This window comes from Ailuropoda melanoleuca, chromosome 10 (genome assembly GCF_002007445.2).
Source record: "Ailuropoda melanoleuca isolate Jingjing chromosome 10, ASM200744v2, whole genome shotgun sequence".
Taxonomy (NCBI): domain Eukaryota; kingdom Metazoa; phylum Chordata; class Mammalia; order Carnivora; family Ursidae; genus Ailuropoda; species Ailuropoda melanoleuca.
In genome coordinates, this window is record NC_048227.1 from 105,140,651 (window position 1) to 105,212,739 (window position 72,089).

Consider the following 72,089-nt stretch of genomic DNA (forward strand, 5'->3'; position numbering starts at 1 on the left):
TTTGGCTCATTTGTATTGTTTTAAGATAAAAAAGCCAAATGATTTTTCCATTTTCATGCATGATAGTCACTGAGATTACTTAGCGGTAGACGTTAATAACAGTCTGTCATCCAGAAAACTAGTTTGCGTTTCATTTGGGGAAGAGATTTCAATAATTAAATATAATCAATAGTGGAATTTTCATTCTAGCCAATATCCGAATCTGAGAAAGATGCTGTCGATTTGCACTTTAGTACCAGTGCTATTTATTCCATTAATGGCTCTTATTTTAACAAGCTGAATCATCTTTATAGGTTTCTCCGATTCCATCTCCTCTCCCTCTTTTATTGCTTCGCTCATATAAATGCTTCTGTAATTTAGTTAATATAGGGTGGGAGAGAGATGTCTTTTTCTTACTTGATATTAACATTAGGCCAGCCCCTCTGGTGACCTCTTGTTCATTTAGATAGTGTGTGGGCTATCCGTATCTTTTTTTAAGTGCATTTGATTGAAGGGAAAAAGGGTAAATTCCATGGTCTTAATTTCTGGACCCAGAGGAAGTGTTTCATTTGTACCTAGTGAGGCCCTCACTTCCTTCTCTTCCTCTTCTTCTCTGATGAAGGTGGAATGGGGGGGTATTGACTGGGAAGGTGTCAGCAAACTTCTTTGGGCTGAATCTGGCCTGCAGTGTAGCCCGGTGCAAATGGCTCCCAGAGCTATCCTTCTCGTGTTTATCCAGATGAGAACGCTGCCTTGCCCCCCCGCCCAGGACTGTGTGTACAACCACACTGTCCACTTCCTGCCACCTCCACTGGTTCCATGGCTCTTGTGCAAGAAGACCACAGGTACAGGCGGACCACAGGTGCAGGCAGACCCCAGGTGCAGGAGGACCACAGGTGCAGGCAGACCCCAGCTACAGGCAGAACACAGGTGCAGGCAGACCACAGGTGCAGGCAGACCACAGGTGCAGGCGGACCACAGGTGCAGGCGGACCACAGGTGCAGGAAGACCACAGGTGCAGGCAGACTGCAGGTGCGGGTGGACTGCAGGTGCAGGCAGACTGCAGGGGCAGGCAGACCACAGGTGCAGGGGGACTCACCTTGGAGTCCTGTAGCTCCCAACCCTTCCCTCTGGGGTGCTCCCCTGGGGGGAGGCAGACAAGCAGGGTGGTGGCTTTTCTTGCTGCATTTCACGCACTTTCCTTAGACAATCTTTAATAAACAGAACGTCGTGAAAAAATGAAAACACAGAAACAAGCTGCTCTGCAAAGCTTGCTGCTGCTCCTGGCTTGCTCTGCCCCACCGCTGGTGAATCGCGGGACCCGGGCCAGGCAGCCCCTGGCCGTGGGCTTTGTGAAGCCCCGTGCTCGTCTGCCTAGCACCGCACGGCCCTGCCGGCCTTTCCAGGGAGGCTGTAGGGTTGGAAGTGACTGGAGGGCAGAAGGAAGAGGCTCTTCTAATTAAGAGGAAGAACACAAAATGAAAGTGGTTTCTCTTCTGTTTATAGATTAGTGGGGTGGGGGACGGTGCCGACTCCGGGACCCCATGCACGCGGCCCGGCGCCCCCCGGGAGCGCGCTCAGGACCCTGCTCAGCGCCTCGCCTCTGTGGCTGCCCTCCCCAGAGCCCAGGGAGGCCGTCTTGGGCGCGCGGCCTTCGCTCGGGGCATCGGGACTTCATGAGTTTTGTCCATAAAATCTTCTGCCCAAGTTGGGGCAGGGGAAGAGCAAGAGAAAAGGAGTCTCACACACGGATTCAAATGAATTAATGGAAAATGTTGTGTGTCTTCACTTGGGAAAAAAGGTGTGTGAATTGGAATGAGACCGATTTTAACTTTGAAGTTGGGGGATGGGCGGACTCTTCTGCTTTCCAGAGGTAAATCCGTCCAGAGGGTGCGGGTTGTGAGTGGCTCCCGCATCAACGTCTCCAAGCCGCTGCGAGAAACCACGTGCAGACTCGGGAAACACAGACTGCGGGCTGCGTCCGGTCCCCGACCCAGCGGGCCTGGTGGCGGAGGGCCTGCGTTTCTACAACGCCCGGGGCCGGCGACGTTGCTGACTCAGAATGACACTTGGAGAACCACTGGTCTCCAGGAGCTGATTTAATCCTAACAAGCCTTTCAGCCGTCTCATCCTCACTTCACCTTTGAGAAAGGCAGGTGTAGAGGGTGGGACGTGTCAATGTTCCAGTCCCAGTGGGTCCCCTCTGAAGCCCGTGACCAAAACCCCCGTGGTGGATACCCCGCGAAGGCCACACCTGCCCAGAAATGGTGGCAGGCGCCAGGTTCCCATCTCAGAGCTCCAGCCATGTCAGGGGTCCAGAGGTGGGTGAAAGCCAGCTGTTGACCTTGGCCTTTGGAAACGGCCTTGGTGTTTCCTACAGGTATCTGCCCCTCCTCTCCTGCCGAGGCACTGCGAGATAATAACACACTTGTGCTCTACTTTATGACCTGGTCATAAACACTAGTCCTTTTGCCAAAACTTGTCTCAGGGGCACTGCTGCCCTTTGGGGCACCAGGGCTGGGAGAATCATACCCTTTGCTGAGAGACAAGAAAGGCACCAGATTTTATCTCTACTCTGTTTTTCCCCTAAAAGTAAGTATCTACCTCCCTACCCTCACACCAAGTCGTTTTGAAAGGCACAATAGTTAACCATCGCTAATGGATTTAAACTTTCCATTTCAGATGTAGAGCTTGGACTGTGTCACATTTTAATTTTAAAAAACCTTGACTCTTCACATCAGTCTTCAGACACCTGAAAAGGCACTCAAACTTTATTTATTTTTTTAAAATTTTATTTATTTATTCGATAGAGACAGAGACAGCCAGCGAGAGAGGGAACACAAGCAGGGGGAGTGGGAGAGGAAGAAGCAGGCTCATAGCAGGAGCCTGATGTGGGGCTCAAACCCATAACGCCGGGATCATGCCCTGAGCCGAAGGCAGACGCTTAACCGCTGTGCCACCCAGGCGCTCCAGCACTCAAACTTTAAAAGCCAGTGAACTGGGATGCCTGGGGGGCTCAGTGGGAGAAGCATCTGCCTTCAGCTCAGGGCATGATCCAGGGTCCTGGGATGGAGCCCTGAGTCGGGCTCCCTGCTCAGCGGGGAGTCTGCTTCTCCCCCTCNTCCAGCACTCAAACTTTAAAAGCCAGTGAACTGGGGTGCCTGGGGGGCTCAGTGGGAGAAGCATCTGCCTTCAGCTCAGGTCATGATCCAGGGTCCTGGGATGGAGCCCTGAGTCGGGCTCCCTGCTCAGCGGGGAGTCTGCTTCTCCCCCTCCCTCTATGCCTCCCCCTGTTTGTGCTCGCTCTCTGTCTCTCTCAAATACATAAATAAAATCTTTTAGAATAAATAAATAAAAGCCCGTAAACGGAGCAGGCCCATTATAACGTGAATCCTCTGGAGCTGGTCGGAGCCCAAGAGTGTGATTCGTCAGTTGTAAATCCGCACTGGGTGTTTACCAGGACTTCCTGGTTATCACGAAACATCTATTTCCAGGCTCTGATTCTGCTCTTCAGACAGATGACAATGTCCCGTTTCTCTGAGGCATTACCACTCAGGTAGCCCAGGTGACGGAGTGCCGACTNGGGAGCGCCGACTCTCTATGTGGCCCACCTCAGAAGCAAAGGCATTCTTTCGGTGGGGACAACCTTTCTAATTTGCAAAAAAGGGATGGAGATGAATTTCTGAGAAAGAGGCGTAAGAAGGCTTCCCTGCAGCACACGTTTACCCCACATGCTCCAGTGGCCGGACCGCCAAGCAGCAGCCGCTGGGGTCCTGCTTTCTCGTGGTGCATCAGGAGGGCACAAGAGGTGAGCCGGCCAGCCGCACAGGGAAGGCCTCGCTTGTGTCAGGCCTCCCAAAGGGCCGAGCCCACCGCCGAGGGCCAAGACGCTGCTCTGTCCCCCAGTGGAAGGACGAGGGGACGGAAGCTTTGCAGGACAGTGGCCCACACCATCGATCTTACTGTGTCTTGTGGTTCCACTAAAAAAACAAGAACAAAACAGTTGAACGAGAAATAAATTGAACGGGTCATTGTATAGTTTTAATTTTCTCAATGGTTGTTTTCCTACTGCAGAAATGGAGGTCTAGGCTGATGAGGTTGCCGCATGTTGACAATTTCAATGTATTTCCATAATTTACTATATTTCCATTAGATTCAGTTAGTAGTTAGAAAACTCACTGAAGGGACAGCCTGTGTCTCTTCATCTACTTTTGTTTTACAGTAATTAGGAGACACAGGTTTTGACTACAGGATTCCCAAGCTGAGAATTGTTTCTGGCAAAAATATCTATGATATTATTAAAAAGAAAAATATCATACTACCTTTTAGCTAGATGAAACCATTGTGTTGGACTTTTTTTTTTTTTTAATATTTGGCTTCTTCTAAGGCTTGGGCTCAGGTTGTGGTCGCATGGACTGACTGCTCTCTGTCCCAGGTGCAGGGCATTAGGCGAGGGCCATAGAGGGGACTTTCTCTGACTGCTTAGCTCAGCCGCTACTCCTTCAGCTTGGTGACCCCAAGCCCAGACGCCAGGAGAACAGTGTGTGCAGTGTCTTCTGGGTCTAGGGCAGCTCTGAGCCATCTGGACCTCTCCTGTGTGATGCTGGCTCCGAGAGCCACTAGGACGATGGCTCTTCACTTTCTGTCAGTCATGGGCCCCTTTGAGAGTCTGAGAGAAGGCATGGATTTCCTCTCCAGAAGAATACACATATGCAAATAGACCAACGTTTTAACATTTAACATCTTTACTATTCCTTGGAAATGCAACCTTTAAATCCCATATTCTGTTTTAGAATTTTAGTTCCAAATTGACGTAGACGCTAAGATTTTTTTTAAACTACATATCATTTGAAGCCCCTATTTAATTAGATTTGCCAACATGGTTTATTGATTTCTTTCACCTGCTATTTGGGCTTATTTTTTCTTCTGGAAGCATATTCTTGAAGTGATTTATTTGTGGTAATTCGTATCTTTGCACGCATGCAAAGACCTTCATTTCACCCCCATCTTGCATCATAGGCTAGGTGGACAGGCAGGCTCAGGTCACAGGCATCCCTCCCTGGCCCCACNTCACCCCCATCTTGCATCATAGTCTAGGTGGACAGGCAGGCTCAGGTCACAGGCATCCCTCCCTGGCCCCACAGGTATTTGAGGGTGTTATTCTGCCATTTTCTGGCCGTGTCGCCGCCCATCTGTGTGGCTGGTTGCACGGTGGGTTTCTGCCGGCAGCTGGATTTCTGTGCACTCACGAAACTTCTGTTCGAGTGCTTGTGCTTTTCAGAATTTCTTCCGGCATGCACCTCTTCCAGGCTTCTGTTTGGGCTGTGTCGTGGTTTTTGAGTCATGTATTAGTCAAGGTTCTCCAGAGAAATGGAGCCCAATAGATTTATTATTAGGAATTGAATCATGCAGTTTTGCAGGCCAAGTCCCAGGGCCTGTCGTCTGCACACTGGAGGCCCAGGAGAGCTGGTGGCGCCATGTGATGGCCTGAGAGCCGGAGAGCCGACCCTATGGACTCCGGTCTGCATCCCAGGGACTGTGAGCCAGGGGTACTGATGGTGTAAATCACAGTCCAAGGCAGAAGAAAATTCATGCCTCAGTTTAGCAGTGGGGGGGGAGGGGAGAGAGGGAGGCAAAGAGAGAGTTAGAGACAGAGGGAGAGAGGGAGGGGGAGAGGAGGGGAAAGGAAGGGAGGGAGAGCAAAGAAAGGGGGTAGAGAGGGAGAAAGAGAAGGAGGGAGGGAGGGGAAGGTGAGTGAGAGGGAGATTGGGGGAGATGAAGAGAGAGGGACACAGAGTGGGGGAGGAGAGAAAGAGAGAGAGAAAGAGGGCTCTCCCTTCCATTTATTCCATTTGGGCCCTCTCCATATTGGATGAGGCCCCCTCACACTGGGGATAGCGTCCACTTGACTCAGTTGGTTGATTCAAATACTAGTGTCACCCAGAGACACCCTCACAGACACATCGAGACGAATACCTGACCAAGTACGCGGGCAGCTGAGGCCCCGTCAAGGTGACAGGCACAATGAACCATCACAGGTCGGTGGAGCTGTTTGAGTGGCTCAGGAGTGGGGGCCGGCCTAGTGCTGCCCCAGTTTGCAGCCGGCCTGGCCCTGAGCTCAGCTCACCCTCTGTGCTGCTCGCGGACAGGCTCCTCTGCTTTGTGTGTTTTAAAGACATGTGTGTTGTGTATCTGTACACGTACGCTCACGCGTGTGTGTGCGTGTGCATGTGCGGGTGTNATTTGAGGGTGTTATTCTGCCATTTTCTGGCCGTGTCGCCGCCCATCTGTGTGGCTGGTTGCACGGTGGGTTTCTGCCGGCAGCTGGATTTCTGTGCACTCACGAAACTTCTGTTCGAGTGCTTGTGCTTTTCAGAATTTCTTCCGGCATGCACCTCTTCCAGGCTTCTGTTTGGGCTGTGTCGTGGTTTTTGAGTCATGTATTAGTCAAGGTTCTCCAGAGAAATGGAGCCCAATAGATTTATTATTAGGAATTGAATCATGCAGTTTTGCAGGCCAAGTCCCAGGGCCTGTCGTCTGCACACTGGAGGCCCAGGAGAGCTGGTGGCGCCATGTGATGGCCTGAGAGCCGGAGAGCCGACCCTATGGACTCCGGTCTGCATCCCAGGGACTGTGAGCCAGGGGTACTGATGGTGTAAATCACAGTCCAAGGCAGAAGAAAATTCATGCCTCAGTTTAGCAGTGGGGGGGGAGGGGAGAGAGGGAGGCAAAGAGAGAGTTAGAGACAGAGGGAGAGAGGGAGGGGGAGAGGAGGGGAAAGGAAGGGAGGGAGAGCAAAGAAAGGGGGTAGAGAGGGAGAAAGAGAAGGAGGGAGGGAGGGGAAGGTGAGTGAGAGGGAGATTGGGGGAGATGAAGAGAGAGGGACACAGAGTGGGGGAGGAGAGAAAGAGAGAGAGAAAGAGGGCTCTCCCTTCCATTTATTCCATTTGGGCCCTCTCCATATTGGATGAGGCCCCCTCACACTGGGGATAGCGTCCACTTGACTCAGTTGGTTGATTCAAATACTAGTGTCACCCAGAGACACCCTCACAGACACATCGAGACGAATACCTGACCAAGTACGCGGGCAGCTGAGGCCCCGTCAAGGTGACAGGCACAATGAACCATCACAGGTCGGTGGAGCTGTTTGAGTGGCTCAGGAGTGGGGGCCGGCCTAGTGCTGCCCCAGTTTGCAGCCGGCCTGGCCCTGAGCGCAGCTCACCCTCTGTGCTGCTCACGGACAGGCTCCTCTGCTTTGTGTGTTTTAAAGACATGTGTGTTGTGTATCTGTACACGTACGCTCACGCGTGTGTGTGCGTGTGCATGTGCGGGTGTGCACATCGGCCTGGTTTCAGTGCGCTTGGAGAGCGGCACAGGAGGGGAGGTTTGGGGTACGCTTCTAGTGGTCTGCACCCGGCAAGCCCGTGTCAAGGGACAGTGACCAGGGACCAGTCAGGGTGTATGACAGGCTGCTGTGGACCTTCAGAGATCTCACCTCACTGGCCCACCAGGGAGCGGCGGTGAGGGATTCCAGTTCAGACGCGCAGCTGCATACCTGTGGCCACCTTCCCTGCACCTGCCCTGCCCCAGGGTGTCCGGAGCTGAGCCGCGTCTACGATTCTACCTGCTGCGGCCCATCCCTGTACCCTCAGCTCTATTATTCTCAGTTAGATCCACAAAATTACTGCCTTTTATCTAAGCTCCTTGAGCCTTTTTAACTGGAAACAGAGAGTCTAGTTGCAAGAACAAAAAATTGCTGCATTTAAGTTTCTAAACACTTTGATTTTTCTGGAACCACGACTTCTGCGTGGGAAATGAACAGTGCCACAGGAGCAATCGCAGCTCACTGGTAGGAAGCACGGCAGATTTCACGGCCTTGCCTTTCTGACTCTGTGTGTTTTGGATGGCTTCTTCACAGAGCTATTTGGCAATGCCAGAAGAAGAAAAAATAGGAAGTCAAAAGGACGACGGCTGCCAACAGCGTTTTCTGATGGCCTCCTGAGGTGCACCTGTAAAATTTGGCTGGTTTTATAGCCTCTCCTCCATAAGGATGTGGCTTCACACATGGACCCAAAGTCTTCGCTGGCTGACTACACTTTTCTTTCACAAGACTTTGTCTATCATGTTAGATGTTAGATGGAACCCATTGGTAACAGTTAGTGAGAAAGTCTCAGGAGTAATGCCTATTGGTGTTCACCCAGAACTTCCAAATAACTTTCTTTCTTTCTTTTTTTTTTTTTAAGATTTTATTTATTTATCTGACAGAGAGAGACAAGCGAAAGAGGGAACACAAGCAAGGGGAGTGTGAGAAGGAGAAGCAGGCTTCCCGCCAAGCAGGGAGCCCGATGTGGGGCTTGATCCCAGGAACCTGGGATCACGCCCTGAGCCTAAGGCAGATGCTTAATGGCTGAGCCACCCAGGTGCCCCTAAACTTACTTTCTATGAAAAAAAGAGGTCGGGGTGCCTGGAAGGCTCAGTCGGTTAGGCATCTGCCTTTGGCTCAGGGTACTGGGATCAAGCCCTGCATTGGGCTCCATGCTCAGCAGGGAGTCTGCTTATCCCTCAGCTCCACGCCCTGCTCAGCTCTCTCTTTCTCTCAAATAAATAAATAAAATCTTTAAAAGAAAAAGAGGTCTTCAGAATTCCTTTACTTTGCCTTCATAATAGCAATAAAATCACAAAACCCATTAGAATAAGTTAATGATAAATACGAGGTATATAAATACAACTGAAGTACTATTCATGGAGGGCCACGAAACATTACCGGAATGAACACAAAAGCATGCATATGTTTTGCTATTNGCCACCCAGGTGCCCCTAAACTTACTTTCTATGAAAAAAAGAGGTCGGGGTGCCTGGAAGGCTCAGTCGGTTAGGCATCTGCCTTTGGCTCAGGGTACTGGGATCAAGCCCTGCATTGGGCTCCATGCTCAGCAGGGAGTCTGCTTATCCCTCAGCTCCACGCCCTGCTCAGCTCTCTCTTTCTCTCAAATAAATAAATAAAATCTTTAAAAGAAAAAGAGGTCTTCAGAATTCCTTTACTTTGCCTTCATAATAGCAATAAAATCACAAAACCCATTAGAATAAGTTAATGATAAATACAAGGTATATAAATACAACTGAAGTACTATTTCTGGAGGGCCACGAAACATTACCAGAATGAACACAAAAGCATGCATATGTTTTGCTATTTGGCAACAGACTGTTGCAAAAAGTGCGCATTTACCTCAAAGTAGTTTCTAAATTTAATGCAATTTTTAATGACAATGGAGTCTTTGTTAACTTGACAAAATGATTTCAAAATGGTTCCAAGAGAGAAAAACATCCAAATAAATTTTGAAAAAGAAGAGTAATGATGAGGTCATTCTTTTCAAAATAGTTACTAAAATAAATTGTAAAATGACTATACTCAAAACAGTATGGCACTGGAGTGCATACAGGGGTCCATAGAGCAGAGCATTTAAATACTATCAGCACAAGAATTTAACACTTTGAACAGTTGAATGCTACATCAAAAACTACTGATGTACTGTATGTTGGCTAACTGAACATAAAAAAAAAGGTAAAATCAAAGGCAAAAAAAAAGAATTTAACACTTTATTTTTTATTATTTTTTTTAAAGATTTTATTTATTTATTCAACAGAGATAGAANAAGAGAGAAAAACATCCAAATAAATTTTGAAAAAGAAGAGTAATGATGAGGTCATTCTTTTCAAAATAGTTATTAAAATAAATTGTAAAATGACTATATTCAAAACAGTATGGCACTGGAGTGCATACAGGGGTCCATAGAACGGAGCATTTAAATACTATCAGCATAAGAATTTAACACTTTGAACAGTTGAATGCTACATCAAAAACTACTGATGTACTATATGTTGGCTAACTGAACATAAAAAAAAAGGTAAAATCAAAGGCAAAAAAAAAAAAAAAGAATTTAACACTTTAAAATGTTGGGATACATNCATAACGCCGGGATCACGCCCTGAGCCGAAGGCAGACGCTTAACCACTGTGCCACCCAGGCGCCCCAGAATTTAACACTTTAAAATGTTGGGATACAGACCTTGCTTTTCAGATGATTTGACATTTCAGAACAACTGGGAAACATAGTCAGTAAACACCCTGGCAACTTTGTTAACTATTGGAAAAAATCAGATCAAATGCCTACTTCACGCCATGCAGACCATACCCTATAATAAAGTCCAGGCCAAAACATTTCAACATTCAACAAATGGGCAAATATTTATCTGAATCTGGAGTGGGAAAAAGAAGGACTTTCTAATCATTGAGGAGTTAGAGGTTTGACTATAGGTATGTCAATAAAATCATTGAAAATGAAAGTAAGTAAAATAAAATAAAATGACAAATTGGGTAAGCAGATCCCAAGTCAATTCCTTAATATCTAAAGCTTCTAACATCAATTTTACAACGATGACAAATGCAAGCAGAAAAATGGGAGGATAACCGCAAATTCATAAAACAAAAAATGTAAATGGTCGATAGATCTTAAACATTTAAAAACCCTGGCTTTTAAAAAAATATAAATTAAAACATCGACATGAATTTTTCCCATGAAACTAACAATTTCAGCATGTCAACAGCCCATGCTGATGAGGGTGAAGGAACTGGACACGCTCATGTTTGATGGAAACTGAGTCATCTCTAAGGGCGCACATTTGCCAGAATTCACCAAATGCCTTAACAATTTCCCTTTGCTTGAGTAACTCCACTTTTCTATAAAGTTGAATCAAATGAAATAACCAATATCCATCATTCTGACCTACAAAAATGGCAATTTCACATGGTTGAACCTAGTAATTTATTCTAAGATCATTTTCTAGGGGTTTAGGACAAAGATTTAAGAGAAAAAATATTCACAGTAGCATTCCTTACAGAAAAGAAAAATTATAAATCAAATATAAACATTCAACACTACAAACTGGTTAATAAGATACAGAAATTTATGTGGTGGTATATGAGATAACTACTAAATTATTCATGCAATGTATGATCTTGGACTGGGTTCTGGATTGTGAAAAATGAAAGAGCTCTAAATACAATATTAGAATAATTGAAGGAATTTGAAAATGGACCATGGATTAGATAATAATATTTGTACTGATATTCAATTCCTGGATTTTGATAATGATGCTGTGGTTTTGTAAGAGAATGTTATCATTCTTAGGAAATAAACCTTGAAGTATTTGGGAGATAAAGGAGCATATCTGCAATTTACTCTCCGATGATTCGGGGAAAAATGTGTGTGTGTGTGTGTGTGCATGTGTGTGTGTATATATATGTATATATATATAATATATATAGAATATGTTCTTTATATATCACCATATATTCAACATTTGTTCTCTCTATGTAATTATATGGTCTATATATAAGTGTTCTGTTATTCTCTATATTCTCTATATTGTATAAGGAAGAATATATATACTACATATATTCTCTCTATATATATGGGAAGACAGCTCATGCACATAGCGAACGAGTCAAATGTTAATTTGACCTCTCGAGATAAAGGGTACAAGAGTTGATTAACCTGATTAATCTGGGGTAAAGCATATAAGAATTCCATGAACTGCTAGTCTTGCAATTTTCCTCCAACTTTGGAATTTTATAAAAAAAGTTACAAAAAAGTTCTCCAAAACAGAAATTATGTTCTTAATTTAAAGATGGGAAAATTCCCACTATATTTTTAAGTAAGGAGAGCACCTTGCCAAGCTATCGGTCTCTGGGGCTGTTGCTCTTCGTACATCTAGCTTCACATCTGTGCAAGCGGATCTTTGTCTGTATGAATATCATTGGAAGGCTATGTACCCAAATCTTAATAATGTGTGTTTGTTTTGTATGGGTGATGGACTCACATCGCAATTTCCTCTTACACTTGCCTATGTTCTCTGAATTTTCCAAGTAGGGGAAAGCAGAAAGATAAAATTCCACTTTAAAGAATAGGGGAGAAAAAACCCTACTTTTGTATTTGACCTCGTGTCTCCTTGGATTTTGAACTTAGTCTCATAGATGAAAAGTAAAAGTCATAACTAGATTCACAGTGTGATGTTGAGAGATGCTTTAGGACTCAAAGATACTGTGACCCTTGATGTTTAAACTAGTGAACTTCTGACAAAATGGTTGAGATTGTGTCCTGCAGAAGTCCCAGGGTGTCTCCAAAGAAAACCTTGAATTGTAGCGTGTGCTCTTACTGGAGCCCAGGATATTGTCCCATGAAGCTCTTGGTGAGGATGTCAGTTCCAGAGGGCGGAAGCCTTGTCATTAGCTTTATATAACTGAAGAAAGGGACAGCAAGCAGAGGAAGTTGGTCCTCAGGGAGCCTCATGAAAGAGGGGCCAGAGATTAAGAATTAGAGTTCACCTGGTTCTACTCAAAAGAGTGACACCTTGATTTTGGTAAACTGTAGGTATTATGATATTTAGAGGGTCTAGTGACTCTTGCACTGTTCTCTCTAAAAGAAGCAACAGCATCAGTGAATCTAAGAGGACTCCCTCACCTGCCCTCATTGTGTTTGAAGACTTTCCCATCCCTGTCCAGTCCATGTTCTTTCTATTTCTTCTCTTTTCATGGAGGTGGAGTCAACCACAGGATTGAATCGAAATGCTGTTAAGAGTGGCTTTAGATTTTCTAGCTCATTAGGGGGTCAATTCAAACTCTACGTACTGAATAAGGGAGCAGGGAGGGATCCACATGGTCCCTGGGTACCAGGGGTCTCAAGTTGGGTAATCATCCTTCTAAAATGACTGTTAATATTAAGCATCCTATTGGAGCTAATAGTTTCCTGCTCAGTGTCAACTTTCCTCTTTTTGTCATAATTTTGTTCAGATATTCTTCCCTCTCCCACACAGCCATCCAATTCAGAAGATGTTCAGCATATCCCCAGATCCAGGCTGCAGTCCAGAATTTATGTTAGCCAATGGTACATGAAGTTCTTCTGGGAACTATTACAGTCCCATGGGGGCCTTGACCTAATTTGGCTAAATCAGACCTATATCTGTGGTTTGAGAGGAGGTTTTCTCTTGTTCTCTTCTGCTGGCCATGAACAAGAACTAGTGGCCACAGTGGGCATCTTGCAATAAGCTTTGAGAGGAAGTTGATGTTAGAACAAGATAGTGGAGAAAAGAAAAACACTTGACCTGAGATTTCTTCTCTACTTGTCTGGACCAAACATGGGTTCTTTGTATCTCCTTATGTGAGCCAATAAACTTCCTTGTTTTCTAATCTAGTTTGAGCTATAATTTCTGTTATTTGTAGCCAAAAGTATTCTATCTGAAGCAAACACCAATCATCTATACCTGGAGTGGGAGATCCTCAAAAAGATATGCCTGTGTCCTTATTTGGACCTTATTTGGAAAATGGATTTTTGCACATGTAATTGAGTTAAGGATCTTAGGGTGAGAGTATCCTATATAATCCAAGAGCAAGAAAATAATCCAATTAAAAAATGGGCAGAAGAACTGAATAGACATTTGTCCGAAGAAGAGATCCAGATGGCCAACAGACACATGAAAAGGTGCTCAACATCACTCATCATTAGGGAAATGCAAACCAAAATCATGATTAAATCACCTCACACCAGTCAGAACGGCTGTTATCAAAAAGACAAGAGATAACAAGTGTTGGTGAGGATGTGGAGAAAAGGGAATGCTTCTGCATTGTTGGTGGGAATGTATTACACTATGGAAAACAGTACTGACATTCCTCAAAAAATTAAAAATAGAACTACCATAGGATATCTGAAGGAAATGAAATCATTATCTGCACCCCACCATGTTCTTTGCAGGATTATTCACAACAGCCAGGACATGGAAACAACCCAAGTATCCTTTGACAGATGAATGGATAAGGAAGATGTGGTATATATGTATATATTTAGCCATGAGAAAGAAGAAAATCTGGCCCTTTCTGACAACATGGATGGATCTTGAGGGCATTATGGTAAGTGAAATAAGTCAGACAGAGGAAGACAAATACTATATGATATCAGTATATGTAGACTCTAAAAAAACCCTAAATTCATAGAAACAGAGAGTAGAGTGGTGGTTACTAGGGGCTGTTGGGTTGGGGAAAAAAGGAGATGTTAGTCAAAGAATGTAAGCTTCCCGTTATAGGATGAGTAAGTCCTGGGGATAATGTATAGCATGGTGGCTATAGGCAACAGCACTGTACTTACACTTAACAGCTGTTAAGAGAGTAGATCTTAAATGTCACTAAAAAAGGGAAAAGGAATTATGTGATGGGATGGAGGTGTTAGCTAATGCAATGGTGGTAATTACTTTGGGATGTATAAGTGTATCAAATCAACACCTTACAAATCAAATGTACACAATGTTTATGTCAATTATATCTCAAAAAAGCTGGGGGAGAAAATGAGTTCAGCCTAGATTATCCAGGTGGGTCCTTTATCCAACAGCAAGTGTCCTTATGAGAGTCAGAAGAGAAGAACCATACACAGATAAGGCCAGTGGATGATGGACACAAAAGCTGGAATGATTTGGCCACCAGCCAAGGAACTCCTAGAGCCACCAGAAGGGAGAAGCAGCAAAGAAAAACCCTCCTCTAGAGCCATTGGAGGGAGAGTGAGCCTGCTGGCATCTTGATTTCAGATTTCTGGCCTCCAGGAGTGTGAGAAGACAAACTTCTGGTTTTTAAGCCACCATGTTTGTGGTAAGTTGTTACAGCAGCCCCAGAAACGAACACAACCTGGGTGAGAGATCAGCTTTCATAAGCATTTAAATGAACAGAGCTGAGGACTATGATCTTTTTGTCCTTTCTCCATGGCGGACACAAGGCTCTCCTCCGTGCGGGACACCCACACTGGCTCCAAGCATCAGAGGAGGGGTGCACCCTGCCTTTCCCTTTCGGCAACTCTTGCAATGACCATCTTGAGTGTTGCCTGTCTCTCTGTTCTTGCCTTTCTCTAAATGTCCCTGTGGATTTTTGAGGTTTTGGGGACACATATCCTAAAACCTCCTGTTTTGAGGTTTTTGGTCACAACGTTGGCAACAGATCAGCAGGAATAAGGTATGAGCTGATCCAAAACGGAAAAAAAAAAAAAGTTGCAAAATCTATGGCATTATTATTCAGAGGAGACTTTATGGTAGTTATGTCAAAATTTTTTCAATAAATTAATTTTACAGACTTTTAAGGGATAGCTTTTAGATGAACGGAAATATTACTTGAATTTAAATTCAGCCCATTAAGTCGTCAATTATATTGTTGTTGCAACATCATGTGTTTAATGTCAATGACACACACAAATAAAAAAGAAACGACATAAGAAAGCTATTTGCTTTGCTGTTTTGGGTGATCTGAGCCAAATGCTTAATAAGATTTACCCTTTGTAGTTAAAACAGAGCTAAGGCTGTCAGAAGGGAGAATGAACACCAGCAGAAGGAAGCTCTGTGCTACCAGAGGCATTCTGCAGTGTGACATGGTGGAAAACAGCCATGGTCACCAAGTGAGGATGAACATGGCTTCCTTACATGTGTCTCTTCTGTCTTCCTCCATTCTTCTTTCCTTCTGTTCCCCTAATATGTTAATCGAACCTCTGGTTCTTATTCCACGTCCTTTGCTTCTAGTTTCATTTTCTTCCCTGTTTCCTTCTTCAAATACTGTTCAATTCCGTTGAGTTTTCTCTACTCCCCAAATCTTGAAGAGTGACATTCTCCCTGGTCACAAGACCCTATAGGGGCTTTCTCAGGTAATCCTGGCTCTTTACTGTGACCTTCAGCTCAACCTATAAAGCGATTTAGTGCAAATTAGAAAAAGATGTTTTCTTTGGACAGGCAAATTGTTAAAATCGTTCCCCTTCGGCATAGTCACAGAGTGATGGGCTCAGTGCTTGACTAAGGATGACAGGGTAGATTTCAACCCCTCTCACCCATTTGGGTGAGCTTTGCTGTGCAATGGAAACATAGCAGTCATCCTGGTATCCCTGTTCTAGCTGCCTCACTATCCCTTGTCTTAACCCATCAGGCTATATTCATCCCTGCTAGCCTACTACTAGAACTTTGGTCAACCTTTCAAATGTGGTCTCCATGGTGTTTCTGATTCCTTTTCCTCCTTGTTCTTTCCCGGCTGGACCACAGCCATGAGTGTAGAAAATATGTGTATCTCATGTGCCATTGGGTCCTCAGCCTTGCGTATATAGCTGGTAGGATGGCATTCCCATTTACAGGAGCCCTTTCATGAGAGCTCAATAAATGTTTGTTGAACGGATGAATGCATTGTTTCATCCAGCAATCCACTGATCAATCTCACATCACTTTCTCTCTCTGCCACTGCATTCTGCAGAGCAAGTTGTATATCTGAGAAATCTGATACCAACCCAAATTCATGCTGGAGAGCTCTGTCACCTACCGGTGATGCTGGGCGCCACAGAATATATTCCCCAAACCTCCATTCTTCTCAGACTCCCACTTGACTGTCCCCCCTCCCCGCCTTTTTGGAAGAGAATGTCTTACCTTCTATGTTACTAATTCACCATATGAAAACTTGAGGCCATCTGAATTCTTCCAACTTCTGTGTTCTCCATTTTTTTCCATCCCCATGTAAGCTCACCTCTTCACACCTCAGAAAAGGATATGTCCTTTCTTCTGTAGTAGGCTAACCCCTACACGCTCATCATTAATCAAACCATTGGCTATCTCTTCTGAAAACTTGTTTTACCAATTTGTCCTTTGCCATGTCTTGTAATTTCTTTTGCCTTCCCTTTACTTCATTTTTCCATGCTGCCTTCCCAGATCTGGTCCTTACCACCTCTGACCTGCTGTTTCAGTACTTGCCCATCACGGTATCCCTTCTCCAGGTGCCCCACCCTCAACCCTTACACTCGTTCTAGCTTCATCCTTCAGAAGTTCAATGCCGGTGATAGCATTTCCCCTTCAAATAAAACCATCGAAGTCTTACTGGTTTTTGAGCCAAAATGAATTCCAAATTCTGCATTCTGTCCTTCAAGGGTTTAAACAATCTAGGTTCAATGGAAAGCCACAGCCTTAATTTATATAATTCACTTTCCCCATTTTTCAACAGCTAAATGGAAATATTTTCTCTTCTTTAATCATACCCCACAGTTTGAGCCTCTGGTTTTATTCATGTGTTGGTGCTGTAGGAAGTCCTTTTCCCACAATATCCACATATCAGAATTGCATTCATTCTCCACAGCAAATATTACCCACCACCTTCTCCTCCAAGCCTGTGCTTTATTCTCCCAGTGAAAGGTGATCTCTGGTTTCTCTGAATTTATACAGAGGTCATTATCTCTTTCTTCTTTCTTTTCTTTCTTTCTTTCTTTCTTTCTTTCTTTCTTTCTTTCTTTCTTCTTTCTTTCTCTTTCTTTCTTTTCTTTCTTCTTGTGATTTAGTTTGTACGTATATGTGTCATCTCCCTTTCTGGACCACAGGAGGTGTTTCTTTGAGGATATGACCCTAATCAGGGCATCTTTGTGGCCTCCAAAGCCCCATTGCGGTCCCTCATACATAATGGTCTTTCAAGACATATTTATTTAATGACACTGTTTTTCCATATTTATTTATTGTTCCTCTACTGCCTGCTTCTTAAAAGCACTCACGGCAGCTTACAGTAAAGGGCAAGTATATAATGGGACTGATAAAATAAATAGAAGGTCAACACATGTGGAAAGGAAAAGTGGACAAAATATATGAATAGGCAGTTCTCACACACACAGGCTCCTGAGTGGCCAAGCAGGTGTGAAGACCTTTCTAGTTCACTAGCAAACTAAGAAATAAAGCTAAAACAGCAACAGGTTACTGTCTTTCAAAAATCATGCTGGAAACCAGTAGGAAAGGGTAAGTTATTAATATATAATATTATAATAATATTAATATTATATGTTATAATTATTAATAGTATGATAAATATTATCATATTCACATGTATTGCAAACTTCCTGTAGGTTACTTTGTCACTATATTTTTAAAAAACAAAATATTGCGTATATAGTAATTTTACTTCTAAGAAATTATTATAAAGAAATAAATGTGGATAAACACATTTGGGTAACACTTCATTTTTTTAAAGATTTTATTTATCTATTTGACAGAGAGAATAGCAAGGGGAGTGGCAGGCAGAGGGAGAAGCAGGATCCCTGTTGAGCAGGAAGACTGACGTGGGAGATCATGACCTGAGCCAAAGGCAGACAGTTAATGGACTGAGCCACCCAGGCGCCCCTAGGTAACACTTTAAATACAAGTATATCTTTGTTTCTTTCTCTGAAAGCCTTTTTCCTGATGTTGTTCACCTAATTAATATTTATTTTTATCCTCTGTGTGTGTGTGTATACTTTGAAATATAATGATATTATAACTAACAAAAGATAGAGACAGCAAGTTTGGATTCCTTTAAGATGTTTTTGGCCTTAGGATATATTGCATTAAGGATAGAATATCGAAGTCCTGTGTTTGGGTGTTATAAGAATCCCTCTCTGTGTGAATAAGACAGCAGCTGGATATTCTCTTGGTTTATAGTCAGTTTTTCAAGAGATCCTTTTATTTTAAAATAAATTTTGCTTTTTAGGGGCACCTGGGTGGTTCAGTTAATTAAGTGTCAGCCTTTGGCTTAGGTCATGGTCTTGAGGTCCTGGAATTGAGCCCCACATGGGGCTCCCTACTCAGTGGGGAATCTGCTTGTCCCTCTCCCTCTGTCCTCCCCACCCCCTCGTGCTCTCTCTCTCAAATACATAAATAAAATGCTTTTTAAAATTTATAAAACGTTATATAGATTCAGAGCCAGAACTCTTTGGTCCGGGTGTTCAGTGAGATCCAGGTTCTATCCCGGCCCCTCCCCCATGTCCCATTTGCTTGCTCCTCCTTTCAGTCATGAAGGATAGCATACTAGTAATGTTGTTATGCTTTTTGTTGTTTTCCACAGAACAATCTATCCTGTAAAACTTCAGGTGGTAGAGATATTCCCCACTCCTTTCACAGCTACATAGTACTATGTTGTATCCAAGTTTACCCAATCTCACTCCCTGTTGATGGACATTCAGCTTGTGAACAGTCTTTGCTGGTATAACGGTACTAAGTAAATAATCCTGTGAATATGTCATTGTGTGTTTTTGTCAGTGTATATTTGTTACAAGCTCCTAAATATGGAATTGATGATCCAAAGAAGTAATGCCTATGCAATTTTTTTCAACTCCCGCCAAATCTCTTTCTGTAGGGACTGTACCATTTTCCTTCCCACCAGCAATGGGCGAGAGTGCCTACTCCCTGTGCATTGTCAAACTTTTGTATTTTTGCTAATCTAATTGATGAGAAATGGTTCCTCGGCGTAGTTTCAATGAGCACGTCTCTTATTACTAGCAAGGTTGAGTATCTTTTCCTAAGTGTGTCATTTGTGTTTCTTTCCAGTAAGCTGTAACTTCGTATCTCTTGACCATTTTTCTACCAGGGCACACTGTTACTTTTAAAGATGAAAACTGTTTCCATTCCCTTTTATCTTTTCTTCTCTTTTACTGTGAGGAAATGGTGGAACCCAGAGATTAACATAATCTATCAAACATAATCATTACATTTACATAGTTACTATTTTTCTTTCCAGGTAGGATTTCACAACTGTCAGTTAGACTCACTGACTCATATTTCATGGTGTCAGTGCCCCCAGCCAAAGACCACTGGGAGCAAGGATCTGTGTTTGAACAAGTTGCGTTTATTACTTCCTGGGGTGAAGGAGAACATACACTGTTGAGAATTACGGGTGTTGCAGTAACAGGTATTAGACAGGACATAGTATAGAATTTGGCTTTGTTCGGGTGATTTGGGGAGGCAGTTAAGCTTTGTCTGGATTGGATGCTGTCAGAAAGTGGCGGTAATTCTATGACCAAGTATCTTAATGAATCTTATGTGAAGGACAGAAGACTAGACCAAGGCTAAATTGTAATCAGTAAAGAATCTCAGTCACTCATGTCAGCCAGGATGGGGGGGATGTCTGGTATTTTGTGGACTGTACAATGTGCATGTTTTGTCTGTGTTCAGACACTATAATGAGTGGTATTATTGTTGTCTTTTTCTATTGTGGTCACAGAGTAGCCTTGTCTGATGTGATGTTTTATAAAGGTATTTGTGCTTACCAGGAGAACACCAAAGCCTGCTGAGCCAGTTCGCACCAGTGCCTACACACAGGCGACAGTGCCAGACCAGCTTCTGGATGCCAGGGCTGCTTTTCTCTTTTTCAGCACACAGCAGAGCAGAGTGTCAGGCCCTGCCACCATAGTGACAAGGCATCTATCTGTAATGCTTCGTGATTACAATTCTGAAGTATTGAAAATACCAATATTTACATATTTACTTCTTATAACGTTGTGTAATATCTCATCACATCAGTCTCTCATTATGCTCTACCCAAGAGAGGGCCAGGGTCTAGGACTGAGGTCTCTTTATAGCTTAGCCTTTCAATATCCGAAGGTCTTGTTAAAAGTGATTTTACCTGGAGTAGAGGGATCTGGTTCTCAGAGAAGGAAATCTGAGTCAGCAGGAAGAAAAAGAGAGGATAAGAAGGGACAGTTAATCAACCCTAGGCTGAGTGTGGTTAGCTCCAAGGCTAGGAATTGGGAGGGCTGGGATTCCCCACACTTTTTTTTTCCAGTTTTCCTCAAAATTGCCACTTTTCAATCCCCTTGACACACATAGGGGACTACTGAAAGTGGATGGCTCTGGGGTAAATGTAAGTGAATAATAAACAAGAGAAAAGAGGCTTGACCACATTTGCAATCTGGGATATTGGAACTAAATCAGTAAGATAGCTTAGGAGAGTCTAACAAGGAAAATGCAGTTATAATGCTTTCTGAAGTATGCCTTGGTTTGATTAGAAATTTTACTGCAACATCTGAATCTCTTGAACACCTCAAGACATAAATGATTTACACTTTAAGTTTAAAAATAACGCATTAGACCAACAAGAAAATAGATATTTAGGCAATTAGAAATAGCACTACATATCCAGATATTGAAAACAGGTATTGCAACCACCTGGACAGTTAACACTTTTCTGAACTTCACAATTTCACTTGTAAGAAATCCTTCTCTTAAGTTATGAAAATGATTAAATGTGGTGATGTGCTTTTACAGCATCTGGTATGCTTCCTGGCACATAGTAAATATCCAATAAATCATAGTCAATTATAATAATAATGAATCTGAATATTCTGACTTAATAAAAATATTTTGTGTACCTATAAAAATTGATATTACCATATTTTATCTTCTTAAAATCATCTTAAGTTGAAATGCAAAGGTCATAAATGGGCTTATATATTTTGCCTGGATGCTAAAAGTTAAAAATAATTAGGGTGCAAGGATACTTGGAACCACAGGGAGTCTGCACATTCTCTCCTTCTTGCAAAAGAAGTTGCAAGTTGTGCAGATGCCCACAGACCTCCGTGGGTGGTGTGGGCTACAACTCTGTGATCCACTAGGAAGATGTGGGGCAGAATCTTCACAGCCTGGGAGACTCATGTGAACCTGGTCCCAGCCTGGCTTAAGACATGTCTGAAGGAAAAGCCCCACCCTTTGTGTCTAATCTTACTTCTTGGAGGTGGGTGTTTTGCCCTAAAGATGCCTGAGAGGCAGGATAGCCTCAGAGTCCCCAAGGAGAGTGCTCACCCCACATACATGGTGCTGAAACGGACAGCTCCACTCTGATCAACAGGTTCCCCCTGCTTCAGGGAGGCAGAATTGCCATCAGCTCTGTCAGGACCCCAGGAGCAAGAGAAGATTTGTGTTTGGCAGGGAGAAATATCACTTCTCCAGGGAAAGGTAGGATGTCGTGGATACTTGGAACTTACCTGACTGGATCCAGCTTTTTCCAACAGAGAAACAACTTAAGAAAATCTCTCCAGGTCCACCAGCATCCCTGAGCCTGCCCCTCCATTTAAGTCATATCCCCTGCACACCACGTTTGTCATGTACTTGGAGGGCTTACTGAGTGCACCCAACAAAATCAGAATTAAAAAAAAATATATATTTCTTCCATTAAGTGGCATCCAAGAATTATCTAATCAATAGTGTTTTCTGCCACTTTTCTCTGGACTAGACAATGCTGTGTCCTTGGTCTAAGGCATTGATCATTTGGTTATTGATGGTAAAGTTAATCAGCCAATCACATTCTGAGTATGGCTGAAAGTTGTCAATCTTTATCTTTTGGGGTGATATAGAAATGGACATGATTTGGGATGGATTTTTCTTTTTTAAATATGAAATGCTGTGAGGATGGAATGGTTATCTGGTGGCCATGTGATTGTCTTAAATAATGCATAATTATTAGTTGACTCATTAATTGACTCAATACTCATTAGCTAGTTATCTATTGAGCTCTGTGATATGCAAAATAATGGTCCCCCAAAGAGGTCTACCTCCTAACACACAAGACCTGTAAATATGTTATGCTATGTAACAAAGGGTAATTAAGGTTGTAGATGGAATTAAGGCTTGTAGTCAGCTGACCTTAAAATAGGGAGATCATCCTAGATTTTGAGGTGGCCCAACGTCATCACAGGTTTCTTTAAAAGTAGAAGAGGGAGATAGAAGAGCCAGGGTCTGAGAGACAAGATGGCTTTGAAGATGTGGGAAGGGGCTACAAGCCCAGGAATGTGGGTGGCTTCTAGAAAAAAACAAAAAACAAAACAAAATTAAAAAACCCCAAACAAACAAAAAAACCAAAACCAAAACCAAAAACAACCCCAAAACCAAAAACCAAGGAAACTGATTCTCTGCTGGAACTTTCAGGAGGACCAGCCTTGCCAGTGTCTTGATTCCAGCTTAAGGCGATGTGTGACAGACTTCTGACCTCCAGAACTATAAATTTCAAAGTGTGTGTTTCTAAAGCCAGTACCTTTGTGGTGATTTGTTATAGCAGCAAGAAGAAACCAATACAAGCTCCTTCCACGTGTCAGGCTCTGTACTGGGCACCAAGGAGGAAAAGGATGGCCCAGATGTGGCCCTGCCACAGTGGACTCATGACCTTGTGCAGGAGGAGCCCAGGCATTTGCAGTGAGTCCGCACAGTGCTGTGCCAGCCCATCGACCCGGTGGGGAGGGAGTGGCCTGGAAAACTACGGAGCTCAGTGGAGAAGTGTTGTTTGGAATTACTTAACTCCCCCTTTACTTCAGTAAGTTGCATTGCATATTAAAATTTTTTTCCAACTGGTTTAACATTATTTAGCTACAATTTAACTTTGTTCCAATCAATTCTTTCTTCTTTTAGCAAACTTAATTGACTTTTGATCAATGTAAGCAGTCGTGAGCTTATCCTAAGCGTCTGTCCAGAGGGCTCAGTCGCCCAGACAGGCCTGGGCTCTGGCCTCCGGGAGGACAGGAATATTCTTTGTCTTCATGGGCTTTTTGTCTCTCAGACGCAATTGGGGGAGGGCTTTCTTGTTGGTTACAAGTCCTCTTCCTCTAAATCATCTGGACTTGGTTTGTCATCATGGCATTGGTGGGAGGAGAAGGAGAAAGGGGCAGCTTGGAATTGGGACCAGGGGCTGAGGCAGGAAATGCTGACATTAGGCAAAGTGGACAAGCAGAAGGTCAGGGCAAGGTCCTGCATAAGAACCTAAACCAGAAGGCCAAGGGAAGTCACAGGCTTCGCTTTGCTTGCACCCAACGTGAGCCAAGCTGTGCATGTTTCTATTGCACACGGGTTGTGCCCCAAAGAGGGAAAATGATGGCGTTTTACTTTATTAGACTGTAGCCGCATTCCACGACCAGGGTCGAGCCACTCACCTGTTCTCTCCCTCTCTCCAAACCAGGCAGCTTCTGCAGGAATAGGAAGCCACGATAATACATCATTGTTAGAGGGGTGGGCGTGCAGTGTCGGAGCGTGAGCATGCTGTTCCAGTAATGAGGTGTGGTTCCCAGTCATTTCACTGCAATTGCCGCTTAGACTCAATTACAGCAGTGGTTGTTCATTACCCCCGGGTTATCAGGTTATCACTACCTGGCGGTACACTGAATATGCATTTTTCACCAGCCGCACAGGGCATTTGTCTTGGGTCCTCCTGGCCATGCCTTTAAGTATTTAGATGAGGAGCGGTTGGCACAGAGCTGGGCTGGTAGATGTGTTGTCCCAGCCGATGGCTTCATTCATCACACTTGAGATGTGTGAGAGGCTATCACACAAGTGGTGGAGCTGTAGACCCCCCTGAAAATCAGTCACCGCTCCTTAAAATAATCCACAAACATTCCCTCTAAAGCCTTGCATCATAGGATAAGCTTATTCTTTCTTTTGATGTTCTGTATTTCTTCAAAGCTTCCTTCTTTTATATTCTCATAACTCAGTGACTTGGGCTGCTAGCACATTGTGTGTCCTTTTTCTTTTCCAGATGCTTATCTTCTGTTTCCCCTCAGCAACCTGATCAAATTCATCCATTCATTTATTCAATTATTATTGCTACTTGATTTTGACACAGTCCCCGTCCTCTTAGAGTGTACATTCCAGGAGGAGAAATAACATGCAAATGAGCCAGTAAATACATAAGTTCAGGAAGTGACAGGTGCTTGGAGGAAAAACAGATCAGGACCAGGGGATAGAGAATCTAGGCATCCACACAAGGGGTCAGAGAGAGTTCCCCTCTGGACCGGAAGTGAAAGAGAAACCGGATGAAGAGCTGGGCAAACAGCATCATTGGCAGAAGTACAGTCAGAGACTCCAGGGAGCCGAGAAAAGTCATGCCTATTAAATACACCAATAAGATTCAGACAAAAGTACCCTATCCCTCACCCCACAGAGAAGTGGGTCCAGCCCAGCTGGCAAGGGTATGCTTAACTAATGAGAGCCCCCGTCTCTCATATTTTTATAGAATTATCAGAATATTTCTAACAAAAGTGGATTTCGATGGAAAAGGTGCTTGCACTGTCCTGATGGTTGCTTCAGTTTTCCACATTGTCTTGTATGTGGATTCAAAGCCTTCTTTTATGAACACTGCTTGAAACTTATCTTCTCTTTGTAGATAGCACCCACAACAGATGGCTAATATTAAAGATGCCGCTTAGAGCAAGTCTTGACTTCGGGCTGAAATTAGTTGAGATGTTTGGTGATGCTTGAGGTAGCCGCCCCATCAGATGGGGCCGAGGATGAGAAAAAAAGTCATGATCCCATAATATACCCACAATAATGGAAGCATGCATTTACCAAATGATGGGTTCTTTCTGTTTTGCATAGTGATTATACTGTCAGAACAGCTAGTACATAAGATATGAAAAGGAACAATCCTTCCAGGTAATGCATGGAAATATGTAATTTTGCAACTCTTGATAGAGCAGGAGGCTAGACATTGTGATTAGGGGAGAATGCTGTTCTCCGTTTAAAGAGCACGAAGAGTGTGTGCAGACAGAATATCTCCAGCTCTTCCTGTTTTCTTTCATTTGAAAGCATTTAAAATGTAAAAACATAAAACATAAGGAGAATGTAGTGAAGTCTGGTCATAGGCAGGGTAGAACATGGAAAAGGTAATTTAGATAATAGAAGCTAAATGCAGCATCATTGTTCACGAGCAGCTTCTAACATTTCTTATTGACTAATTAATGAATAAATGGAAGTCAATTCTTCCACAACTTAGGAAAAGTCTGAAATTATTCTTAAAGAAAATCGTATATAGGCAATGTCTTTGTTATCTACTGTTATAAAACCAATTGCCCCGCATATAAGGGACTTGAATAACAAACATTTGTATCTCAGGGTTTCTATAGGTCAGGAGTCTGGGTCCTAGCTGGCTACCTGTCTCTGAGTCTCCCACCTGGTTCCCATGCAAGTGTCAGCTGGGGCCACAGTCTCATCTGGAGCCTCCACTGGCAGAAAGATGCGCTTCCAAACTCACAGACGTGGTGACTGCTGGGATTCAGTCCCTCTCTTGCTGTTGGCTGGGGGCTGCCCTCAGTTGCTTGGGGCCTCTGGTAACATGGCAGCTGGCATCCCTGGGACTGAGTGTGAAAGAGCAAGACAGGGTGTGGAAGCTGGAAGCCAGTCACCTCATAACCGAACCTCAGAAATGACATTCCATCTGTCCTACTGATTAGAACTTTCTAAAATCTCAGTCCATTAATGTTGCTTAAGCAGATACATTTGAAGTAAGTCCATATCATTTTATGGGATGACTGAAAGGATGCTTTGGGCAAAAGTAGGTTTTTGATAGTTAGGAAAGAGAGAAGAAAGGAGGCGTGAAGTGTCTGAGGGCTTCTTTCTGACCAATACTTGGAGTACACTGTGAGAGGCTATAATGTTTCCACTTCCAAAGTCCTTGGAAGTCAGCAAAGCCTGTTGCCTTCTCTCTGCTGTCCACTCCTTATGCTCTGATTCTGCTGTTTTCACAGGAGAGAGTGACCAAGGACTAGATGTAGGAGTTCTGAATTTCAGATTGCAAACTCATGTGACAGGAATAATAAGCTACATAATTTTTCTAAGTCTCACTTCATTTCTATTTCTTTATTTTATTTTTTTTAAAGATTTCATTTATTTTTTCATTCGACATAGATAGAGACAGCCAGCGAGAGAGGGAACACAAGCAGGGGGAGTGGAAGAGACAGAAGCAGGCTCATAGCAGAAGAGCCCGATGTGGGGCTTGATCCCAGAATGCCGGGATCATGCCCTGAGCCGAAGGCAGATGCTTAACCGTTGTGCCACCCAGGCGCCCCTCATTTCTATTTCTTTAAATCACAGCCAGTTTGGTTCTCTGCAGCGCTTTCTACCAGGGTGCACCTGGGTTCCAGGGGAGGTTGGGAGTGAGCTTTCCCACTAGGCAGCAGCATTGTCCTTGACTCTCCAGTCCTAACTGGAGCTTGATGACAATAACGGGGCCAGGACTACTAAGAGTTTAGGGAATGTCAAGAGCTAGAGACTAAAATAGGAAAAATGCCTGGGAACTTGGGAACAATTGTCAGAGCAAAGTGAAAGACCCACTTTTTCCCCATTGTGTGTGCAAGTGTCGGAGTGGGGGAATGTACTTTGAGACATAAAAAAGTAGAAATGCTGCCTGGGGTGGTCGAGGTAGAGAAGGAGTTCCCCGGTATACCGAGGCCTCTGTGCAATTTGAAAAATGCCCCTGACCACGTTCCTTTTCTTGACAGAGGGCTTGATGCTGGGGCTGGGCTGGGAGCCTGGTGACCTGGCTGTAGGTGTGTGAGTAAGTCCATATGAAGTTTGCTACCATTTTGAAAAGCCTTGGCTAGGGAGAATCCACCTATTTATAATTATACACAATGAGAAATGACTGTCAGATTTACAAATCAAATGTCACAACCACATTGTAACCTGAATGTGAAAATCAGAATTCATATATTGATACTGGTAGACAGATTAAACAACACAATTACATTGACAATGACTCTTAGATCGAGTGTGCTTTATGACTTTCCATCCTACTTTAAATTGCCATTGCTTTTCATCCATTGTCAACCTTGTGTCCATCAGGAGACTCAGTTGAGTCAGGCACATTCAGTGCAATATCCCATTGAGTCTTTATCACAGGAGCCCTGCATGTAGGTCTTCTCATTCTTACCATACAGGGGAGGAAACTGAAGTTGAAGGAGAGGCAGAAATGTGTCCAAGAACTTCCTGCAAGAAAGCTGGTGAGCTGGGATATGACACTGCCAGTGGTGTGACTTGAACACTTCTGCTTTTGCCTAAGAGAGAATTCCACTTTCCCCGTGGTGCTAACCCTGCTCTCATCTGGATGATGACCATTTGCACGTTCTTCACATTTCCTTACAGGGACGGAGACCTCGTGAAGGTAGTGACCTGCACACAGTAGGCAATCAATCAATAATTTTGGCATTGAAAAAATCATTAAGCATGAAGGAATTAAGGATGTGAGTGATTAAGTCTAACACACACTTGGTTTTATGCTGAGACACAGAGTTTTTTTTTTAAATGCAAGTTCTATAAGAACAGATATGTGTAAAGAAATAATAAATGTCTGAGTTGCTAAGAATGCAAATTTGTGACCTATCACAGACAGCACTGTATTTCTGACAGGTAACGTTTGTTCAAACAACAGTGGTTTAGTGTTATGAATTATTTAATTTCTCCTTCAACATGGAAAATAATTCAGACCCGATCACATCTTCGGAAAATGTCAAGTGCGATATTGAACCATTTCTTAGCATCTCTGCGGGCTGGAAGCACGTACCACTGGAAACATACTTCCTGATTGGCCCGTTCCAAACTGGCCCATCGGGCCAATGACCTTCAAAGCAATCTCAAGGACGTTTCTGGGAAGTAACTAAGAGATGAGATGAAGGCAGGATGAGAAGTTTACTGGGCCCAAGATCTGGATATTTGGAAACACCAGTCAGTTGAGTAGATTGAGTAGAACAAGTCCCCGCCGTGGTCAGGAGCAGTGACAGCGGGGGAGACACAGAGGGGCGGAGTTGTGCGGGGGTCTGAGATGATTTCAACGTCACACCAATCCTGTGAGGTGCCATTATTGAGCCCCTTTGATATATTGGGAACCTCAAGTCTTCACAAGTAAAGCACAACGTGAACCCAGATATTCCAGTTTTAGAAAGCATGTGTGCTCTTTAGCATAACAAGATGTGTTTTCTTTTCTTTGACGTTTGGTGATTGATCTGAAAAGTTATGTAAATTCTACCTCCTACTTCATAGTCGCTGTGCATTTTAAATAGCACACGTGTGTTATTCACTTATCCTCAAAATCGTGACACAATTTGGTGCTTCCGAAAGACGTTCCATCCTGGCTTCATGAACTCGCCGTCACTGTCTCTTTCAGGGAAGAATTCAGGTGTAGAAAGTGGGGCTGGTGGGAAGCATGAATCCTCCAGCTTCTATCTCCGTGACATTGAGCAGAGCAATGTGCTTGATTATCTTGATTCCCCACAGAAATGACGGCCTTGACCCAGGTTCAATGTTACACCCGTATGATACCTCCGCTACAGATACGGTCCACACGCACCGTGTCCTGTACGTTAGGACTTGTCTCATTAACTTCTTGAAATGTGGGGCTGGTAGGAACTTACAGTCCCTGCAGAAAGTCTCTGTAACCCTTCTGCTTGGCCCACCACCAGGCGCTGGGCCAATCCAATGCTTCAGTCAGCCCTCGTCTGAAACTTAATCCTACACGAGGTGGGAGAAACACCAGATTAGTCCTGCATTTTCTACTTTCCCTGAGTAGTTTCAGATCACTTCAGGCACCTTTTTGTACATTGCCAAATGGGGATTTACTACAAGCCTTTCTAAATCTTTTCTTGAAAGTATGTGGGTGTTGAAATATAAATGTGAGTACATAAATATTTCACTCAATACGTAGACCTAATCACACACTCCATTTCGTGAGGAGGCTGGGCTCGGTGTCGACACCAACCGGTCTGTGTGCACCAAATAAAGTGTGTGGGCCAAATCCGGTCTACCTCACGGTTTTGTAAATAAAGTTTTATTTGAAAGACAGCCAGACACATTTGTTTATGTATTGTCAGTGGCCGCTTTCATGTTAAAATGGGAGAGTAGAGGGGTTGCAATGGAGACCTTATATATAGCTTGCAAGTCCCCAAATACTTACTATATGGCTTTTTTACAGAAAAAGTTTGTTGACCTTTGAAATACAATGTAAGCACAAAGTAGTAGAAATTTGTGTCTAAAGATCATTTCAGCTGACCTGGCCAGATCGTCGGGGCACACTTTTATGGGTGGTGGGAACATGCAAGGGATAATAAACATTTCTCCTAGGAACCCCCTCATGGGAGGCTCCAGAAAAAGGGGGTAGGTCCCACTAGAAGTGCTGTCCCCGGATGGGTGCTTTTGGGAAGTCTCTTCACCTCCCCAAACTACCGTAGCAGCTTCACCTATCTCAGCGTGGTTGAGGGTTAGGAAAAAACAGTAGGAGTGAATTTCTCCATCAAGCGCTGTTTTATGGGAGGTTATGACCGAGAGCTCTGTCGAGCCTTCCATTGTGATATTTTCTGCAACAGTTTGTCCATGGATCCATTGCAACGAATGACTAGGTTCTGCCTTCCCCACTCTGCCCTCGTGTAGATTTTGGGATTCCTTGGGTAAACTATGTATTTATTACAATTTTAAATCCACATTATGAGTATGGAACAGAATTAAAATCCATTCATTCTATAGCTTGAGAGAGAGGAATTGATAACAGAGATACTGAAGTCCCCCAAAGGACAAATAGAGAAGAACTGAAGCAGTTTTATATATAAACAGGATAGATTTATTTTTAAAACACTGGAGTTAGTCAAATAGTTTTCTTCTTTTGCACTTCGTCTATGGAGACACGGCCTTAGTTAACTGAACTCATAAAAAGTCTCCAAGAAGACAAAAATTTGTATTAAAACAAAATTTCAATGTATTTTCAGCATGGATGGCATACAAGAACCCATAAAGATTTATTGTTATTATTTCAAACATCATTGAAATTAGACTTAATTATCTGTGCAATTTGCTGGAAATAGCATTTTAGCATTTTTGATCAAGTATATGTCATTAATTTTAAAATAGAAATGTACCAAGCTGCTTTTTAAAAATCTCCCCAAAACATAATTGCTGAATCGCCTGCTGGAAAAAGCCTCTCTTCTTTATCCCCGCATCCCTACGAGCTTTGCCACCTCTAACCTCTTACATTGGTAAATAAGTTCTTTTCGTTTTTTGCTTCTTTTTTCGACCACGACGATTTCGAGCAGCCGGATGGGTTCACGTGAGCACCCAGGAGATTCCTTTAGAGGCACAAGGAAATAGATTCGCTCTTCAGGAAGCTTTAGACTTTGAGAGGACATAGGTTAATGGCTTTTTATTACTGGGCTTTTCCTTGGGGAAAAGTAATCCTGTATTTTCTCGGCGTATGCCTATGTCTACACGGCACAGAGAAAAGCTGAAATTTATCAAGTTAATTAACTTGGCTATTTCAGCTGAGTAATCAGGCTCCGCAGTGTACTTTTTTAATGGCTCATTTTCATCAAGGTGACAATGTTAAGTGTATGTGGCTTACCCTGGAGGCTATGATTTGTTTTCTCATACTTTGCTTCTTCATGGAACTCCCTATCACGCCGGTGAAATGCACTGGCGCTCAGGCAGGTGGTGCCCAGAAGGGCTTCTCTTCCTGAACGACAGGATCCGGGGTTGTTGATAGCCTCCTCGCGCTGTCAGACTAGTTTCTTCACTGTTCACTCTAAAATCCTCTCCAAGAGTCCCAGGCAGCTCCTGGACAGAGTGGATCTGTCAGTGTCCTACCTGACTGCCCATGGGTTCTTTTGCTCCCAGGCCTGGCTCTCCATATGCCTCATTTTCCGTCCATGCAATCAAATCTGGTGCCCCTGCCCTGCCTTCAGAGCCTGCCCGGCCCCTGACCTGGCTGGTCTCCGTTATCTGTGATGTCCCAGCGAGGACAGGGAGGCCAGCACGGCCAGCATCTCCAGTCCCTGGGGACCTCGGGTTCCTGGGAGATGACAGTGTAACCTCAGTTTGTACTGACCCTTTTTGCAGGGATTTTGGGGGGAGCAGATCCACACGGGAGGGCAGGGGTGGCCCAAGTTTGGCACAAAACAGGGCCTACTTTTTGGGTTCAGATGTGTTATCTGGGTTACGGGTAGTTTCGGTACACGGAAGACCCGAGGGGCTCCAACACGTCGCAGGCGGTGATAGTGAAGTCTTTGGCGGGGAAGCTAATCGTTTGTCACCCAAATGAGGCTAAGGGGGCAGAGAGGTGTGATTAACGGGCATCACATGAAGACCAGAGTAGAGAGCAAGGAAAACGGGAGTAGGGGTGGGGTGGGGTGCAGTGGGGGTGGGGTGCCCAATGCACTAGCCCCTGGGCATCTTTGTTCATATGGGAGTGACCACCCTGGAGGTGGGGGCCACACAGGAGGACTGAGAGCAGCTATAAAGAGAAGACCCAGAAACCGTAGGCATCCTGGCGGTGGGGCTGCAATTCCACGCTCGGCCTTAGCAAGCGGTGGGGAGTCAAGGGCACATGCATAGCAGAGAGAGCGGGAATGTGGAGATGCCCGAATGTCACTTGGCTTCTGTGGCTGGTGGATGGAGCCGAGAGCGGACACTGTAGCTCTTTGATTTCCAGGTGAGGACTTTGCGATCCACCCTCCCCACCAACGCCACTGAACAAAACAGCTACAGGTTAACCTTCAGTTTTTAAAGAATTGTGCCCCAATTAAGTAACCACTTCCTAACATCCTCCCGGACAATTCTGTGCATCTGTATTAGTCTTCTGTTGCTGTGGAACAAATTCCACATGTTTGCAGCTGAAAACGACTCAGATCGATCACTTCCTAGTTTCAGGGGCCAGGAGGTGGGGGCGTGGATTGTTCGGATTCTCTGCTCAGGTCTGAACGGGTTCATCTGCTCAAGGTGGGGGCTGAGGCTGGGGGGCCTTGCCCAAAGCTCAGGGTCCTCTTCTGAGCTCGCTTGTCCTTGGCAGAATTCATCCTCTGTTTGCTGGCCTGGGGCTGCTCTCGCTCTTTGTAGCTGCTGTTCCTGCCTCATGGGCCTGGGCCGTGGGCCCTGTACAGCAGGGGTGTTTGCCAGCAGGAGGGCCTTGTCATGTGACTTCACCTTCTTTCAAAATTCTCCTCTGATTAGGTCCGGCCCACAGGGAGTAATCTCCTTTTGTTTACCAAAGATGGGGGATTCGTCACCTGACCACAGAGCGATATTCTGAGGTCCCCTGGCCCCACCACACTAGGACGGGGGTTGTAGAGGCCTGTTGGGGGCAGCTTGGCGACCATTTCACACTCGCACGGCACAGTGTCTATGCTTAAGCGACTTGTTCTCACGTTTTGGAAGTGTGTCAGTAGGGGCTGCCTTTTACTTCCTAGCCTTCCCATGAGGGGTCTTGGAAGGACCTGCCCTCCTGTGTGACAGAGTGGACTCTGATGTCCCCCTCCCTTTGTGCATTTTGACTTGCAGCTGCAGCAAAACTAACATGTCTGCTTCTCTGGCATCAGGGCTGAGGGTCTGGAGCTTAAAAGGGGGAAAGGAGAGAAAGGAGGGGGCGTCTGGGCGGCTCAGTCCGTTAAGCATCTGACTCCTAGTTTTGGCTCAGATCATGATCTCAGGATCCTGGGATCGAGCCCTGCGTCGGTCTCCGAGCTCAGCAAGGAGTCTGCTAAAGTTTCTCTCCTCCTCTCCCTCCACCCATCCCTGCACTTACGCTGTCTCTCTCTCTCTCAAATGAATAAATAAATCTTTAAAAAAAAGCGGGGCGGGGGAGGAGAAAAGATTTCCTCTCTTCCTTGGTTTTGGAAAATTTCCTTTTAATTCCATTGAGTTGAAAAGGAAGAAGTGGGGTAAGTCAAGAGAACCAGGAACGGAAGCTAGCGGGGCTCCATATTAGAAATCATATTTTAAGGGACAGAAAAGGACTGTCCATCATTGAGAGTTTTCACAGTGACCATATATATTCACCAACTACCTGCCCGTCTTCCGAGCCGACCCAGGTTCATGCAGGACTTAGTTTGAGGCCATTACTCTGTGGCAATCATAGGACACGTTGACTGGAAACCAAGTTATCGGTGGCTTTGCATCTTGTTAGAGTCTCCCAAGGTCTGCAGGTGACAGTTTTATCCTTTTCTCCTCTGTTTTTGAGTGGGCTCTGCTCATTTACAGCACAACCAATTCAAAACCAACCTCTGCCGTATGTCTGCAGCCCAGCTCTGCGCGCCTAGGTGATTCAACGAGGTAATTAACGCCAACAGGAAACAATCAGAGTGTGTGGGTGATCAAGTCTAAATAATTCAAAGAGACATACCTGATGTGTTTGGCATGTTTAGATACAGACTCTCACCTTGTTTGCCTTTACGACAGTCTCCTGCATTCCAGTTAGGTTGGTAGATTATGAATAATGAGAATATTACTCATGCCCTGAACGCATGGCATTTACAGATCACATCAGCGTTTTATTCTTAAGAAAATGCGGCATTACTCTCCTTTGACATATTTTGTTTTCAGGAGGAAGCGCAGTGTCTATACAGGCTTACCTCAAAGCGCCTACAACGGCTGAACATTATCATATTACATAAATAATTTAAGCCCGAGTGTCCTTACAGGTGTAAATCAAAAGGACAGTACACCCTTCCAGATTTGCCTGTGTTTGTAAATTTGTTTCGGGTTTAGGAAGGGAGCATGCAACCTGCAGAGCTATTCAGGTGCCCAAACCCCCCTAGCTGTGGGAGCCCCCCAGCCACCCACGAAGCTGCGACTTCCCCGGCTGGCGCGGAGGGAGCCTGAGGTTTGCCGGGAAGGCGGCTGTGTTGCAGGCCAGCTGCGCTCCAGCTCGGTGCTTCTCCAGCATCCCAGGCAACCTTGACAAGACGCAGACCGCCGGGCCCCGCCCCAGAGCTTCCAACTCAGGGCACTCCTCACCAGGCCCCGGGGGCATGCTGACCACCCTCTAGGAACCACTGTGCCAGAAGAACGAAGGATTCCTCATGCAAGGCAAGTGGGACTTTAGGAAAACACGTTGATGGTGACTTTCGGTCGGCAGCTGGTTCGGATTCAGAAGGACTGAGCACAGCGACAGAAGGCAAAGGGAGATTGGAACCCGGGCTGTGTGTAACGCAGGGGGCTTGTTGCTGAGTGGTAGCAGGAGCGCGGACTTGGGATCGTGGGTGGCCGGGACAGGGTAAGGAGCAGGACACAGCCTGTGGTAATTCAGGGGTGGACCCAGAACAGACGAGGCCAGGGAGACACGTCCTGAGATGGGGAGGCGCCAACAAATCCTGAGAAACACTGGAGTCTGTTCCCAAGTCTGATGTTCAAGTTAAAGTCCTGAACTGCACTGCCACCTTCCCACAACCCTGACCCCGCCCTTGCCATTGGCCCCGCATGGCCTCAAGATCTGCTGAGCTCAATAGCCTTGTGTGGACCTTCCGGATCCTGCTACTCAGTGTGTCATGTGTGGACCTGAGAGCTTCTTAGAGATGTGGATGCTCAGGACCCCTCCAGGTCCACCGAATCGAAATCCGGAATTCAGCAAGTTGGCCAGGGGACGAGCGTGCACGGTCAAGTTTGAGAAGCCCTGCCTAAGGCAGATTTCTCCAGACTTCCATGACGTCAGCATCGCAGGGAACCCTCTTATTGTTCAGATTCCGGGGCCGTAGGCAGCCTGCTGGGTCGGTGTGGCCAGGGAGGGGCCCGATAATCTGTGTTTAACAAGAGGATCAGCTGATCCTTGTGCCGAAGAAAGCTGGGGAAAGTGCTTGGAGAGAATGAGAGCCGTTTCCGTGCTGGGCGTAAATTGAGGTGAGGGCAGGGAGCTGCGCCAGGGGGTCCAGGGCAGGTAGGGATGAAAAGTTTGCAGAAAAGATGGTGGAAACCGTAAGCCCATTGCCAAGCACCCTCAGGCAGCTTTGACAGTTAGGAAGGTGTCTGGGTTCCCTAGACCGCTTGTTCATAAACGGGTGGCATGGGGAAAAGCGTTTGCCCCACAGGAGGCAGTTAGCAATGTCTGGAGACATTTTTGGTTGTCACAGTTGGGGGTGCTCCTGGACATCCTGTGGTGCATGGAACAGACCCCCACCACGAAGAATCACCCAGCCTCAAATCTCCGTATGCTGAGGTTGGGAACCCTGGTCTAGAGCAGAGGTTCTCAAGGTGTGGTCCTGGACCAGCAGCAGGTGTCACCGGGGAACTCGGGCACTGGGCAGACGTGCAAGTTTGGGGGCGTCCTATCAGACGCACTGAATTGGACGCTCTGGGGTTGGAACCCAACACTGTGTTTCAGCAAACACTCAGGATGATTCCGATGGATGCCGCAGTCTGAGGACTGCTGTCACAGGGGTATGCGGCTCACCGCGGTACACACACAGACTGTTTATCAAATGAAAGGGTGGTCCCAGAAGGTCCCAGTACTTGAGGATGTCTTGAGTGGTCCAGGCAAGGACTTTCAAATGCAGCCACCTGGTCCCACGTTAGACCCCGAGAGGTACAGCTTCCCCAGGTGGTTCTAAAATCTTTCTGTTTGAGAAGCGTCACCCTGCACATTTTGACTAAAATAAAGGTCACATTTTCCTCTTTTCCCTTTTCTGGCTGCAAGTGCTTTTGTTTTATTTTATTTTATTTTTTTCCATTTTAAAGCTATACTTGATATTCAATTTAACCTGATTTCGTGCATATATAATGGTGGATATACATACCCTCAGGGCCCTAATTTTACCATTCTCTCGCCACCCCCCGCCCCCCACGCACGGCCCACAGTGTTCTGGAGAGGAGTCCGAGGGCCCTTGCCGTCAGTGACTGGGCACGTTCCCTTTGAGGTTGGGCTAGTTCTTGTTCTCTCTCCCCTAACCAGAGGAGCCCCATTTTTAACTGTTGTGTGACTTGACTTCTGGGCCCAAAAAGCTTTGTTCTGCTGAAAAAGAGGAGAGCTTCCCAAGTTTTCCCACACCCAGAGAATGCAGTTCTTTTTGCAGCCCGGGGCTAAGCACTGGGGACCCCCAGCACTGACCGAGCTGAGTGGAGGCCAGAAGGCACACCTGGGGGTCCACCTGCACCCCCAGAGCTGGCCGGATCGCATGTCCTGGTGTGACCACATGTCCCAGCTCCCTGGTGGGAAGCCCCTCCCCTGGGGCTGCCATCAGCCCTGTGCTCTCTGACCCCTACAACAACCGCACATGTATGAAAAGTTTATCTTTCCTCGTGAGGACGTCATGCATGACACTCAGCCGCATGTTGGCTCATTTGGGATTTCCCTAATGACGTTGGCAGATTCGGGTTGGCCCGGCCATAGCGCCTTGCCTCGCTTGTTTGTTTAGCGGCTGTTGACCGAGCATCTTCTCTATGATAGACACTGTCCCAGATCAGTTCCCTGCACGTGGCTCCATAGCAGGGCCACAGAACAGGCCACGGGCATCCCCAGTCTACCAACGAGAAACTGAAATTTGGAAGGATGAAGTTATGTGCCCAAAGCACAGTAGGGTGTCCAACTGAGACTCATCCACTCTTCCTCCTGCACACCATCGTCTTCCCCAGGTGGGTGCACAGCCCGGCTGGGAAGCCAGCTGGCCAGAGAGAGCTCAGAGGCTCTTGCTCCAACCCTTCAGCACGGTGTCAAACCCCAGGGCTAATTAACCCACCTCGGTAAGTATTACTGAGTGCTGATGATGTGCAAACCACTCTGCCAGGAAAAATGAACACTGAGTAGCAGTTGGGCCTTTTATCGGGCAGAAGCTTGGTCAGTCCATATTCTTCTAGTTTTGATCTTAATGTTTCAAAAATTGAAAAAAAGTGCATTGAAGTCCCAATGCTAAAGAGATATTCCTAACCACAACAAGGACAGTATTGGAAAACATCATTTTCATGTACGTTTCTGCCTGAATAGGTAAAAGATCACCAAATCTGTTTGCCCCTCTCTGGAAGCACATAGCTAGACATTAGCCAGCTTCCCTTGCAATTGGGTGGTGTTGTCACAATCCTGAGTTCTTGTCAACTGAGTGTAGGCCGGGGAGATGTGTGCCCCTTCCATAAAAAGTCCCTGCAAGTGATCCTTGCTCATCCTCCCTCCTCTGTGGGCACCACCAGATGACTTTGGAAGGCATGGGTCGAAGATGGCAGAGACATGAGAGGCAAGCGTCAAGGAGGGATGCCTGCCCATCCTGAAGGCCTGCTAGCCTCTTGCAGTGAGCCAGGAGTTGTGAAAGCAAACATGGCGCTTGGTCTAATGCTGGCTCTGCTCCACTAGCTGTGAAGTCTTTGGCAAGTCATTAGCTATCGTCAATTCTGTTCACTCTTTGGTGAAGGGGAGATAGTCTCTCTGCCTTGACACACGATGACACTGTTCCAGGGGTCAGTGAAGAAGAGCAGTTGTGGACACAAGGGCCAGAGTGGTTGTTAGATTTCTGTTGCTTAGCTGCTCAAGGTTTTCAACATTTTTGGGTAAGTTGCCAACATTTAAAAGTCAGGAGATTTCACATATAAATTTTGATTTTTCACTTTCCTTAAAAGGTCAGGGGATCTGGCAAAATATCTAGCCAACATTCCTGCATGGCAGCTGTTGGTGGGAGCCGGGTATCATCGCTTCCTTCTGACTCCCAGTTTGCGACGGGTCTACTGCATTTGGCTTCCTGGCTAGCTCTTACAACCTTTGAATTTTCAACTCTTGTATTGTGCATAAGGATGCTTTTATTATTAGTATAGTACCTTAGAATTTATAAAATAATACTGATGTTAAGAAGAATAAGAGCTAGCAATCTAGGCTGCACCTGGGTCAGTGAATTAAGCTCAGCAATACGCTCCAGACCGTGTTATGAACCGATGGTTGGGCATCTCTCAGTAACAGCCAAAACGGAGAGGGGATTTTGATTATGGGCCTAACAGACAAGGAGGTCGCCAATTATTTAGCACTCTTTGGCTCTGGGTCCTTGGCTTTAGGGTTCTTAGTTGACCTACGCCCTTCATATGAGCCTTAGACCGTTGGAAAGAATGTCATCTTACCCAATGCTTGGGAGGTTGAGAAACCCACTTTAATGTCCCTTTCTCATATACTTCCTCTGAGCTGGAGCCTCCTCGGGCCAGGCCAAAGAGCAAGGAGGCACCACTGACATTCCAAACATACACTGTGATTGGACGAGGATGTGCAAGTCTTCCAATAAGGTCAACGCAGGAGGTGCCCATTACCTCCGTGAGAACCACCGCCCTACAAACAACAAAACACCCCCCAGCATGTGTTGGAGAAGTTGTGGCCTCCCCGAAAGTGTTAATATGACTTCTGAAGCACAAAACTTAGCATCTAGGACTGACTTTGGCAGTCCCAGAGGGGAAAACAGCTTGCAAAGCAGTTCAAAGCCTGAGAGGCAGGGGAAGAACAGAGTTTGAGAAATGGATCAGCGAGAACAAGTTATGTTTAATTCAGAGCGGAGCCAGAACTGCCCTGCTAATGCTTTACTGAAGCTGAAAGAATCAACTTGCCACTTGGAATATAGTTAGAGGCTCGATTTTGTGAAAATGAAGACCTTCCTATGCAAGCAAAGAAAATAAGATGCAAACATTGGTGTATGGGGAGTCAACTAATGGATTCCAAGCAATTTATTTCAATTCAATGCAATTCAAGAGATCAGTACCCATTTATTATTCTACCTTGTTTAGAAATAGTATGTGTTTCGTATTTTTCATTATGGTTATGCATGAAGTGAGTGTCTTTGTAGGAAAATATATACAAATTCTCTTTGTTGCAGGAACACATTCAGGAGCCTGTGTGTGTGTGTCATGCCCAGGTCTTGTGGGTGAGGTGGAGCAGGCTGTTGTGCAGAAGAAGGATATTGCGTGATGTGACCAAGGGTCATAGTAGATGAAAGCAGACCATGAATCATGACAGCGTGGAAGCTAAAGCAGGCACAGCACGAAGGGATATTCAAAGCAGGCTGACACAGCAAAACTGCAAAGTAATCCTTCTTTTATGCTTTGTGCTGGGCAGTCTGTGGAAAACATGCTTTGCAAATAGGGCTTTTCATGGAAGAGTCCGGGATAGAGGTCAGGAGAAGGTCACAAAGGTGGTCCAAATTTGGAAAATAAGAACCACTAGGAGAGGTTAAGGTGTTTTTTGAAGTGTGGTCCCCACACCAGCAGCTCCAGCATCCCCTGGAACTGGTTAGGAATGCAAATTCACCCAGGGGAGCCTCGATCAGAAAGCCGAGGGTGGGGCCCAGCAGTCTGTGCTCTAACAGCTCTCCAGGTCATGCTGATGCAGGCTAGAGTTTGTGATGCTGGACCGGCGAAAGGGACCCGAGCTCAGTAGCATGGGGACGGGAAGACTGAGCCCAGGTGTGATCCATCTTTAGCGTATGCTCAGCAGCCAGCAGCTCCCTTCCTCCCATTTCTGTCCATTTCTTCTGAGGGCAGGACAACAGGCAACGGGGAGGTCCAAGGGGGGCCATAGGAGATTCCAAACCTGGCTGTTGCTTGAATCACCAGGGAACTGTCATAACAGCACACACTCTTGCACATTCTGATTTCATTGGCTGACTGATGCTCCCTGCGTGGATGCCTTGGGCAGCCATGGTTGCAAGCGTCTAGTGCCCGGCAGAGGAATCGACAGGAATGTGCTGGACTTAAATTGGGAGGGGTGGAGGGCATGTCCCAAAGGGAAGTCAGTCTCTTGAGGGCCTTTACAGGGTCACCAGCCCCAGGAGGGGCCCTGCTATCTCAGGACTCTTGAAAAGCCTTAGTTACCCCTGACTCCTCCTCCTGCACCTTGGTGTTTATCTTTTCTAAAGTGATATTGTCCTGGGAGCGGTTCCTGCCTTGCTTCCCATGTCTCTTTCTGCCCCAAAGAGAACATCTGTGTCTCTCCTCCCTGCCAGGCCACATGCTCAGGCAGTGTCACTTCCAAACCAACAGTGTTGAGCTAAAATGAAATATCCCTGTTGCCCCACTTGCATCTGAAGAAAAGTGCTTTCTTCTGGATGTTCCCCCGTTTGGCTTTAGATGCAAGGGATTTATTTATTTATTTTAAGCACTACCCTGGATTTTGGAAAAAGAAAAAAAAAGGAGCTTTGTCTATTCGTATCTTGATTTTTCTAAACAGCCAGTGAATGATAGATAATAAGGGGTGATTTCAGTCTCAGACATAAAATGAAACCTGAGCATGTTTTAGGATGAAAGGCCCTGATGTTCTCTACTTTCTGTCGTAAATGAGTGCCACCTTACTTGTAAGCCTGCCTTTGAAGGGGTGAGGGGGTGGCATGCCTGATGCAGGTCACCGGGTTACTATTCTTTGCCCCATTCTCCGTAGTGTTGGGACTAGCATTTCTTTTGTATGTAGGGTTACGGTTGCTTAATTTTTCCCCAGACTGTCCCTGGGCTATGCCCAGGGTTTCCTGTGAGGCTCCCTTTCAGTGAGAGTGTAGTTACTTCTCGTTCTACCTCTTGGTTGCCGGCCTCACACATTGCTAATGCGAACGCAATGGCAGACAAAGGACTTTGATTCCATACATATGTTGCATGCTGGAGAAGGGCGGTTTATCCTTGGAGATTTTTCCTTCTGAGCTGGCACTGCACCTGTGCCTACAGCTGGCTGTTTCAAAGCTTTACCTGGCCAGCAACTCCTTGCTAGGATTGTACACTTCACTGTAAGTAGATCTGATGATAAAGAGCCCACTCCCACACGACCTTTGTTGTAAAATGAGGTTGGTGTTCTGAGACAATGGTATATGGAGTCCTGAACCAGGGGGACAAGGCTTTTATTAGCCCTTAACTAGTGGTTCTGTCTAAGACCCTGCAAACAGAAAAAGGCAAAGCCATACTGTGAATACATGTTTATTTCTGTGACACATAAACACTGGCCCTTGTAGGATGGACAGGCTTCAGTATAGTCAACTTGCCTCCGGGTAGAGAGCTGGTCTCCTTGTGCCATTCTACAGGCTTGGCATTGATCTCCCTTCCTCACAGGTTAGACATGCAGTGGCAATAGTAAGTACCTCAGTCCTAGGGAGTCCAGGCAGATAGGTCCATGGGTAGTCTTCATCGCTGACCAGTATGTCCATGTGCTCATCATTTCACAGCTGTAGCCAATGACAGAGGCTGGTTGATGTCAGTTGGCCTATCACTTTGACTACTTGTTTGTTTATTGCCCCTTCAATGTGAATAATTTCCGGTGGGCATGAACATATCATACAAATATCTTTTCACTTTTTGCCCACTTCCAAATGCCTATGTGCCTCTAGCTCAGACTTCTTTGTCCCCCATCTTTCAATCATTTTCCTTTCCAGGTCCCTAACTAACTAGCCAAGACATTTGCAACTGCCCAAAGGTTCATTTATAATCTAATACCAGGGCACTTTTCTTGCTACCTAAAAGGAATGATCAGGTGCATTGCCCAAAGTTCTACCCAATGGGAGAGTTTTCCATCAATGACACCCTTAATTATTGTATACACATCCACATACCTAGCTGACTCATCCATACACCAAGCTTCTCCTCCGGGTCAAACAGAATCACTTTCTATGGCCTTACACATGAACTAAGAAATAGGAGCTGGTGTGACAATGGTGGATACCATGGAGGTCTGGGCTCCCAACTCATGAAGCTTGCTTGTCCCTCTCGGCCTACTCTTGTTTGATCTGAGGTATACCATTTCTATCTTCCAATGGGTTGTTGCTGAGCCTGCTTAGACTTGTAACTTGGTAGGTCTGAAAGGCCCCAGCTTAACATGGGCAGTCTGGTCACATGGTCACTTGGTGCCCATGGTTAAGCGTTCTGCTTCTCCCAAGACTCCATAGTACCTCAGGAGTTGTTTTTCAAAAGATGTATGATTCTCTGCTGCAAGTGGCATGACTTTACTCCAGAGCTCCGGGGGACTGCACTGTGACTTTCCCATTGGGTTTGTCCAAACTCTACATTGTATCTTTTCCTCCATGGTATCCTCAACACTCTAGAGTCTGCCAGACTCTTGAGCTCAAGTGGTGGGGCTTCTTGTATTACAGCCATGACCGGAGCCCTTAGTTGCTCCAAGTCTCATTCAAAGCTAGCAGATCTTCATATGACACACTTTATGGGCTGGAATAGTATCCCAATTTTGGCCAAGGTAAGACACGAAAAGAAAACGCATCTTAGAATTGATGATACATGGTGTGATGGTTAGTTTTATGTTAGCTTGATGAGGCTATGGTGTGCAGTCGTTCAGTCCAACACTAGTCTAGATGTTGTTGTGAAGGTATTTTGTAGATGTGATTAACATTTAAGTAAAGAATACTTTAAGTAAAGAAGATTATCCTTGTTAATGTGAGTGGGCCTCATCCAATCAGTTGAAGACCTTGGAAGCAAAGACTGAGGTTACCCTATGGATTTCAGATTTGCCAGCTCCCACAATTGCACGAGCCAATTCCTTAAAATAAACTTCTTCAAAACTTTATCTTTCATTGGTTCTGTTTCTCTGGATAACCATGATTAATACATATGGTATGTATGTCTTTATGATAAAGAGTTTAAAAAAACCTGGATAAAAAGGATGACTTTCTAGAAAAATAAAAATTAAAAAAATAGTTGACTCGATAAAATAATAAAACTAGAATATATAAATAGACTAAAAAACCAGGAAATAGTGGAAAACATGACTAAAACAACAGAAGTACTTTGCTTTCCAAAGTGCTTACATAATTTTATGGACCAATTCTATAATACTATCACAAGTTCATATGGGTAATTGCTAACCAATTAAAGTATTTCAGAGCATAGAGTAGGATAGAAAAATTTCCAATCTATTTTATAAAGGGAGCATAACCTTGAGAAAAATGGCACATCAATAAAAACAACAGTAGCACGAGCAACAACCACAGATGAATCTTACTTATGAATAGAAATATGTTGAGTCATTTCAATAGGACGCCTTTGAAACATAATCAGAATGAGGTAGGCTTTGTTCCAAGAATACATAATGGTTTTACATTAGGAGATCTAATAATATAATTTATTTTTTAACAAGTCAAAAGGAATAACTGTATCATTATTTATAAAGACATTTTTATAACACTCAAAAGCCATTCTTGAATTTTTCTTTAAACACTTCTGGTAGTTATGAATTAAAATTTAATTTAATTATAAACTTGAATTCAAGGCCTGCTTGATAGTTCTCGAAGAGATCATCGTCACCACTAAAGTAATAACAGAGTTTGTGCATGTCTACCTGAGTGTGAGTGTGCGAACAGGACAGTATTTCTTGTTTTTTCTAGTACTTGTTATTGCCTACTCAAGAGTTGGGATTGGCAGCCCACGAATGCCTATTGATGGCTGTCCTTCCTTTGTGTATTGGTGGCTTCTGATACAGTGAGTTACGACCCTTTACAGCTCAGTGTGTTAAAGAGGAAACATATAATTTCAAGCATTACTTGCTGTCATCAGTACAAATGCATAACAATGAAAAAAATCTCATTGAATCCTTTGTCTCATTTACTTTAGATATATTTTCTCAAAGCTTATTTTCTTATGTCATAAGGTGGTTCTCTCACAGCAGAAGAATATAATAGAATCTTAGCTTCCACCCTTGAAAAATATATAAAGTTTATTAAATAAAAATGAACTGTCACAAAACAGATGCTATTTTAAAGAATGGAGTTTCTGGTAATTTACCTTTGATATAAATAAGTCATCCTGAATATAAATAAGTAGTCCTCTTCAATCCCATTTTTGAACATTTAATGATATTAATTACAATCGTGGCACACTAACCACTAACATATTTTCTGAAAAATTTTCTTTCTTATTCCCCTGAAGGAACTTCAAAATAAGTGAAAACAGGGCCAAGATAGAATCTTCCTAATTGACTCACACTTCTTTGGAAATTTCAGTAACTCTCAGGAGTATATGTTTGAATATGTTTTCATGTTCATTCCTTTTTTTTTTTTTTAAAGTGAACTGATTACCTTTGAGGAGGAAGCATCAGGCTGTGAAAATGAAGTCTTCACAAGCAGATGGTGTACCTGGAACCAAGCACAAATCTAGAAGTTATTCCCAGATGTCTGACTTCCTCCAAGCTTTTATCTGATGACACCCTTGTTTACAACTTGAGTGGGCCTCTTGGCCTGGACCTCTTCTCACCTACCTGGATGCCGATCTCCCACCTCCTGCGTCCGCCCATCCATCACCTCCTCCTCCCATGGCCACGAGGCCGGAAGCATCCTCGCACACCGTGGGGTCTGGTGTCTGCTGCAGTCTGCGGGAATGGCTGGAGGGCTCATGGGCTTCCTGGCCTGCCTCCTCCATCTCTCTCCCCGTGGCTGATATAGCTTTGCTGCTCTTTCTTTTTCCTTTCTCTTCTCTTTCTCCTTATCTTTATCTTTCCTTCTTTTCCTCTCTTCTTCCCTCTCTCCCTCTCTCCCTTTTTCTTCTTTTCTTTTCTGTTTTTTTAAAATCTGAATCATGTATATACGTAGAGTCAAACAGAAACACGTCCTCCTAATTTTCCTTTCCCCAGAAACAACCACTTTCAAACCTTTTAGTTGATTCTTTTGGCATTGACTTTTGTTTCTCTAAAAAAAAATTGCTTACATTATTATTTCTCATTTTATTTCACTGTTAGGCATTATTTATTGACTTTCTGCTCTGGAGGATGCAGATTTATTTATTGTTTTCACACTCCCCCAGTCCAAGCCCACCACACATGCACATACCCTCAGGCTCTGGCTCTTGCATTTGCTTCCTATTCTATGTCCTTGCTGCCAACAGAGCCCAAGCTCTGCCCCACCGGTATAAATCTCTCACTCTCCTCAGACACACTGGGCAGTTCATCCACTTCATCTTTTAAGCAAAGTTCGGGAGACTTCTGGACCATTCCAGTCCAGACTGGTCTCCTCCAGCTCCGCCACAAAGCTGTCATTTTTGAGTTGTCCTTTGTCACCTTTGGAGATGACGCTGCCTCCTCCTTGTTTTGGATCCGTGGTTTCATAGAACCTAGCTATGTCTTCTGCTTTTTCACTTCAGTCCTTATTTGATGGAGAACATCCCCTGTTACTTTCTGAGTCTGCACTAGCAGGAGAGGCATTTTCAGAGAACTGGCTTGTCTGAAAATCTTTGTTCCACCCTCATACTTGATGACTACTCTGGCTGGCTACCAAATTCTAGGCTAGAAATGATTTTCCATTAAAAGTGTGAAGGATTTGCTTCAGCTTATAATATTGCTGGTGAGAAGTTTGAGGACATTTTGGTTTTTTGATCCTTCCTGTGATATCTAGTTTTTCTTTTTCTCCCTGAAAGGTTATAGGAAATTTTCTTTGTCTCTAGGGATGTAATTTTATGCTGATGTGCCTTTGGGTGAATCTATTTTCACCATGGTGTTGGGCATTGAATCGGTCCTTTCACTTTGTAAACATGTGTCCATTTTTTGAAAAAATTTTCTTGAATTATCTTGTTGATGATTTCCTCTCCTCTATTCTGTTCTGTCTTTTCTGGAACTTTCATAATTTGAATGTTGGATCTTATAACCTCCATTCCCTCCCTCCCCTCCATCTTCCTTCTATCCCTCTTGGGAGATTTAGTCCATTTCCTCTTTCGTACTCTATTAGATGGAACAAGTTTGGCTGCTGGAGTAAGAGACAGTAGCATATACAAGTTGTTTCTCTCCCATATAAGAGCCCAGCATAAATGGTCCAGGTCTATTGCCACAGCTCTGAGGTGTCAGGTCCCTGGGTTCCTTCTACCCTATGGCTCTGTCTGTACAGTGCTGTTCTCTCTTGCAAGGTCCACAGTGTTCCACCATATTCCACCACAGGTGTCCGTACTCTAGCTCTTGGGGAGGATGTGATAGGGAAAGAGAGGACACAGCTGTGTGTTTCATACGTCATTTCTGTTCACATACTCTTGGCCAGAGCTTAGTTACCTGGCCACCGCTACAGGGGCCAGGATGTGTGGTCTTTATTCTTGGGTCCTGCTTCCACCTAAGAATTGTGGGTTCTATTTCTGCAGAAGAAAGGGAGAATGGATATTAAGTGGCACCCAAGAGTCTCTGTCACAATTCTCACTTTTTGCCCCTGCACAGAGAGCATGTGCACCTTCCTAAGAAAGAGAACTGATGTCTCCAATTCGCTTCCTGCCTCCAGCTTTAAGTTCCTGCTTGTCTCCCCCCCCCCCCCCCCCCCCCCCCCCACTGGACAAAGGAAGAAACCCACAAGAACTGCTGATGCCTTGCAATGCTCAGATGCTGCTGGAGATCAAGTATTGGTTGCTCCCTTTGCTGACAGGTTGCTCTCTGGGCGTAACTAGCTCTCTTGTCTACTGGGCTCCCTAGGGGGTTTGTCATTGCCCAGCATCTGACATGGGCACATGTACAGTGGATACTGCACTCCACGCCCTTTTCTGGAACTAATGGCTATATGGCCCAATTCCTGTGGGTTTGAAGACTCAAGGATTTCGAACCGGTTGAACAGTCAGGTTTTGCAGGCCAGTGTGTGTCTCTCTCACAACGTAATTAACTCACAATCTTACAAGTCTATTTGTTCCGCCCGATTCCATGTGTGAGGTGATAGCCAGGGATCTCATCTGGACAATTTTCAGCCTGGGATTCTTGCTTGTCCTCCCTGCTACCCCCACCCCCACCCCTGAGGGCATCTGAACAAAATGGGCGTGGTTGGAAGGCAGCACCCTTCTTCTGATTTTGCCCAATCGACTGGCTCCCCTGCTCTGCCCAAGGACTCTTAGGGAAAGGTAATTGAAACGGGGTTGGGGTCACAGTCTTTTCTCACATCAAGGCTCTCCTTCTGTGGAGCCACCTATTCTCACTGTTTTGTCTTGGGTCACAGAAGCTTCTGGGTGTTTTCAACTCTGTAACTCGGTGAATGACCTGACTCCCAGCCAGCTGAGGTCGTGGGCTTCAGCAGGGAGCTGTTTCCCTTCCATGGCTGGTTCTCTCTCACGTAGGGCTTTGCTGGAAGGGGCACAAGCAGACGTGTCTCCGTGGACGGCAGCCTCGCCAGCTTCATGCCCTGGTGACAGGGAGGCACTGGGAAAGTGGGTTGGTGGGGGCTGACTTTGACACTGTGTTCTCTTCAGGGACAGGGCAGATTGAGGGGGTTCGGGAAGAGTCGTTAGAGATGAAGGGACATTGAAGCTCTCCCTGCGGCTCCACTGGCATTTCCTCCCTGGGTCCCAATGAGGTGAGGGAGGACTCCTCGCTTTTGGTTCTAATGGGGCTTGGGCCAAGAGAAGCTGAGTGCAGGTCTGTTTTTGTCCTTGAAAGTGAGTGAAGCTTAGCCAGTAGAATTAGCTCCTTTCCATATCTCTGAATCTTCTCCCCATTGCTAATGCCTGTTGGAACTGGAGCAAGTCAGTGTGGGTCAGGCTGATTCATGATTTTATGGCGAATGAACTGGAACAGATATGGCCTTGCTGGCAGGAATTCAAAGCTCATATACTTTCCTTAGACCTCTGACTTGAATAATGAAAATTCAGCTGCTCGATCCAGTTGGGATCCAGGTAAACAAGAGAGAGAAAGGTGAATAGGAAAAGGTAAATTAAATCATGAAGCAAATGTCAGCTAGAGGACAAAGAAGTCCCGCCTGAGGTGGGGATGATCTTTGATTCACAGTTCCCATTTCTTGCTGTCTTTCTGATGGGATCCAATTCGATTTGGTAAATGGAGGTAGTTGGTGAATTTGGTAGAATCAGTCGAAGGTCAAAGCTCTCTAACCCCACTCGCCAACAGAGGGGCCGCGCCTCCCAGCCGTGGACTTGCTGTGTGTGTCCCACCGGGCGACGCGCCTGCACTGCCTGGGATTCCCCTGCCGTCGTGTGCAGACCAACAGGGTCCCCAGAGCTGCTCAGTCCTGCTCAGGGACTAGGCCCTGGTGCCAGCAACCCAACATTGTGCAGCCGCACTCCCGGAGATGTGGGGGCACAGGGGTCCTCCGCTTACTTCGGGCCGATGGGCCTTAGCCTGGATGTGGCTGAGTCTGTATTCTTGTGCAGACTGACTTTGCTCTCAGGACAGAAATGCCTCCCAACCCACAAATCCTTTCACCTGTTCAGGGGGACAACCCGTGAGCCAGGAAGGGAAGGTGTGGGGCAAGGGTTGAAATCCATCGTCCACTAGCAGCACGCGCTGTCCCCTTGCTATCGAGATACCGATTCCAGGACCCTGAGCCATTTCTGTTTACCCTCCACAGAAATATTGGCTAAGCTGTGGATTTAAAGCAAAACAGAGGCGGCTTGAGCAGGGTCCCCCCCCACCAAGGTAGGAGGCCACGGATTCTTGTTGGTCCATTCTGTGAAGTCTGAGTCCTGGTCGCTGCGCTCAGGGAACCAGCAGTCTGCTGGCGGGCTGCCATGGGCATGAAGCAACACAACCCAAAGCTGGAGCAAAGCGATGCGGGCTGAGGGGCCGCTGAGAGAGAGACAGGAGAGTGGTCGTGGCAGGCAGTGCGGGGTGAGGATGCAGAACGCAAACTCAAGGGCCACTGTGCTGGGGTTCGATCCCAGCGTGGCTACTTACTAGTGGTGGTCTTGGGTGTGTTAACTGTCCATGCCTCAGTTTCCTCAACTGCGAATGGAGGGCGTTCCAGTATCCACACTGAGGATTCACTTAGTTCTACTGCAAAGCACTTAGCAGAGCATCCGGCTCACAGGAGGGCCTCTGGTGTTACTGGCTAAGCTGAAGCTTCCCTTTTCCTGAGCAGTAGGGTTTGCAGGCATTCATGGGAATGAGCAATCCCATCTGGTTGGGCTGAGCAGAGAAAGCTTCCTGGAGGAGGTGGGATCTGAGCTGGAACTTGGGAGATGATAAGATTTTATTTGGTGGAGAAAACTGCAAGAACAAAGTCAAGGAGGCTTGTTTTGGGGGTTAGGGTTGGGCGGGTGGCACCCACTACTGTTTGGTCCCCCACCTCTGATGGCTAATTCTTCCTGGGTGACAAGCTGGTCTGGATGGGCCCTGAAGAGAAATCACAAAAGTCTGAGCAGCTGTCATGCCAGCCCTACTGACTCGTGGGAGCGTAAGCAGAGTTCAGCTGTCAGAGAGCAGCAGCCAGTTCTGGCTGGAGCGGAGGGTTTATTTTGGAGAGAAGTGAGGGACATTGAGTGCAAAACTAAAGCAAGAAACGGTTGGAGGAGGGGATGGAGCGTTTTGTCAAAATGCCATCATGGGTATAGAGTGACAGCTGAATGCCAATTGGATTCAAATCAACATTGGGATATTTTGAGGGCATCATGAAAAGACTGTGAAGGCTCAATGGTCTTTCTCACCAGGACATTTTCCTTCCATGTTCCCTTACTCCTTTGAGTTTGCTCCCTTTGCTGAGCCATCCTGTGAGTCCATCTCAATCCCCTCGTATCCTGAGACCCCTACTACTGGATTGAGACAGCCCCTCTCTCTCCTACTTTAGTCATGTTTCCTCTACAAGAGAAACATTCTTGCCCAGACATGTGGCCTCCATACAACGGCCTCTGTTTCTCCTTGCTCCTGGCCGGCTCCACTAGACTTAGACCCACACCCCCTCTCGGTAGCAGGATGGCTCCTTTCCAGCGACAAGAAACAAGCTGGAAGTCCTGGTCGAGTAGACCACGCAGTGATTGCCCAGTTTTCGGGGGACAGTGGGTGCTAAGTGGTCAGGACTGGCCCTGGAGAATAAGGGATCTTGAAAATTAGATCCCAGAACCTAATGTTTGGCTGAAATTACTTAGAGTACAAAATTCAACATGAAACCCTTGGTTGGACACAGATATCTGGGAGTCTAGCAGGTTCCTGTAAATTTCAGAGAGAAGACAGACACCTTGTCAAATCTTGGGGAGATTTGACTCTTTGGAAGGTGAGAACCAAGCCTGATGAGAAAGTTCTCTCAGTGGTACCAAATACAGACATTCTGGAGTAGCCTGTGCCATGTTTTGGCCCACCCATAAAGCGTCCTTCATATGCTCTGCTTGCCTCTGCGGGTGACGGGTTTCTGTTGAGGTAATGGTGCTGTCCTTTAGGTAGACGAATGTATTTTGGATGAAATGTAGTTTTTCACAAACTTCAAGTTGCAGGAAGTTAAGATGGACCAGATCAGTTGGAATTGGCTTCGATTAGCAGACTGGACTCCTTGCCAATAACCGAACCCCGAGAGAACTCTTAGAGACGCCCAGAGAATGACGGCCTGAGGCGCTTCTGGCCTGTGACTGTGACCTTAGAAGTCAGTTGTTTAAGGCAACCTGGAGCCTTCATTAGTCCTGGTTTTTCTTGGGATTAAAAACAAATTAAACAGTGGATTTTGAGTAGATGGTCTCTAATGCCCTGACTAATTTGTCTTGAAGGAGAGAAACTATCCAATAGAAATGGAAATTGACAAAAAGCCTGCATTGAATCCATCAGTTAATCAACAGGGATATATTGACAAGGTGATTAACTTTACTAGAGATCATGGCTCTGGCCAATTCTATTTAAAACCCAAGTCAGGGTGGTGGAAAAGGATGTTTTCCCACCTGGCCTAGCAGTTATACATATGGGCACATTTCACTGATCGGTGCAAGAGGAAGGTGTCTGGGGAGGGTGGATTATTTATTTATCCCGTGAAAAACTGAGTGTCTGCTATGTCTGAGACATACATTTTAACATATTGGAACACACACACTCCAGACAGACACATACAGACACACACATGCATAGACACACACACACACGTAGACATACACACACAGAGACACGCACTTATATTCTGCCCTTAAGAAATTTTACGTAGATGCTTCTTTGATCTTTTGAACAAACATATAACATCAATTTAAAACAATCAGTTTTGGGCACGAAAATGATTTGTCTTGGGGGAGACTGGCAAAGGCTAGAAGAAAATCTGTACCAAGACCATCTATTAACATCTTGCCGTGCTCATGGTTGGTACTCATTCAAGTTAATCACCACCGCTCCTCTCCAAACCCCGCCCCACGGTCCTATTGGATTATATAATAGACCTCAATAACTCTAAACGAGCTATTATATTCTGCCATATAATTATATATTTAGGACACATGTATGGTTAAAAAAAGCAATCCACAGAAAAACACTGAAACAAATTGCAGAGCAATTTCAGCAACTGATTACATTTAAGCTGTAGTGTGTCAGCTGTTCTCATACTTTTTTTCAGAGTTCCCAAATCCGTTAGACAATATTCTGGAACTATCAAGCATTGGTCTTTATTTCTGAATCAAAGTCATTTTAGAAATGTGAAAAGCCTGCTTCTCTGATCTTTTCTTTTTGCGACCCATAAAATTCAAAAAGTGGCACCTCATTTATTTTTCTCGGGCAAATCTTTTAGCCACTCATCCTATTTCAATAATAATAACAATACCAACAACAAAAATAAAATCAGTTGTCATTTGCTGAGCTCTTATTTTTTGCCAAGTACTGTTGCATTTTGTATCATCTCATTTTAATCCGCACAACAAATGGGAATGAGCCATGAGTTGGGCGAAGATCCTGAAATATGAAGTATCTTGTTTGAGAAAAGCGGCTCAGAAATAGTGACGCCATGGTTAGAACTGGATTGGTTAGTCCATTCTCACTATTTCTAGCAGTAACAATGGCTAATATATTTTCAGTTTGTAAGGTATTTTCACATATATATCTCACTGATCCTTACAATGATCCTGTGAATATAGGTACTGTTCCCATTTTACAGATCGGGAAAATGCGGGTCGGTGATGTTGGGACTTGCCAAAACAGCTCACTTTCCACAAGGGCTCTGGGGCCGCACTGCATGAAGCAAAGCTGGAGTGAAAATTGGGCCATTGGACTCCAAATCTGGTGTCTATTCACGATTCTGCACTGAGAAAACAAAATAACCAAACAAAATAAGACAGAAACAAACATAAAACCACTTATGGCATCGAGAGTGTCTTTTCCCCCAAGGATCCGCAGTGCTAGGAAGGGAATTTCTGCCAACATCAACACAACGATGAACACGCACCACAAAGCTGTGGAGCTTCCACCTGCCCTGGGGAGCCTTCCCTACCTGTGCACCTGCCCAGCGGGGGCCGAAGGGGCGCTCCCGGAGCTGTCCAGCCCCAGCACCACGGGGCACTGGAGAAGTCGGGCCACCTGCAAGACTTTGAGCTCACCTTGACTTCTCACAGGCCGGGCAGTGAGGGAAGGCGAGGCCGGGAGAGCCAAGAGATAAGACACAGTGTGGGGGATGGCCCGGAGGCTGGAGGCCTGGCGGGTGTGAAAGAGAAGGCCTCTCAGGGGGTCATGGTGAGAGCTGACATCACGGGCACAGCGTGCACTGGGAAAACATTAGAAGAAAGTCATTTTAATCTTCAGAATGAGCTCAGAGGTATGCAGGGTGGATATATAACGTCTATTCATTTAATATATGATTAGCTGTCAGTGTTGGTGGAGTTACATTTTAGGAAATGACTATTCATAATGGAAGTCCTGGCAAGGTTTCTTTATAATCAGCAAAACGGGGTGGAGGGCTCAGCTGTGGCACCCTCGCAAAAGGCTCTTAATTTACGAGTGATGTTAAATTATACCGGCTGCCAGATAGTCAGATACGGGAAGTCCTACAATAAGTCACTGGGGATATGCTAGTTTTTCTTTTTTCATTTGACAACCACAGGAAGTGGCCATTAGCCAAGCCATCTGAGGAGAAAGCATCTGATTGCTATGTTACGTGCACAGCGTCCTGAATAATTGCAAAGGCCTGATAGGAAAGCCTGCTGGGCGTGGGGGCGGGAAGGCAGACGGAGGAGGACGGAGGACTGGCATGCTTCGGGGTGTGCGTTTAGGTTCCTCAGAAACAGGCATCCGAAGGGCTCCTGGGGCTTGTTTTTCTCAGGTTCCTCTGGGACTTTTCCCGGTTGAGCTGGATCTACTCACGTTTGCCATAAGCCTTGTAAAAAACAGTTTGGGGGTATTTTGGGGGCACACTGTGTGTGAAGAACTTAAAAATATCTACTTTCTTACTTTGTCCTTTTCTAGAAAGAAGGATTCAATACAGTGAGGTTTCTAGTGTGTCATTTCTGCATGAGGGCAGAGGCAAATTGCAGAGTGGGACAGCTCTTTGGATCGAGGACCAACTAGTTATTGACTGCAGAGCATAGCCTGCTCTGCACCTTTCTGAGGCCCCGACTGAGACCCAACACTGTGGAGAAAGTACCAGGACTCTCAGATGATAACCCAGGTGATAGCACCCCGGGGGGGGGGAGAGGTACACATTTGAGAAGCTCCTTTATAAAAGTGGATCCCAGGGCTCACAGGGAATATGTGATTCCTTGAGAAGGATGCTGCTGTGTTTTGTTGTAAAGTTGATTCTTTGAGATGATGCTAGGTAATGGGAGCCACACAGTGGGGTCCCTTAAGAGATGGACTAAGCTGGTGTCACAGCAGTGTGTGGGGAGGGGGCCTCTCCCTTTTTATCTAGACCACGTGGATTGACTGGGATTTGCCCTTCCAGAAGGCTCTTTGGCTTGATGGCCTCCCTCTCAATGGCCAGTCATCCCTTGAAATAAATACTTTCATGCTCACCAAAAAAGTGTTATTTTTTTTTAATTAAGAAAAAAGACTTTGAATGGTTCCCAAATGTTCTTGCACATTGGAATTCCTTGGACATCTTTATAACATTCTGATGCATGCTGCCCACCCTCGACCATTCTGATTTAATCTGTCTGGGGGTGTTGACCTGGGCATCAGAGTTATTAAAAGCTCCTCAAGTGAACGTAACATGCAGCAGAGTTTGGCAACTACTGCTCTTGTCCTTCACTTTTCAAGACATTCCTTGGCATATCTGCTTAAAAATTCCCTAGCAAGAATTCCGGTCTTTTCATAGGTCCTTTTCTCCAACTTCATATTCCTACATCATCTAGAGTGTAGGGTAGGGTGAGTTGCTGAAACAAACAACTCTGACTCCTGTGGCATGGGTTTATTCCTCACTCAGACTGCTTGCCCAGTATGGGTCAGTAGGAGGCATTTCTCATGGTTGAACTTTGGGGTTGACAGCATGCTCCATTTTGACCTGTGTGTCCCACCACCTCACCTGGAGAAAGGGTACCTGGCCAAGTACACAATGGTCTTGAAGTTTCCGATGGGGAATGACCCTTCATTTTGGTTCTCATTTTATTGGCCAAAAAAGCAAAACAAAACATTGGTTTTGCCTCATGTCAAAAGGGGTGCAGAAGCATGATCTTATCATAGTCCTGGAAGGAGGAAAGTCAGAAATATTTGGAAGATAGCAACAGCTGCGACACATGGATTTCTGATTTTGCGTTCAAAATTCTTCCAGTGTGGCTAATTCCTTCAAGACTTTCTTGTTCCCTTGCAATTTTGAGAATTAAGAGGTTAGATTTGCTGTTTCGAAATGGAAACACTTTCTTGGTCTGGACCCAGGAGGGAGGGTAACTCTGGTTTTCTCTGATCCTTTGTGACTATTTTCTTGGTTTGATTACTCTGTTAGGAATGCATTTTCCCTTAAATAATAGCAAATCTTATTGGTGGGTCTGAAGCAGCTTGTGATTTTCATGCCTCGCATTTCTGAAGTCTGGGTGCCAGCAGCCTAAGGCTGGCCTTGTGCCATTCAAGATTCAGGTTCCTTCTGAATTTCTGTTCAACCATCCTTAGTATTTATGCCTTTGTCCTCATGCTTACTGACCCATGGTCCCAAGATGGTGGCTGCTCCTTCAGATTCCCTGTCCAAGAAACATGCAGAAAAAAAGACAGGGGGAAAGGGATCGGAAGGGTCCAATGCTTTCTCTTTGCAAGGCTTTGCCTTTTTTGGTTGGGGAGGGCTTCCTTTCTGGGACTTGCATGTCCATCTTACTGGCCAGGGCTGTGGCCATGGCCACCTGGAGCTGCAGAAGAGCTTCTGCTCTAGAGGAGGTAAGGGGAATCAAGCTGCTTGAACGGTCTTTATGGAGCCAATCTGCAGTGTAAACTAGCAGGAGTGGGCTAGGTTTGTGCTGGAAACTCCACGTCTAGACCTTGAGCTGTCACTCCTTGTAGGTCCATAAAACACCTCCGTTCATTTCTAACAAGGTGGCTTCAGAAATGGAGTCCAGGCTCTAAGTTATGAAAACAGTTAAAATACCTTCTATCATAGCATTCGTTAGGTAACCTGGGCGGCTCTTTACAATTACACCCACCTCGATTTTGGGTTGTCGTGAGCTATGCAGAGTTGGACTGATAAAGAATACCAAAAATGGAAAGTGTTGCTACCAAAACGATACGCCTGATAAAATTGCAGTCCAAAGACTTTTTTGTAGCAGCGCTGTAGAATCTCGAGCTGGATGGAAAATGGGGAGTGGAATAGTTAAAGCTGAGTGTCTTTTGTTGAATTGAGGCAGAGAATTTAGTCAATTATCTAGTACTTCGGGCTTGATAGTACTTTCTCGGGTTAGAGGAAGTGCTTTCTTTCTGAGAAGTGACCTAGAACTCTATACTCTAGCTTTCTTGAGGTCACCAAAGATGCGTTGGGCTAGTCCCATATTTCCCCTGGACTATTGAGTTTTTTCATTTTGGAGGAAAATGGTTCTTAGGAGTTAATGGCAGTAAGATGTGGCCTGAGCTTCTGGCTGATAGATCTTCAGTGAAAGCAGATGGCCACAATGGTATTAAAAACTAAAGACTGCAGTAAAGCTTTTAATTGAAAACAATTGGACCCTGCTGGATGGTAATTACCTTGGCTGCTTGCAAATAATACCCTGCCCCTGATACCATGAAAGAAAAGCTGAAATCGAACGAACAGGATCTGCTTGATGTGCATCTAATAAGGATGGAGTTCCCCAAACTACTTTCTTTAGGGATCCTCAGTAAAAGAGAAATGAAGAGGAGAATTTGCTGTAGCAAGAATGACAAAGACAAAACATTCATTTATGAAGCAACCTAATGGGTCCATGTTTATTAGGAGAAGATGAGAATTCCAGCCACTTTCAGGAAAAAAAAATAATGATGCTTTACATACTTCTTTCTTTTCTCAGTAAATGATAGACCCTAATAAGGAAGATGTCTCATTTGGATGATTTCCTTTAAGATGTTTGCCGTGTGAACTGCTGCCACGCATGAGAAGTTGCAGGCATTGGGAGGCCTGGGCTGCAGGGGAACTATAACTATTCAGGAGGCAGTGATGTGATATTCGTCTAAGGGACTCAGTCCCGGGGGTTAGATCTATGAGCAAATTTTGGCCAGAGGGTCATTTCCAAACCCAAATAACAGGGGTGTTAGAATGGAGGACTTAGGGGAGGTGGGATGGGAAAGCATCTCAGGAGGCCATTGGCTCAACGACTCCCCCAGAAACTACAATCTGAGGTTCGCTCAGTGGACTTCACTAGGGGTGGGTGATGGCTGTTTTTTAAGGGACTCCGGGTGACTGTTGAAAAGCCCTGCTCTAGCTCCTTCCACACCCCAGTCAACATCAGGATTCCATTCCTGGTGGCCGTTCCTAGATATCCACATGTGACCCAGTGAGGAGCACTTAGCCTTAGACAGATTTCGGGCTGAGGACAGAATCTCTCTGTCTTGGTGGTGACCCTCAGGGCTGCTCACAAAGATGGCTCCCTAGGCTTTGGGCCTCCTCAAAGTCAGGTGTGACCACAGGACTGGCTCCTACCAATGACGCGCAAGAGGGAGTCAAGTTTGTCCCTTCCTGTGGGGACCTCCGTGATCCTCGTGCAGCCTTTCCCTTTGCCTCTGTGACCAGCCATGTTCTGGGTGGTGCCTGCCCCTGGGACCCCAAGTGGAGTGAGCCCACAGGTGTCCTGTGTAGGATGAGCACATGGAAACATCCCTGGCCATTGCAGCATAACCTCCAGGGCCTGTCGTGTTGTCAGTGCGTAGCAGAGCTGGGCGTGTGTCTGAGGATGACACCTACTTCATGGTTAGGCTCCGCTGGGGTAAGGATGGAGCAGAATAAAATACATGAGTGCAAACCATCGAACCACTGAAGATACTGGGGAAGGTCTGAGTAAGTGCCACCACCTCCATAAAGCTCCGGTCGGGTGTGCAGTTTGGGGCCCCGAGCCCAACAAGACTAGTAATTTTCACCTGCATACTCTCCTTACTCCCGTCACTAGAGTCGCTTTTCTGGGTAGCGCTACCGTGCTAACACTTTAGGCATGGCGTGAACACAAAACTCAAACGAAGCCAGTGAAATACGAGGGCTGTGTTCACATGAGGTTGTTATTTAATCACACACTAAAAATGTAAAACATCTAACTTAGCTTCAGATACAGCATAATAGTTTCTAGAGCAAAAATGAAACACACACCCAAAAACCCAAAACCTAAACAAAAAAGGGAGAATGTGTATAAAGAATTTCCTTAAAAAAATCTCTCTCAACCTTACTGTGGCGACTCTGGCTGGGCTATTTCCTGGTTAGATTATTCTCCGCTGTTGTCAGCAGTCTTGAGCTGTGTGCTGCTCTAGGGCGTGGACATCACTTTGCTACTCATTATGCCTGATAAGGGCACCATTCCTTGGATTCCCCTGGTGTGATTTTTTCTTGGTTTTTAGAGCCGCTAGCTGTTGTTCAGTTCTGGAATGTTCTCTTTTTTGGAGCAACCAGGATATTTTCTCTCTCTGATATTCTACTGCCTTTAGTGCTCATGACACATGATACCGTCTCACCCAACAGGCTGGGGCATAGAGGGAGCCATAGATGTCACCATGTTCTTTCTCCTCCGAATGGCAAGCTTGTCTTCTGCTTATTGAATGGGTATCTGGTCTTGGCTATCTCTATTTTTCTTTCCTTTCCGTTCCCCTCTTTTTCTGTTCCTTTTGGACATACAGGCTGTTGTTCGGGCATGGGTACTGTGCCAGATGCTAAGGAGAGGTCAGGCTACACTGCGAACCTCCAACTGTAGAAATTCTGGGACTAACAAATGCGCAGGGTGAATAGTATATAGGACAGTGGTGAAACGGTGCTTTCCTCTCATCTGTGTCAGAGCAGGGCCAAAGAAGGTCCTAGGGTCCCAGGAAAGGATACAATGATGTGGGCCTAGGAGCTCAGACCACTCCTTTAAGCATGGAACGTGGTCTTTCTGCAGCCTCAAGCAGTGTCCTACTTGGGACCGAAAGGAGCTCAAGCTTTGAATACAATTCTTTAATGATTCCATTAGTTCTATTCAGCACTGAAAATCTCAATTTTGGCAACAGTGCCAGAGTATGTGAATAAAGTACTATAAATATACTTCTTGATATTGGGTTTTATTTGAGAAAGATGTAATAGGAAGGAAGTTAGCATCAAACATCCCATAATTTTTCATGGGCAGTTAAGATAACTACTTGTTGTTGGTATTATGCTCTGTAATTGTGCAGTGTAATTGCTTCTTGTAGTCCCACAGTATCTGTTCTATAGCATTCTATTTTATAGGTATTTTTAAGGTGTATTTTTTATTGATTTGGCATATACACAGCAATAAGCTGCTTTTGGATTGATTATACTACAGCGAAGCTGAAACATTTAGTGCATTGATTCTTAATCCGTAAAGATGTTTATTTGCACATCTACATATATTTATTACTACGGTGTAAGTAATGTTAACGTTAAAGAGAATATTTGGTGTGTATGTGTGTGTTCCTAATAATAAATTAAAAATTTCATGGTTAGCTCTTTCAACATACTGTCCAGAGAAGTCTGGATGGAAAACATGAAGTTAGGCACAATGGATCACCTTCTAGGCGGGACTGTATATGTTTATACCCTTATCATGCCCAGCGCAGTGCTACTAATGTCAGTTGATTGAATATAGAGATTTTTGTTGAATTTTCCAGCAGATAAAATAGTCAAATGATGCAGTTCCTCTGTTTTTCTTGAGCAAAAATGGGATGATTCTGGTTGCCTCTTTGAGAAGAAGCCGTGCTCACTATACGAAAGTGTTTAATTAAGGGCTGTCTCACTGGGTCCTTGGAGAGATCTCCGAGAGTTCTTCTCATCCTTGGTGTTCCATTGATGATTTGCTCATGGCTGCTACAATGCATATATGAAGGTATTTGCCGTTGGACACTATTTTATTTTGACCAATCCTGCTCCTTCTTTCAGTTTTGCAGAGATTTTTGTTGAATTTTCCAGCAGATAAAATAGTCAAATGATGCAGTTCCTCTGTTTTTCTTGAGCAAAAATGGGATGATTCTGGTTGCCTCTTTGAGAAGAAGCCGTGCTCACTATACGAAAGTGTTTAATTAAGGGCTGTCTCACTGGGTCCTTGGAGAGATCTCCGAGAGTTCTTCTCATCCTTGGTGTTCCATTGATGATTTGCTCATGGCTGCTACAATGCATATATGAAGGTATTTGCCGTTGGACACTATTTTATTTTGACCAATCCTGCTCCTTCTTTCAGTTTTGCTTTCATTTGTGGCCCATGGTAGTATACAGGTTTTAGCTTGGGGATGGATGGCAAAAGGAGGCTTTTAAGGTGAAATAGAGGTTTGTTCTTGGAAATGACGTGGGCATTTCAGCGTAACAGGGGACCAACAATTGTTGCATCAATTCTTATTTTCTGTTTCCACACTTTGACTTGGTAAATAAAAATCAGAGCGAAGAGAAAAAAGATGATTTGTGATTGGAGACAAAAAAGATGGATGGAGGGGCGCCTGGGTGGCACAGCGGTTGGGCGTCTGCCTTCGGCTCAGGGCGTGATCCCGGCGTTGTGGGGTCGAGCCCCACATCAGGCTCCTCCGCTATGGGCCTGCTTCTTCCTCTCCCACTCCCCCTGCTTGTGTTCCCTCTCTCGCTGGCTGTCTCTATCTCTGTCGAATAAATAAATAAAATCTTAAAAAAATAAATAAATAAAAAAATAAAACCTTTAAAAAAAAAAAAAAGATGGATGGAGGCATGGCAGTNCTTGGTAAATAAAAATCAGAGCGAAGAGAAAAAAGATGATTTGTGATTGGAGACAAAAAAAGATGGATGGAGGCATGGCAGTGGAGAGTTGGGTTAGTCTCTCTGGATCCCCGAAAGCTTACAGTTGAAGTTGGCTTGAACCGTGTTGGCCGTTGGCTGGCGGAGCCTGGTGTAGTTTCCCACTGGTAGAGGTGGTTGACGGCAGTAGCTAGGAAACATTATTCACAGCTCTCTGTAAAGTGAATAATTTACTCCCTTCCCTCTGATAGAATGAAATCTGTAAAGCCTTTGGGACTCTTTGGATAAAGTGCTCTACAAACATCTCAGATGAGGTTTGGTTTTATTACAGAGGAGACTGGTTAGGATGGAAAATGGAAGTTAAGTTAAACATAAGGATTTATTACCTGAGGGAGCGTCTTGTAACATAATTGTTTTAAGAACCCAACATGTGATAAAGGAGTTGAAAATCATCTGCCTGTTATAAATTTTATTTGCTGTGGTTACATTTGAATGCAGGTGCAACTCATTTTTTTGGTAAATAATTAATATTGTATCTGTAGCCTTGCAACATCTCATGTTACCACTTGAATGCTGTGATTTTTACTCATGATCTCCAGCTGGGCCTCCAGTCACGGGGCCTCACAGGTGTGCCCAGCAAGCACACTACACCAGTCACTGAGTCCTACTGGAAACTGGAGGGCGGGTGGCGTGTGTGTGCGCGGCTGTGTATGTGTGATTGAGCACGGCTGGGGAGGAGGAGAAGCTCTGTGGTGGAGAGGAAGTGGGGAGAGGAGGTAGTGGAGAGGAAGCTGGGACCTACAGAGGAATTTGGTCGCCACGTTCTCTATTTCCTCCCCAAATTGAACCTGGCGGTAAGAGTAAGCCTGTTGTTCCAGGCAGCCGTGCGTGATATTGAAGTGTGATTGTGCTGTTGAATGGGATAGGAATGTGATGTTGAGCTAACAGAGCATTTTGTGCTCATTGGTGAATGGAGTTATGTTGATGTCATCCAAAGTGGAAGAGGTCTTCAACCGCAGGAAATGAGGAAAGCTTATAATGGGAGATGTTTTTGAATGAGTTTTGCATCGTAGCCTGGCAGCAGAATTCCAAGTAGATAAGTAAGAGTTCTTTTCTTTCTTTCTTTCTTTCTTTTTTAATTGGTGTTTTCCCTATGGCTGCTGCAATTCATCAGTTAACATAGTTGATCAGAATATGTTCTTAGGGTCCATGACTGTGCGTGTCAGCCTGAGCAAATGAAGAAAATTCTGATCCAAAGACCCGGACATTTAGGTATTTGAATAGGCTAGACAATTTTCTCTATTTTCTTGCTTCCTTCTCCTCTCATCATATCTCTACATATGGTTTTTATGCATTATTTTATGTATAGCATATATTATAATCTATTATTTATAGGTTATTTGTTGTATATAAAATCATCAGCCTGGGCATAAAATGTGACAGCAGCGTCATTCCATTCATCCACGTGGCAGCTGACAGCTCTGATCCTTTGCCACCTCCCTATGGTAATGGAAAACTTAGATAAGGTATAAATACACCACTTTCTTTTGCGGCAGTAATTATTATCAAGCAATTTATTTTATTTACACATAACGCATGCAAAGTTGAGCGGCGCCAAAGTGTTCGAGGTTATTTTTGGAAAACGCCTTGAGCACAGTCCATCCCCCATAACCTCCCAACATTGTCTCGGAAGAGCCAGGCTCCGGGGCAGTGAGCTGGCTCCGGTCGCAGGGATCACGCACACTGCTTCAGGAGATACGTGTGGTGGCTTGAGATTCAGATTCAGTTACGTCGATTGAGAATTACTGGGCCAATGGCCAGCCAGCTGCACTTCTGAATCCCAGCCAGCCAACTTCAGAAATGCCTTCAGGTGCTCACTGGATGCCTGGATATGGGGAACCAATCCAGACTGCTGGTTTATCGGCGTGGTACAGTAGCTTTTGGTCTAACACCGGGTGAGAACAGTCACAATTTTTCCTGACACGCTCACAAAGTTTTCCTTTGAAGCAGTTTTCCTTTTATCCTCGATTTTTCGAAGAGAAAGGCTGCGAATCTTTGCTTGCATAGTTGGTTTGAGATAGATCACTATTCTTCCCACAGATGGGGTAAGAATCAGGTTAACAGTGATTTCCTGAATCATCTTCTTTGGGGCATTGGCCTCCGGCTCCACGTTCACAGTCATAATAGACTAGATTTAATCGCCACCTCAGTAGTCATGCTAGACGAAGTGTTTTTGCTCTTTTTTTTTTCCTCAGAAAAACATCAAGTAATTCAGCCATATGACTGACTTATGGGGTAATAAAAACCCAACTTGACTCTGTTGTTGTGCAGCTGATGGGATAAAGTGGTTATGGTTGTGTGTCCTCATGGACACGGATTGTCGCTTACTGATTTTGTACACCAGTACTTAGCCCAGTGGTAGGTATGCCATAGCCAGAAGGAAATGTTTTTAAAATGGATAACTAAAACCAGTCAGAAGACAGAACAACAGCAAGCAATATTCTCCAAGAGACTGCCCGCATATTTCAACATTGCAATGCAACATTAGCCATAAACGGTGCGTGGAAAGTGTGCAGAGGCTTCCTCACTACTTTTCCACGTAAGGGTGTGGTGGGCAGATTTCTACACACCCTTGTATAATTCTCTCTTCTTGTGAGTAGCAGGGACATTTATTTTGCTTCCAACCAATGGAATCCGGCAAAGTGAAGGATTTTGATGTAGTTAAGATGTAGTTAAGATCCCTAATCAGTCATCTCTAAATTAATCAAAAGGGATATAATTCTGTGTGGGTTTAACCTCATCAGCTGAACTTTTTAAAAGAAATTCTATAGGTCAGAGACTGAGGAAGTCCGAGACTCTCTCTGCCCTGCTGGCCTTGAAGAAGCAAGCTAACCTGAGTTCTATGGCTGCAACAGAATGGATTCTGCCAACAACCAGGTGAAGCTGGCAAGGAACCCAAGGCTCAGACAAGACTCCAGCCTGGGCCGGTGCTTGGATTCCAGGCTGGTAAGATCCTGAGCAGAGAATCCCGCTAAGCTGTGCTTGGACTCATGACTCACAGGAACTACAAGATAGTGTCTGTTTTCTCTTTACATCACTAAATTTGTGGCTATTTGTTATGCATCCATAGAAAATTAGTACCAAGGGCACTGCAGATACTCACATGAGCAATGTTGTATTCAGCGCTGTGTACCTAGTGTATGACGTAAGAGATAGAAGCTCATGTTGATCCTGGCATGTGATCTATGTTCCCTTTCCTGTTAAAATATCATTCTGTATGTAGGATCTTGAACTTTCAAATGAAGTTTTGGGGAGAAGAGATTTGTTTTGCTTTTCCCAGATTATAGGAACTTCCAGGCAACTTTATTGACCTCTTCAGACGTCGGTGAATAAATTGGCATATACAGCAGCCTCAAAAAGGGTTTCATGAAAATGCTGTCACCTTTCTAAAAAATGTGACTTTCCGGAAAATGTTAATAATTCCTCATATGTATTCTTCATTTGCATTTTCAGTATTGTTCCAGCTGCTGATAATGAGGATCGTTCTTGTGCAGCTAGTCTTATTTGACAGGTGGAAAAATGGAGTTTAAACAAATTATTCTGTCTTGATTCCTGTGAAGTTTGGGAAGATCTCCCTTAATTTTAGGCATCGTCAGTGTTTGTGTGTGAGAAACAGTCCATAGCTCGATGGAAATAAATGCTGAAGAATGCGTGAGTGGAGGGATTTATTCATAGATTGGCTCTCTCAACCCTTCTGCATTCTATTTACAGAAACAAGTTAGTTTTCACTAATTAGACACCACTGGTGTGAAATTTGGAAGGTGTTAGTGAAACAGGCAATTTCTCTTCCCATTCTTGGCTGTTTGTGTGACTTTGTGCAGAGTGTTCCAGTATCTGTGCCCAAGCCACTGGGTTAAAGGAGGCCATGTGGTGGTGGTCGTGACATCAGCTTCCTGAACCTTTGATGGCAGCTATGGGAATGTTCCTGAACTGGCAGCTCCCGTGGTGGCTTTAGCTTCCTGTTGGGGTATTTCTAAATTTTTACTGGAATCATATTCATAAGTTCATCCTGGAAAGTCAATTTCGGAACCTCCAGCAACATTTAGGTCTCTAATTCCCTGCGTTAAAGCCTTTACAGCTTAAAATACCTTCACTGTGTGCCACTGAATCTTGCTGCCTGGGTTTGCCTGAGCAGTGAATATTTCTTATTTACACAACTTCTCCTTTTGAACAGTCTTGCAAGAGAATTACCCATGTCTTAAGCCTTAGTGAAAAAACAGCTTTGGGTTCCCTTAATTTCCATTTTGTGTACCTTTATTTTCTGATTCATTAATTTCTGCTCTTACCTTTATTGTTTCTCCCCTTCAATGGTTAAAAAAATTATTCTGTTGTTCTTTATATAATTACTTCAGTTGTATAATTAGTTTATTAACTTTTAGCCTTTTAAGTCCTTTCCCCCCTACAGTAAGCATTCAAGCCCACAAATTTCTCTTTATGTAGTGTATGACTGCAGCACATGAGTTTTGATATATAATATATATTCATGATGATTTAGTTCAGAGTATTTTTTATTTTCAATCATGCATGTTTTATTTCTATAAACTAAGGCTATTTAACAAGATTTTTATTATTTTTTTATTTTTTATTTATGTATTTATTTTTTGTTTAATAATTTTTTATTGTTATGTTAGTCACCAAACAGTACATCCTTAGTTTTTGATGTAGTGTTCCATGATTCATTGTTTGCGTATAACACCCAGGACTCCGTGCAATACATGCCCTCTTTAATACCCATCACCGGCCTATCCTGATCCACCGCCCTCCTCCCCTCTGAAATCCTCAGTTTGTCTCCCAGAGTCTATAGTCTCTCGTGGATTTTTAAAAACATTATACATGTAGGGAGGGCTGAAGAATGGTTTTGTTATTGATTTCCAACTTACTTGCATTGGGTTATAGAATGTGGTTTGTCTACTAACAATTTTTAGACATGTGTTAAAGCTTAGTTTACTAAGTTATGGTCAATTTTTGTAATTCTGGATGTTTTCTTTAAAAGAATTTTGTACTTTTAAGAAGCACATCAGGATAGTTAACTGTATTGTTCAAATATTCTCTATTTTTTCAGATATTTTTTATTGTTTGGTCTATCAGTTATTTAGAGAGGAACGTTAAAACTCTTCCTCTGTATTAGATTTGTCAACTTCCCTTGAAGTGCTGCTATTTAAAAATATTTTGGAGTTATAGTAACACATACAAGTTTAAGATTTTTTGTCCTCCTGACAGAAATAATAGATCATTTTGTTATATTGTAGCGACTCCCTGTGACTTTGCTAATGTTTATTGCTTCAAAGACTGTTTTTCCTATTAATGCCACCTCTCTTTTAGTTAGTATTTTATATGTATATCTTTTAATTTCCAACTTTCCTGAGTCTTTCTGTCTTAAGTATGCCTCTAGTATACTGTATATATTATTTTTAAAATTTTAGTTCCAGTATAGTTAACATACTATGTGATTTTTTAAAAAAAGATCCAGTCTGACAATCTGTGTCTTTTAACTGATGAGTTTAATCCATTTACATTTATTACAGTTGTTGATGTATTTTATTTATTTTTAACATCTTAGTTTTGTGCTATTTGTTCTGCTTTTTCTTGCTAATTTTCTTCCTACTTGCTTACTTTTGGATTGACCAGGATTTTCTTCCTTTTCTCTCATTATAATTTCCCCCCTCTACTAGTTAGAGGTAATGTATTATCTTGTAGTAGTTTCCCTTAAAAAAAAATATATATATATATATATATTTAAGTCAACAAAATCTAAAGTCAGTTTGCATATTTATTTTCCTCATAAATAATACAGGAATCTCAGACTGCCTTAATTCCAGTCATGCACCTTTCAACTAATATACTATTGTTCTCTAGTATTTCAGTTTTTATTTTCTTATTTAGAATTTCTTGTGCTTCCTAAATCTGAAGATTTATATCTATCATTAATTTGGAAAAATTCTCAACCATTATCTCTTCAAATATTTCTTTGTCCCCATTGTATATTACCTCTTTCAAAAGCATCAGTTAGATGTAGTAGACTCTATGACCATATTTTTCAATTCTGTTAATGCCTCCTTTCCCTCTTTATGTCTCTATCATTCATGTTGAGATATTTCTTCAAATTTATCTTCCAGTTTGCTAATCTCTTTTCAAAGATGTCTCATCTTCATCTTTAACCCATCTTTTACATTCTAACTCTATTTTTAAATATTTATTTTATTTTTTACCCTTTCCAATTTTGGAAGATTTATTTGGTTCTTTTTCAAATCTTAATAATTTTTTAGTAGTTTTTCATCATGAATTTGATATCTTCTTGAATTTCTTCAAATGTACAGAACATATACATTTTTTGTTTGTATTTGATAATTCTAGATTCTGTTTCTTTGTTGGTTTGCTTTTGGTGCTCATTGCTTTTGTTAGTTCTTCTTCACAGTGGCTTATATCCTTGTATATACTGCCTGATTTTGAACTATGAAATATATTACTTAGAAATTTGTGTTTAGGAACTCTTTGGGATCTAGGTTTAAGGTTATTGCATTGTGCCTATAAACAGAAACACCAGGGGTCATTGTGGCTGCACAGGTAGTGTGATTCTGGCCCCAAATGCAGTGAAGGCCAGAATGTGGTCTGAAATCTTCAGGGTGGAGTATAACCCTTCCATTCAGAACATTGGAGCATACTGTGGTTATTGTTTTCCAAGGGTTTCAGTGTTTATTATATGGCAGCCTTGATCTGACTTAATGCCTTACATAAATCCTAGTCTTGCTCTTCTGTTTTCCCCATACATCCTTCAGAGATGAGCAGACTGCTGCACCTTTCAGCCTCAGTCTTTGCTTACCGGTATCTATTCAGGATTTGTCATCATTTTTGGTATGCGAGAATTTCCTTTAAATTCTTGCCAGGCTAGCTAGAAAGAGATTTAAAAATGAATATTATAGATAATTTTTAATAGTTCTGTATTTGGATGCTTTATGAGTATATGCTTTTGGTTATCTCAATGAAAATGGAAGCTACTGGAAAGCTACTGGGCTTAGGCTTACCTGATCCAGATACTTAGACTGTCACTTTCCTAGAGCTTCTCTATCCCAGGTCTTCATGATGACAATAGAAAGGATCCCATAGGAGACTGGCACTACAGGAGATCTCTATTGTCTGTTCTTTTTAACTTGATCTTCTCAGTTACAAGTTGCTTAGAGAAAATAAAAGTCATCATAACATAAAAATAGTCACTAATCAACAGAAGAATGACCAGTCCTCATGGAATCCCCATTCCTTTCTTGTCACTGTCTTTATTACAGCAGACATGGCTGTGCAAATGTATGCAAGATATTTGCAGAGTGAATTTATGGGTCTTGCAGTAGAGGCAGGTAATGAAAATAATGTTGGGGAACTGTTCAAATCTTGGGCACAGCCCTTGAAAAATGAGCACCTGAAGGGTTATTCCAGCTAATAAGTGAAGAGTAAAAAGTTGACAAAAACAGTGACATGATAAAAGTTTTAAAAGATCATGAATATTTGTAAGTATTGAGGAAGTGCTCTGACTTTTTTTTGTGTTTTTTGCAAACCTGAACCTCTTTTGAGCACCAAGGAAATTGAATATGAAATGTAGAATGCCATGTTGTGACATTGCTCGCATTAATACTTGATGTGTTGTTTGTTTAATAAGAACCTAAAATAAACTTAAATATAAACAAAAGAAATTTGTTTTTATGATTTTCAGTTCAAAATAAACTGGAGTGAACTGGCTTATATCACTGTGAAATATGGGTTTCTGTTTTAAGTGGATTCATTGAGCCAGCTTTTCTTTCTGTACCAACTTAATGATAACAAGGCCTTCTGTGTAACAAATCACACATAGCCTAAGTCTGGTGTCAACTCCTGAATCTTCCAAGGCAGGGAACTGGCGAAATCCCGTAGCCAAGCTGAGTGAAAGCACATGCCTTCTGGTCTAGACTCCTCTTCTTTTCCTGTGTGGTCCAGACCAGAGTGATCTTTTGCTCCATCTTCCAAGCAGATCTGGCCTCAGAGGGTCACTTTTTTTCTAAGGACCTTTATGAACTTTTAGGGAAAATTCAGAGTCTGTAGGAATAATATTCGGCCTTTATTCAGAGTATTAAATATTTCCTGATAGTGTTCTTGAGAGTGTTCCTTTAATATGAGCTGTAAATTGTCCCACTGCTTACTTTTAGCCCTGGGAATGCCTTTTTCTCTTCCTGGGGACATGGCTCTAATCTGTCAGCAGTGTCTGCCTCTTCTGTCTTGTTGTCACCATGCTGTGGAAATGGAGAACACTGTCTCTTGTTTACAAGTTGGTGGGAGACACAACTACTAATTGGGATTCAGGCTGAGAACCAATTTCTCAGCTTGGCAGAGATCCAACTAATGTCTTGACCCTTCCTGAGCATGTGGCAGAAAAGTTATAGTACCCTCTGGATTCCTCTAGTGCTCTAGTGGTTAAGGGTATAGATTCACAGGACAGAGAGCCTTCATCTGAATCCTAGTCCTCCTCTCCTGGGGGTGTAGCTTGGAGAAGTGGCCCAACCTCCCTGGGTTTCTGTTACTTCCTTTGCAAAAGGAGCGTACATATGGTTCTTACCTGGTAGGTTTGTTATAAGGACAAAAAGGAGTTATTATTTGGGATGTGCCACTTAAGTGTTCATTAAAATGAATTGTATGGCCTCCATCATATTGAAAGTGAGTGAATTCTGAGATTTTAGACATGAAGTGACACAGAACAGCCAAGAGAATCACGTGCATGTGTGTGTGGTTGAGACGATCTTGAGTTAAGGAGCATTCAGCACCATTAAACCTTCTTCAAATGTCAGAGCCTGATACTGGCACACAGAAAGTAAAGTAAGTGTTTGCTGGGTGCTGAGGATTCTGAATTATTCATGAAGGCTTTACAATCTTGAATCCTTTAATTCCATCATATCTCTAGTACAAAAGGCAAAGCCAATGTTTTCTAGTTATAGATTTTGTAAAATAAAATCCTTCAGCCATGCCAACCTGGTGAAGCTATTTTTTAAGTAGCTTAAATATCAGCTGCCGTATCTATTACTTCAATTAAAGCCTACCACTGAAGGAAAACCAGGAGAAACATAGCCCATGGGGAAAAAAGTCATGAACGGAGGTGTTTTGAATCTCTGAGTGTGGTATTAAGCTTGTGGGACCTTGTTTTGGGATTTCTATACAAAGACAAAGACTAAAGTTGGTAAATTAATTCTCTCTGAAGTGAAGCCACACTATCTAGTATCTCCAGTTGAAGATTGGCCATTTGGGGGTTTCCTTGTTGACCAGGCGCCGTGATCACTTTCCCAGGTTTTGTGCATTTGGCCATACAGCCTCTGACTGCCAGCCCTCCACCTCTCCAATCCTGCCAGTTCCTTATGCCTGAGAACAGATTTCACCCCTTCCCAGGACGTCTCCCCAGACTGGCCCAAGGGAAAGTGATCTCTCCTCATTTGAGCTCTTTAAGTGCCCTTTCCATTCCCTTCTTTGACATGTAGATGCAATGTTGGATGCTGTCTGTCTCAGATTTTCATCTAGAACGTAATTTTAACAAAGATAGGAATTCTATTTACACTTTTTCAAAATCCCCACACTGCTCATTATAACAGATGGTAACCAAACAGCTACCAAAGGGCTGGATTCTGGGACCCTCAGTTCAAGATCTGGCTCTGCCACCAACTTTGAAAGGAACTTCTGGCATGTCGACCACACGCGCTGTCACACAGAGACACACCTTACTGCATGCATGCGCCTTTCTGAGCGCTTATCATGTTTCAATATTTTTCTAAGCACTTTACATGTGTTAGTTAATCCTTATAGCTTAGAACGTTATAGGTTTAATCCTTACAATACGTCTAGGAAGTAGGCACTGTTTGTCAGCATTTTGTCATCACAAGAAAGGGAGATGCTGAGGGGTTAGTTGAGAAACTTGCCCAAGGACGCAGCCCTGGCATCAGGAGACAGAGCCAGAGTTCAGACCCATGCAGCCTGGCACCTCCATCTATTAACTCCAACAGCAATAATAATAATCCCACATGATGGCTTTCTGATGTGTTAACTTGGTGAGGTTAGAACCCCAGTTGTGGAATCAACACTAGTCTAGCTGTTGATGTAAAGGATTTTGAGCTGTAATTAAAATATCTACTCAGTTGATTTTAAGTAGAGATGATCTTGGAGAATCCATGTAGGCTTGAGTCGGTCACTTGGCTTGACACAAAGGCAGAGACTCCCCGGACAGAAGAGAAGCATGGTGTGTCTGTGCCATGCAGCTCCTTCCTGCCCGTGACCTTGTCTTCCTGACTCCCTGCCTGTGGGTTGCAGACTTGCGTAGCCAGCCCGACAGTCCCAGGAGCCAATTCCTTGTAACCAATCTCTCCGTGCACATATCTTGTACTGGTTCTGCTTCCCTGCTTGGACCCTGACTGAAACATACAGTGACATCTACTCTGTGCTCTAATTTATCTACGGCCCTCTGGAGCCCTCCTGCCCGGATCATACCGCTCCCTTTAGAAGCTCTCTGGCATCTCTAGTGTCTGCCTGTGAAAACCTTCCCTCCCCACGAGCTCTGGTTCTGGCCGAGGCCACAGCAGACAGAACCACCACTTTCCCTCCTGAGTCCCAGTACCCTTTGCATGCAGCCCATACTTCCCAGCACTTAGAATACTCTTCTTCGTATTCTAGCTAATTCCACACCCTGCACAGTGGATGGGCAACAGTTTGAGGGTCATGGTTCTTCTCTCAGATCTATCATCAGAGCTGAGAGCAGTCCTAGCTTACGCAGAGCACTCTGCTTGCGGATGTGAAAGATTAAGATTTCCTTGGGCCAAGTCAAAAGGAGTTGCCTTCTGGCTTCGGTGGTCAGGAAAATCTCCTTTTTTTTTTTTTTTTTTTTAAAGATTTTACTTATTCATTTTAGAGAGAGAGAGAACATGAGTGAAGGGGAAGAGAGAGAGGGAAAAACAAACTCCCCGCTGAGCAGGGAGCCTGATGTGGGACTCGATCCCAGAACCCTAAGGTCATGTCCTCAGCTGAAGGCAGACACTTCACCATCTGAGCCATCCAGGTGCCCCTTGCTAAGTGCTTCTAAATCTAGGAGACAACACAGCTAGAAACATTAGGAGTGTGGTAACTAACTGGTAATATTCACAATAATGATTAACTTTAAAGATTTAACTCCTTTAACTGCAATGCTTCAATCATTCTCTCCTAAATTAAAATTTGCAGCATGTCCCCAAGTTTCAGAAAGAATGAGGTGTGTGTGTGTGTGTGTGTGTGTGTGTGTGTGTTACCAAGGGACAGTCATCCACTAGGAACCCACGCTTGTCTGAAAACATACCCATTTCTGGCCACCAGCGGTTATTGTGCGTTTGTGGGAATATATTCTGGAGAAGTTACTGCAATGTCATCAGGGTAATGTTTTTTTGTTTTGTTTTGTTTTTTGTTTGTTTGTTTTTATAATAATATTTTTTTATTATATTATGTTAGTCACCATATAGTACATCCCTGGTTTCTGATGTAAAGTCGATGATTCATTAGTTGCGTGTAACACCCAGTGCACCATGCACTATGTGCCCTCCTTAATACCCATCACCAGTCTACCCCATTCCCCCACCCCCCTTCCTTCTGAAGCCCTCAGTTTGTTTCTCAGAGGCCATAGTCTCTCATGCTTCATTCCCTCTTCTGAGCACGACGAGCTTGGAGTCTGAGGGAGAGGACGGAGTCAGTGAAGTTGGACTTTAAGTTCAATTCAGTGGTCTTATTGTAAAGTAGGAAAAAAAACCCAGATACTTCCTAACCTGTTTACTCCGCATATATTCAC